At 36.5% G+C, this 64144-nt stretch overlaps 1 protein-coding gene across 2 annotated transcripts; it reads right to left on the bottom strand.

Annotated features, from left to right (window-relative positions):
* Nucleotides 1-29838: 29838 nt before the first annotated feature.
* Nucleotides 29839-57562, bottom strand: RNF125 (ring finger protein 125). Of its 2 annotated transcripts, none has more exons than XM_074277245.1 (6): nt 57270-57558; nt 49700-49853; nt 45367-45458; nt 42765-42855; nt 37241-37348; nt 29839-31524 (listed from the first exon to the last, which is right to left on the bottom strand). In XM_074277245.1, the coding sequence occupies exons 1-6, from the start codon at nt 57425-57427 to the stop codon at nt 31438-31440; spliced, it is 690 nt and encodes a 229-aa protein (XP_074133346.1). In that variant the 5' UTR covers nt 57428-57558; the 3' UTR covers nt 29839-31437. The 2 variants fall into 2 exon arrangements, with proteins under 2 accessions (XP_074133346.1, XP_074133353.1); XM_074277252.1 differs by lacking the exon at nt 29839-31524 and adding an exon at nt 36916-37042 and having other exon boundaries at nt 57270-57562.
* Between the last annotated feature and the right edge of the window lie 6582 nt (nt 57563-64144).

Raw genomic sequence — 64144 nt, 5'->3', positions numbered from 1 at the left:
CCATCTTGGCTTGGCCACCCAGGCTAGGAGCCAGGGTGAACAGCAGGAGGTTAAAGAGAGCGGTTGCTGCCTGCAGTGGGCTTATATAGGGCCTGTGAGGTCACACACACAGCCAATCAGCGAGAGAGTCACCCATTGCAAAACTATCTCAATATGGCCAGGATCCCGCCCAAGGGCAGTCCTAATATCCACAGAAATTACTTCTGGGCCTCAATCCCGATGCACTGTGTCCGCCCATTTAAAGGGCCCTTACAATTCCCTTTCTCTTGTTTTGCGGGAACCGCACATCTCACCAAGCTAAACTTTTAGCACCAGCTATAGTTCACTTGGTCCATGAGATGACAGAGTGTTATGCCCAAGGAGGTACAAAGCAGCAGATCAGTAAACAGAAGTATGACAATGAGAACCAGGCTCAACAGTGGCCCAAATGTTCAACCCATTCACCAAAGTCATACTCGAGATAATAGGCCAAAGAGATTGGATGCCAATGAGGTAGGATGTCAACACTGAGGTGGGAAGTCAACAAGGTAAAACATCACAATTCTAGTTAACAAATATCAGTAGGTAGGTTGTCACAATTCTAGTTACATTTATCACAGTTCTAGACCAATTCTAGTTTCTTACAATTTTCTGTTGCACTTTTCACACTCCTAGAACAATTCTAGTTTATCACAATTCTCAATTGCACTTTTCACAATTCTAGAACAATTCTAGCTTATCACAATTTTCTATTGCACTTTTCACAATTCTAGAACAATCCTAGTTTCACAGGTGCACATAAGCAGTCATGTCCAGTAACATTGTCTCAATAACAATGGCAGGTGGGTGTGTTGGTTTTTCACCCACTAATTTAAAAGCATAGTCCTTCAATAGAAAGCATAGGGCAAAGCCTCTTCCCAGGCCACCATATGGTAAGTGGCCACGGGAGAAGCAAGCAGGCCCATTGTCCATTTACAGTCTTTATATTGCGTATCATCCAAAACAGTCCATTTCAGCTGCAACACTGGAACTGTGTCTGCTGTCTCTGGTGTCATGGTCAGGAGGGACATTGCTGCCATCAGCGTCTGAAGGGCTGCGGACATCTGGCTGGTCCCTCTGTTGTCTGGTCCTTCTCTTGGATCCCCAGGTTACAAATGTCTCTGGTGGGGATGAACTCTGCTGCTGGATCTGCACCTAGGAAGGAATGTCCCCGGGGCCCAACTTGGGCCTTTCCAAATGCCATCCAGGCCTTTCCACATCACAGTGGAAACAAAGTTGTTGTCAAAAAGATTAACAAAAGTCAGACAAAAGTCAGTCTGTCACTTAGCTGCACTTTCTGTGTATGCCCGAAGTGCATTGCTAAGGTAAAATGCAAAGAATTTAAAAATGTAAAACCAAAATAATTTAAAAGTGTAAAACCGAAATAGATTAAAAATATAAAACCAAAATAACTTTAAAATGTAAAATCAAAATACTTTGAAGATGTAAAATCAAAAATGTTTTAAAATGTAAAATCAAAATTTAAAAATTGTAAGCAATCACATATCCCAAAATTCCCTTCTCTTGTTTAGAAGAGAAGATCTTGGGGATAGTCTGTGCAGTAATGACTTTACTAGAACACTCGGCTATATCCCTGAATTCTTTTGCCTAAAAATCAAAGTTTGAATTTCTGATACCGAATTGTACTCTAGGAGTGTGAATCAATAAATCTGATATTACTTTTCCTCCTGGGTCAAAGATCACACACTGTCTATTTATTCTAGTGATTAAAACAACAATTTTCCAACCCATTCTAGACATAAACACTGTTTTATAAGTACCCGTAGGGGGTTGGGAAATCAAGCTCACCTGTGGAAGTGGAAAATCCACGAGGTAAGAAAAGAGGAGTTCCAACTCTCCAAAGACGATCCTAGCAGTTTTACAAGTATAAAACTCCACTCTCTCTAACTGTAAGGTCTTGTCCCTGTAAGGTTTCTTAGAAATTAACTGAATTGTATTTTTAAAACTTTTCTGATTATACTCAATACCCCACAATTCCTTTTTGCCTTGGGCCATAAAGACCACTCCTGTCCTTTGAAATGAAGACACAGGAGTTTTAAATGGATTAATGGGCAGTGCTGATGATATTATCGCCCTTCCTTTTCCTCCTCCCCCTTCTCCCTTGGCCCAAGAAGGTGAGGCAGAGGGAAGAAGAATTGGAAAATTCCCCAAAGGCTGATTTAAAATCAAACCTGAGCTTTGCACATAAAAAGAACTAAACTTCTTCTCAATGAAAGAGTAATCAATAAATTCCTTAAAACAACAATGCACAAGGTAAACCAACAAAACGCTAAGAAGAATTTCTACAACTGAAGTCCATGTGATTCGTTTATTTCCTTCCTTATTTTCAGCCACTGGTTTGAACTCTTCCTGTTCTATCTGTAGTAACCTAGCTTTTTCTTCTTTCTCTATCTCCATCTGTAGTTTAACCTGCAATTCCAGCAACTCTTGCTGTGGCATTTTATACTCTCTACTGTCATACAATCGCATTAGCTCTAGGTTGCTCCCTCTCCGAGCTATATTTACTGGGTGTGGGGATAGCCTTTGTGGAGCTTGATTACAAGCTTCCTGCTGTTCTTCAGTGGTGATCTTTGTTAAAAGATCTTCCATCTGGCTCTTTAACCTCTTTATATAATAAGCATTATGTTCAGCTGTGTCCTTGAGCCTGATCCCAGATTTACCTGGGTCCATATTGCTTCTCTGTCTTCCCTCTTAAGTGGCGTTTCTACCGGATCTTTCAGAATCTTAATTCTGAATATTAAATATTTTCAAAACCTGATAATTCCTTATGTGTCCACGTTGAGCGCCATTTGTAACGTGCTCTCTTGGCAGTTACAATTACTAGTCTGTCCTAGACCCACCAGAGTACCTTTGACCACTGTCCTTTGCAGTGTGAGCTCTACCCGGCTCGCCTCCTCTGAGGCCTTCTAAGGTCTCTGGCCACAATCTCTTGAATCTATAGCTTAATAACCGGTAGCGCACTCAAGAACAACCACGTGTAATCTTAAAAGCCTTTATTATACCTACTCACATAATGCCCTAGCTGATGCCCTGACTTGTTGGTTCCCGAGTGAACACCTGGTCAGAAGACCAAGGTGTTCACTACCAAAATCCTTACCTCTTTCGGCTACCCATCTTGGCTTGGCCACCCAGGCTAGGAGCCAGGGTGAACAGCAGGAGGTTAAAGAGAGCGGTTGCTGCCTGCAGTGGGCTTATATAGGGCCTGTGAGGTCACACACACAGCCAATCAGCGAGAGAGTCACCCATTACAAAACTATCTCAATATGGCCAGGATCCCGCCCAAGGGCAGTCCTAATATCCACAGAAATTACTTCTGGGCCTCAATCCCGATGCACTGTGTCCGCCCATTTAAAGGGCCCTTACATTCAACAATGATACTGTATGAGCATGTATTCTGATGGAAGTGTATATCTTCAACATAAAGAAGAGCTAATCCAATTCCAATTGATCAATGATGGACAGAATCAGATATACCCAGAAAAGGAACATTGGGAAATGAGTATAAACTGTTAGCATTTTTTGTTTTTCTCCCCAGGTTATTTTTACCTTCCGAATCCAATTCTTCCTTTGCAACAACAACAACAACAAAATTCGGTTCTGCACATATATATTTTACCTAGGATATACTATAACTTATTTAATATGTATGGGAATGCCTGCCATCTAGGGGAGGGAGTGGAGGGAAGTAGGGGGAAATTCAGAACAGAAGGGAGTACAAGGGATAATGTTGTAAAAAAATGTTATAATTATAAAATTAATTTAAAAAACCTCATTTTGTAACTTTAAAAAAAATAAGAAGTTTGGTCTAAATAAATAAATAAATAAAAATTTAGAAAATTAAAATTCCCCATTTGAAATCGATCTGAAAAACCCAGAGGATGTGGTGTGTGTGTTTAACAATATGCTATATCATTGGAGGGAAAAATAAGATTGCAATCAGTAATAAAGGGAATAAGAATAACATATCATCTGCAAAGAGTGATAATTTGATTTCCTCATTACCTATTCTAATTTCTTTAATCTCTTTTTCTTCTCTTTTTGCCAAAGCTAACATTTCTAATACAATATTGAGGAGTAATGGTGATAGTAGGCAACCTTGTTTCACTCCTGATCTGATTAAGAATGGTTCTGGTCTGTCCCCATTACATATGATATTTGCTGATGGTTTTAAATAGATGCTACTGATCATTTTAAGGAAAAGTCATTTATTCTTATACTCTCTAGTAGGGTACTCTACTCTATAGGGTACTCTATAGGACTGGGTGTATATGTCAAAAGACAAGAAAATTTGATTATATAGGGATATGTACTGTCAAAAAATGTTATAATTATAAAATTAATTTTTTAAAAATTGCCTGTTAAACAATTAATAATAAAGCCATTTTCTAACTAATGCAAATGTTACCTACCACACATCTAAAAAAAAAAAAGGAATAATTTAATCAGACATGGTATTTTTTCACTTCCTCAATATTAATCTAAAATAATGACAATAAAATAATTTTGCATTTTATATTTAATCTTTGATTACAGCACAAATAAAAACATTTCACTAAATCATTTTGCATAAGCTAGGTGGCACAGTGGATAGAGCACCAGCCCTGAATTCAAGAGGATCTGAGTTCAATTGTGGTCTCAGACACTTAACACTTCCTAGCTGTGTGACCCTGGCAAGTCACTTAACCCTAGCCTCAAAAAAAAAAAAAAATCATTTTACATGACTATATAATCATCTTATCAGTAGTAAGAATAGCAATTTAATCACAACAGCACCATTTAAAGAAATATAATTAAAATAGAAATTATGGCACTAGAAAATTGAGATATCATCCTTTACTTATAGGGGTTAGATGGTGACAGTATCAATTGCAAATATATTCATATAAATAAAATAAAACCTTTATTCCAAAGTCCATTAGTATGGAACTCTGTTCTTATTGGTGAAGATGAAGGTTCTACCCTATATAGAGTGGGGCAAAGTTTCCAATTTGGGGACTCTTTAAGTGGAAATCCCCCTTTGGGGTTCTCTAAATGAATGATTTCCTCAAGCATAGGCTCAAATTGGCTTCCAGCTTTTAGAGAAAAAAAATGGAAGAAACCAACCCCATTTTTAGATTTAAAGAAGCAGAAAAATAAACTTTTAACCCAGTACCCCCTCCTTCTAAAAAAAGTAACTTCCATCCCCATCCTCTAGCTTCCCCTCTTACCAGGAATAGAAATCTCTCTTAGAGAAGCATGGGAGGAGAAAAGACTAGAGATTCTCTCTGTCTTAGAGCTTAATATTGTTCTCTCACTAAAATCACTAAAATTAAATTATACTAAAAATCAAATTAAATACCATGATAAATGTGGAAATGTACATGTTTAACTGTTATTAGAGTACTTGATGTCTAGGGAAGTGGTGAGGTAGGAAGGGAGGGAGAAAATTTTGGTACACAAGGTTTTGCAAAGGTGAATGCTGAAAACTATCTTTGCATGTATTTTGAAAAATAAAAAACTTTTTTAAAAATTGAGTCAGGAATGACGATTGATATATTGGTCAACCTGCCATCTGGGGGAAGGGGTGGGCAAAAGTTGAAATAAAAGGTTTTGCAATTGTCGATGCTGAAATATTATGCATAAAATTTTTGTAAAAATTAATTAAATTAATTAATTTAAATTTTTTTAAAAGAATAATGTTTGTATTTCATTCTTTTATACAGTTCATTTATTCAGAAGTATTTATATTTAACTTTTCTGTGATAATGGTCTTTAGTGATGACAACAGAAGTCAAAACAACAATCCTAATTGTTCTAATTTAAAGAATTATTAAGTATATGCTGATTGGAATCTATCATTTTCTGTTAGCAAATATTACCTTTTTTTGCAAATATTTTTATAAAATATTTCATTAAAATATTTTTATAAGCAAAACTATTGAATCCTTCTTTTCTATTACATATATTTCAAAAAGTTGTCCAAATGTTATAATGATAAAGGAAAATGTTGAAATATTCTACAGGTTAGTTTGGAAATATTTGGGAGGAAAAACAAAACATAGATTCAAGATTATCTCAAAGAAAATGAACCTTTGGAAAATACTGTTTTTATTCAAAGAAAGAATTACAGAAACTGAAAGCACATCAAAGCATATTATTTTCACTTTTTTTTTCCTTTTTGTTCTGATTTTTCTTTCACAACATAACTAATATAGAAATGTTTGAAATGATTGTACATTTATAAGCTATATCAGATTGCATGCTGTCTTGGGGAAGGGAGAGATAAAGGAAGGAAGGAAAAATTTTTGTAACCCCAAATCTTACAAAAATGAATGTTGAAAACTATCTTTACTGGAAGAACAGAAGAATGGAAATATTGTTAAATTAAAAAAAAAAGGAAAAAATGATCCTTGAGATTTTTATTTCTATGTATTTTCATGTTCTACAATTTAATTTAATCTAATTTAGCGATAAAATAGAATTCTTAAGTCTATTTGGTTAGAGTAATCTGATGGAATTTATATTTTAAATGAATTCCTTCCTCTCCCCTCCCCTTAAGAAGGCTGCAGTTAAGCACAGATACACACTTATACATACATACCCATATACCTACTTATACATAGATATCTATAATCCCATACATATACATTCATAAACTTCTTTGCATCATTTGGCTTTTACAAGGGATTTTTCATTTAAAACGTGTAGTAAGAACACATGTACAATATCTCCTCTCCAATTTTCCTTAATATATCCAGAACTCTCAACATGGTCTCCAACCAAGGTTCTACTCCCAGTACCTAGAACAGAAAAGAACAGACAAAAGGGATAAAGACAAGAATCAGGCCTACTTCTCTGGGCCCAAATGACCTTAGAGCAGGGAAGAAGGTCCTAAGGTCTTTCCCTTTACCAAATAATCTCTCCTCAGGTTCCCAAGAAGAGTCTTGTATTTCTCCCAGAAGAGAGCTGAAGCTGAATCTGGTTCTTTTCCGGAGATCCTCTTGTTCTAAAGAAGTTTACCACAGACAACTTATGGACAAAAGTTCCTGTAACTCCATGGTTAGCCAAGCAGAATCAGTTACAGAATGTCCAAATATGATATGCAGGCTCTCCAAGACCCTCATCTTCCTCATCCAGAAGTCTCCAAGCCTCTCCAGAAGGAGAAGCTGCATCACATGCATAGACTTACACAAATATACATGTGTCTATGTATGCATATCTATATGTTGTGCTAAAATATCACAGAACTATTAATTTAGTCCCCCAAAAATTCTCCTCAACCTCAGTTTTCTTCTGTGGAGACTGGAAGAGTATAGGCAATGAGAGAAAGATGTAGTATAATGTTGTAAACAGAATTTTTAGACATCTAACAAAGCTTGTAGTCCCTCAGAAGAATGATTTAGGCTACTAGTAGGGGGACTCAGATCATTTCACCAGATTGTTCCAGTATAAGGAGCAGATAATTCAATGTAAACAAGCAGTGAATATGCAGTTCCCTGAGCATCAGTCCCAAGAATGATTTTGGGGAACGGCCAGAATAACTGTTCTTCTTGAATGAGATGAGGTGAGATCTCTCAAGACAGTTGTGAAAATGGAGTAAGACTTCATCTACTTTGGAGTTGGAGTAGGCCTGAAGGTCCTTGAACATTGACTCAAGGGCACACCTAAGTCTGCTTCCGGCTATAATCCCATAACATCATTTTCTCCCTACTTCAATCAAATATGGGCAACTTTGTACTTATTGGCCAAATTCAATTTCTTGCATAGTTCCCGAATTTAGAATGTGAGACCCTCAGCCAAGGAGGATGATAGTCAGTGGTGGGAGGAGTATTTGCATTAGGGACTATTTAAAGTGTAAAGCCCATCCCAGAAGGGGCCTCCTCCCTTCAATTGCCTGATCCAGGAATGGGATGCCCGATTCTCTCAAGAACATACAATAAACTTTTGCTTTGCTCCTAGAGATCTCTCCCCCTTTTTTTAAATGGTGACCCCTCACCATTTCTGAGCCACACATTCTGGATATCAGTTTTTGTTCTTGTTGGAAGGCTCTATGAAAGCCATGGTTATGCAAATGATGATTATGGATACAATTTGGGGCCAGCATCACAACTTTTATGTAAAACTTCTGGCCCATAGCCCTAATATAGGAATCTTAACCAAAAGAGTATGTTCCATGGGATTCTTCCAAGTATATTCTAGGGCTCCTAGTGTCCAAGAACTTTCCCAATATGCACTCTCTCCTTTTCTTTCTTTCTCTCCACACACATACATATGCATATTTACGTGCACATACATATGTATATATATATATATATATATATATATATATGTACATACACACTACATATTTACACACACACACAGAAGCCATTGTAATAATTGAGGATATTTATCCAAAATACTGGGCAGGAGATTCTAGTTAATTCTCCCTTTTGTCTCAATGAAAAAAAAGCATCTGAGATGACGGCAAAATGGGTTTTTTCCTCTTCAATAGAAAGAAAAGATCATTTCCTGACACTTTATTTTCACAAGTACTTATTAAGTGTCTGTAAGGCACAATGTGCTATTGGAGATTGAAAAGCAAAAATAAAAACAACTCTATCATTTAAAACCTAACATTGTCTTGAGGAGGAAGGACAAGGAAACATGTACCAAAAAAATACAAAATACATATCAAGTAGTTCCTTGGGAGAGGATGACAGCAATGTCAAGATTCAGGATACCTGGCTTCTAGGGGATAACATTTGTTGTTATTGTTCTTCATTCTTGAAAAGGAGTGGGACAGCAGGGAGTTGAGGTCATGACATGCAAGTGAATTAGATTTCAGTGAGAAAGGGCTGTGTAAGGTCACTGGCCTTTTCTTCTCTGGAGCCATCTGGGCCAGTGACCAGCTATAGATCAAGACAACTAGAGATGGCTCTTGATGTAGTGGGAGATCTTGGTCTTTTTAAGTTAAGACACTGTTTGTCTGAAGAAATAGCCAATCAGTGATTTGAGAAATGAGGCCTGGAATGGCCTCATTTTATTTAAAAAAAAAAAATCTGGCCAAAACAAAACAAAAAAATTGCTATTTATATTCACTTTGAACCTAGACAATAACCAGCTTGGTTTGGGACCAATCAGTGAGTACCAAAGTGATTTGAATTTAAGGCATTCTGTTTAAGGAAGAAATCTAGCCAGTAAACCCCAAAAAATCTGTCAAGGTTTCAGGGATAGAAATTTACATTTCCTTGGGCAAAGCACCATATTTATGTGGATAAAGAGAAGGGAAAGAAAAAAGAAAAGGAGGAAAGGAGAGAAAGGGAAAGGAAGAAAGAAAAAAGTGGGAGTGAAAGAAAGTTTGGGTGGATTAATATGTATGTATGTATATTTACTGATATATAGAAATGACAGATAATATGATATATATGGTATATGTACATATGCACTAATATAGCTATATATTCATGTATATGTAGAACGGTATGTATGTATGTATTTATATGTAAATATTATGCACTCACATTCTAACAATCTGTCTAACTGCTCCTCAGCCTCCTGTCAACAGGTCTAAATCAGTTTCCAATCTGTGAACAGCTGACGCCAAAGAAAGTGGACTAGAGATAGGAGAACCAAGAGTCAAACAGAAGTTTAATTTCCAAATGAAGGAAAGGGTTTGTAAGCAAGGACATCTGTGCTGGAACCCCTGCTCCTAAAGGGGGAACCTGCTTTAGTGTGGCCAGATCTCTATACTTACCTCAGCGGCTGGACAGTGAGCTGTAACAGCAGAATCAGATTATAGCAGGGTTCCGTAACCACGGACACGGCAGGTGTTTGTCCGAACTCAGAGACGGTTAGAGAAACATAAAAATTATATGAAACAATTCTGAGATCATCCCTAGGATGAGTGCAAAGGATTGTTATTATGCCAAACTCAGGGCACAATTTACATGCAGGGACCTTTGCTCTGGAAAACAGATATCTCCAGATATCTTGACACACTTATTTGCTAGATTTTAAGTCAGCTGATGACCATTAACCTTGGATTAGACCTCTTTTCTCCCTCTCCTTCCATAGTATTTCACTTGGTAATTTCACCTGCTTTCATTGAATCAATAATTATCTCTATGCTGAGGATTATCAGACCTACTTATGAGCCCTAACCTCTGTACTTACTTCCAGCCTCATATCGCCAACTAACTGTTGGATATTTAGAAATAAATGTCCTTTGGACAGCTTAAAATCAACATACCCAAAATGGAATCTATCCCTATTATTATTGTGGATATCACCATACTTCTAGTCACTCCGGCTCACATGCTAGATGTTATTTTTTCTTTTTCTTTTTTTAAAAAATTTTCTTTGTTTTTTTAATTAAAATTTTTTATTTTCTTCGTAATCCAATTTTTCCTTTGCAACAACAACAACAAAATTCGGTCCTGCACATATTTAATATGTATGGGAATGCCTGCCATCTAGGGGAGGGGGTGGAGGGAAAGAGGGGAAAAATTCGGAACAGAAGGAGTACAAGGGATAATGTTGTAAAAAATACCTATGCATATGTACTGTCAAAAAATGTTATAATTATAAAATTAATTTTAAAATTAAAAAAAAATATTTTTTTTAATTTTTCAACAGTAACACTTGCAAAACTTTGTGTTCCAACTTTCCCCCCTTTCCCCACTCCCTGCCCTATATGGCAAATAGTCCAATATATGTTAAACATAGTACAAATAATATGAGTTGTGGTCCCTTTAAAAAACTAGTCCTTTCATAAGGATTTATTCCTTTCTAATTCCCAGCCCCTCCTAGCTGATGCATTAGATTCAAGAAGTTAAGACCTTTGATTCATAAATACTGGTCAAAAGCACCTTTTGAATTCCAATAAGAGATCCCCCATCAGATCTGAGTCAACTTATGACTCCACCCACTGGCCCCTTTAGCTAAATGTCTCATTATAAAAGAGCCAAGCTGGAGTCCTCTCTTTCCTCAAACATGGCAGCCTTACTTCTGGCACCAAGGGTCTCTGCCCACTGGAACACTGCTTCTGGTGCCCTCTTATCTCTACCTTCAACTTTACTAACTAGACTTTAACTTTACTTCCAAACCCCATAATAAACTTCTTTTATCAATCTAGGTTTTCTGGACTGTAAATTCTTTTACAGGGGACTCTTGTGCTGCCACTAGACCTCATTTAACTCCGTATCCTTGTGCTGAATCCGCAGGGGAGCTCCATTTGACTCCCTGTGCCTTGAACCTGCCACTAGACCTCAATTAAACCCTAATTTCACTTAGGCACCCCAAATCTAAACCTCAACACAAATATGTGTTAAATCTAATATCTGCATACATATTTATACAATTAGCTAGATGTTATTTTCATCTCCTTACACTCTCTGACCTCCCACTTCCCATATTCAATTTATTTCCAAGTTCTATAATTCTGCCTTAATAATATCTTTTTTATAAAATCCCTTCTCTCCTTGATACTGCCAACATATTAGTACAGGCCCCTATCACCTCATGGCTGGAATACTATTATAACCATTTAGTTGTTCTCCCTGACTCAAGCTTCTTCACATCCAGAATTTCTTCTACCCATCTGACAAAATCATCTTCCTATACCAGGTCTGACTGGTGACTGATGTACACCAGATGATGATCAGCACCAAAAGTTGGTGTTCGATCATGTGAAGAATTCACAATGGTCATTCTCTTTGGCAAAACGTAGACTTATTTAGGAGAACAATTTATGGATAAAGTGACAGATTACAATAGACACCAGGAATGGTAAATATGAAATAAATTTGGAGAGAATGAGAAAGAAATAGTCCTCAGGGGAATTCACAATTACCCATCAGAAAGGGAGCAGCCCAAGATATTGGGGCAGGTTCTTGGCTGGCAGGTTAAATCCTTTTTTTTTTTTTTTTCTTTTCCCTGAGGCTGGGGTTAAGTGACTTGCCCAGGGTCACACAGCTAGGAAGTGTTAAGTGTCTGAGACCAGATTTGAACTCGGGTCCTCCTGAATTCAAGACTGGTGCTCTATTCACTGAGCCACCTAGATGCCCCCAGGTTAAATCCTAAAAGGGACTTAGAACCCTAAAAGGGTTAATTATAAGGAAGAGAAGTGGGGTTGAGAAGCATAGTGGAGTTAAGGGAGATGCCACATGGCATGGGAAAAGGGAAAGGAGAAAGACAACATGGACCAGAGTTCCCTGGTAGATTGACCCAAAGAAGAGCAGTGAATATGGCATCACCATAAGTAGATTTTATAGGGAAAATTTAGCCTCAGGGACATGACTGGGATTTCTGACAGGACATGGCAAAGTGAGGCTGCCCAAGACCCCTACAGAAAGTGGGATTTTTTTTTTCCAAGTTTCAGAAACTTTAATGCAAAGCGGAGAAAAGATATTTTCATCAATGAATGTCACAAATAAAATGTGTAAGGTCAAATCTAACCAGAGTCATTTGATTACAGATCCAATGTTCTGTCCACTGTACCCCACTCAGATAACATGAAAACATAGTTGCATATATCTTGTATATCTTTTCATTGTAGTACACAAAGGCTTCAGAAGCTCACCTTGTTTTACTGGGTCAGCTAAGCTAATAGAATGAATCTATAAGAAAAAAATCAAAGATTTGGAGTGGGAAGGGACTTATTCTATACCTCTCATTTTTGCATCTGAGGGAACTGAGGCTTGGAGCCATTAAGGGCTTTGCCCAAAGTCAAAGACCTATTAAGTGGCAGAATGGGATTTGAAACTAAATCCTTTGACTACATATACTATTGTACCTCTCTAGCAAGTAGGATGTCCTGTCTGCCCCATGTATTAATACTAGATTAATGTTGCTATCTGAATATATAATAGCCCTTCTACTCCTGTAAAATGCTCCCAGTTATCTATAAAATGATCTGGAAAAGGAAATAACAAACCATCCCAGCATCTTTGCCAAGAAAATCCCAAATGGGGATAGGAAGAGTTGGACACAACTGAAAAATGACTGAACAACAAAGGAGCAGCTAGGAGGAACAGTGGATAGAGTGCCAGGTTAGGAAGTTAGGAAGACTCATCTTTTTAAATTCAAATCTGACCTCAGTTACTTACTAGCTAAGTGACTTTGGCTAAGTCACTTACCCCTTTTGCCTCATTTTCCTCATCTGTAAAATGAGCTGGAGAAGGAAATAGCCACAGTATCTTTGCCAAGAAAACCCCAAATGGGATCACAAAGAGTTAGACACGACTATACATCCCTTCCCATCACTACCACCACCATCACCACCACTTTTCTGGATTTCAAAATCATCCTCAGCCTCTTTCTCATTCTGTAACTCCTCTCTGTGCCAGGAATCTCCTTTTTCTGGAGGAACCATCCCTCCATCCTGCTGGCCCCCTTTTCCCTTTAAGTTCTTCCTAGGGCTTCCATTTTGTGGTAGACCCAAAGTTAGTCAAGTTTCTTTTTGGACTTCAAAACCATGGGCTCCTGAAGAGTATATTTATTCCCTACCCTCTTTTCAATTCTCTTTTTCATGTTGTTTTTTCCCATAAGCATGTAAGCTCCTGGAGGTCAGAATATGTGTCTGTATGTTTCTGTGTATGTGTGTGTATGCACATAGGCTTTTATTTGTAAGCACAGGGCCTGAAACAAGGACTTAATAAGTGCTTACTGCCTTACCTAGTCCCACTCTGTATTTATTGTCCTTTGTTTCAAAAGAGAACCAAAATGATATCATTATTTTAGAGTCTAGGTACAGTGTCCCACTGTGGCTGATCAGATCCATATGAGCTCAGAATGCTCTGCCACAGGTCAGACACAAATATCCATATAAACTTTTGGGGTGGATTCTTTAATTTTGCATATTTTGCATTTTGGGCTAATCCAATTCTGCTTTACTCATAGAACACAGCACCTTCTTTGCTGTGGTTCTGTGCCATTGTTTTCCATGTCATACAAGCTATTTTAACATTCTCAAGAGATATTTTGAGAGTGTTCTTCTAGTGCTTTTTCTGACATTCTTGTGAGCGTTTGTCCCGTGTGAGTTCTCCATAAAAGTTTTTTTTTTTGGCAAGCATATATTTGGCATTTGAACAGTGTGGCAAGCCCAACAGAGTTATGCTCACTGCAGTAGAGTTGGAATGCTTAGTAGTTTAGTCTGAGAAAGCACCTAGGTGTCTGGTACCTTATCCTGCCAGGTGATCTTCAGAGTCTTCCTAAGACAATTCAGATGCAAGAGATTCCATTTTGTAGCTTTAAGCATGGATGAGCAGAGTACAAGCAAGACACATGTACATATGAAGAATCATCACTTCATTTTGTTGAGGTTCAGAGAGGGGACCCCAAAAGGTTGCCTAGAGGTGTTTTTAAAAATTTGCTGGCTTGAACCCATATCCAAGGCTAGGGGCAAAGTTTATCTTAATTGTAATGTCAATTGAAGTGGAGTAAGTTCCAAAAGAATTTAGCAAAGAATCTGGAGCAAGGAGATTCATTTATCCAGTTCTTCAAGTCACTGATATGCTAATTTTATGGCCCAGAGGTAGAGTTGAGGATTGGTCTCAGGAATTTGGTTATCACTGACCAGCAGATTATGCATTTGACCATCAGCAATGTTTGTAGGACTATCCTTAAAGCCAGCAGACTTCAGAATCATTGACTAGTTCAGAGGGCCTCAGGATCCCTATTATATCTACCCTAAAGAAGAAGGGAAGAAATATTATTTACAATCACTAATAGACAGATTGTTAGAGCAATAGCACTCTAGGGCAGGGGGACCTCAGGATCACTGATTCTAAAGCCAGATGATTTTAGAATCATTGAAAGACTGTAAGAAGAGAAGCACTCTTAGGTGCATGTGTGGGGAGACCTCCTTATTGCTATTTCCCTAGAAGCTATTCTCCATCAGTTTTATGGAAGTACTTATAAGGTCAATGACTTATTCAAGATCACAAGGCAACCTACAAATGGAGTTGGAAAAAAAATCTAAATCTCCCATCTTCTAAGCTAGTGCAGCTACTATAGACAAGCTCACATATACAGAATAATAATTATATGCTTTAGAAGGAGAAAAATTTTAAAAAGATTTCAGGAAAGGTACTCTTCTAGGCCTCTAAGATAGAAACCAAATGAGCAATTTTAGAGTATAAAATGACCACAGCTAAATTCTCCCTTTCTAGGCACTTAGGCCCAATAGAGCTACAAATCAGTGATGGTAATTAGAATGGTTTTATTTTTGCTTTTGCCTGTAAGCCTCAGTGCATTATAAGATTTGGGAACAAACAAAAGATTGTTCTTTTGTTTTGCAGGGAAGAAAATGGATATATACATATATTTAAATTTTATTTTTTAATTAATTTTATAATTATAACTTTTTTTTTTTTTTGACAGTACATATGCAAGGGTAATTTTTTACAACATTATGCCTTGCACTTACTTCTGTTCCGAATTTTACCCTCCTTCCCTCCACCCCCTCCCCTAGATGGCAGGCAGTCCCATACATATTAAATGTGTTATAGTATATCCCAGATACAATATATGTGTACAGAACCGAATTTCTTGTTGCACAGGAAGAATTGGATTCAGAAGGTAAAGATAACCTGGGACGAAAAACAAAAATGCAAATAGTTTACACTCATTTCCCAGTGTTCCTTCTCTGGGTGTAGCTGATTCTGTCCATCATTGATCAATTGGAACTGAATTAGATCTTCTCTTTGTTGAAGATATCCACTTCCAGAATACATCCTCATACAGTATCGTTGTTGAAATATATAATGATCTCCTGATTCTGCTCATTTCACTCAGCATCAGTTCATGTAAGTCTCTCCAGATCTCTCTGTATTCATCCTGCTGGTCATTTCTTACAGAACAATAATATTTCATAACATTCATATACCATAATTTACCCAACCATTCTCCAATTGATGGACATCCATTCATTTTCCAGTTTCTAGCCACTACAAAAAGAGCTGCCACAAACATTTTGGCACATACAAGTCCCTTTCCCTTCTTTAGTATTTCTTTGGGATTTAAGCCAGGAGTAGCACTGCTGGATCAAAGGGTATGCACAGTTTGATAACTTTTGGGGCATAATTCCAGATTGCTCTCCAGAATGGCTGGATTCTTTTTTTTTTTAATTTTATAATTATAAATTTTTTTTGACAGTATATATGCATGAGTAATTTTTTTTTAATAACATTATCCCTTGTATTCATTTTTCCAAATTTTCCCCTCCCTTCCTCTACTCCCTTCCCTAGATGACAGGCAATCCCATACATCTTACATGTGTTACAGTATAACCTAGATACAATATATGTGTGTAAATCCCATTTTCTTGTTGCACGTTAAGTATTAGATTCCGAAGGTATAAGTAACCTGGGTAGATAGACAGTAGTGCTAACAATTTACATTCACTTCCCAGTGTTCCTTCTCTGGGTGTAGTTGTTTCTGTCCATCATTGATCAACTGGAAGTGAGTTGGATCTTCTTTATGTTGAAGATTTCCACTTCCATCCGAATACATCTTCATACAGCATTGTTGTTGAAGTGTATAGTGATCTCCTGGTTCTGCTCATTTCACTCAGCAACAGTTGATTTAAGTCTCTTCAAGCCTCTCTGTATTCCTCCTGCTGGTCATTTCTTACAGAGTAATAATATTCCATAACCTTCATAAACCATAATTTTACCCATAGAATGGCCGGATTCTTTCACAACTCCACCAACAATGCATCAGTGTCCCAGTTTTCCCACATCCCCTCAAGCATTCATCATTATTTTTTCTTGTCATTTTAGCCAATCTGACAGGTGTGTAGTGGTATTTCAGAGTTGTCTTAATTTGCATTTCTTTGATCAATAGTGATTTGGAACACTCTTTCATATGAGTGGAAATAGTTTCAATTTCATCATCTGAAAATTGTCTGTTCATATCCTTTGACCATTTATCATTTGGAGAATGGCTTGATTTCTTATAAATCAGAGTCATTCTCTGTACATTTTGGAAATGAGGCCTTTATCAGAACCTTTAACTGTAAAAATATTTTCCCAATTTGTTACTTCCCTTCTAATCTTTTTTTTGTTGTATTTTGTTTGTACAAAAGCTTTTTAATTTTTAATCCCTTCCTCCTCCACAAGTCTGAGAGATAAACTATCCTATGTTCCTCTAATTGATTTATGATCTCGTTCTTTATGCCTAAGTCATGGATCCATTTTCATCTTATCTTGATATGTGGTGTTAAGTATGGGTCCATGCCTTCAAAAAAAATGGATATATTTACAATTTAGAATGAAAGAATATTAACTTTGGAATTAGAAGATGGGTTGAAGATATGGCTCTACTATATATTATGTGGTAGGCAACTCATGCACATTTTGACCCTTAGTTTCTTCATTTCATAATCAATAAAGTATTTATTAAGCATCTAGTATGAGCTTAGAAAAATCATCTTCTATATTCTGATTGAAGTGGATATCTTAAACATAGAGAAGATCTAATTCCAGTTGATCAATGATGGACAGAATCAGCTACACCCAGAGAAGTAACACTAGGAAATGAATGTGAACTGTTTCCACTATTGTCTTTCTACCCAGGTTACTTATACCTTCGGAATCCAATTCTTACCATGCAACAAGAAAATTTGGTTTTACACACATATATTTTATCTAGGATATACTGTAACACATTTAATATGTATGGCATTGCCTGTCATCAAGGGGAGGGATGGGAAAATTTGGAAAAGTGAATACAAGGGATAATGTTGTAAAAAAAAAAAAAAAATTACCCATGCATATATACTGTCAAAAAATTTATTATAAAATTAATAAAAAAGAAAAAGAAAAATCATCTTCATTGAAAATTATGTTGTCTTAAAACTTACCAATTATTAGGGAAGTCTCTGCAGATAAACTTTTCCAAAGTCCATAAACCACCAATTGGCTCAGGATGTTGTGCTACAGTTCCCCCTTTTAATGTCCTGACCCAGTTTCCCTAATTGTCCTACCTCAGTTACTCTGCCCCAAGACCTTAGATTATAGAATCATTCCCTCTATATATTTGATGGGATAAAGATCTTTAACCATTTTAGACATCATTAGAATATCAGGAGCCTCTCCCATACCTCCCTTCATTATGTCACCCTAGGTGTCTCCCCCCCATTAGGTCATGCCCATCCAGGTGCCTCTCCCATTATGTCATCATTCTTGTTACCCCATAAAAGAATCTTGTTATAGGACACTCAGGGTTGGATTCTTTGAGACAATAGTCTCCTTCAGTCCTGGGACCACACCATGGATCCATTTGGTCCCGGTAAATATCTCCCTTTCAGGTTTGGAGAGACTTACATGAACTGATGCTGAGTGAAATGAGCAGAACCAGAAGATCACTATACACTTCAACAACAATACTGTATGAGGATATATTCTGATGGAAGTGGATATCTTCAACATAAAGAAGATCCAACTCACTTCCAGTTGATCAATGATGGACAGAAACAACTACACCCAGAGAAGGAACACTGGGAAGTGAATGTAAATTGTTAGCACTACTGTCTATCTACCCAGGTTACTTATACCTTCGGAATCTAATACTTAACGTGCAACAAGAAAATTTTTACCGTGCAGTCTGGTAGTAGGATATGACCATAAGTAGAGAGAAGGGGACATATATGAGAGATACTGTGAAGGTACAAATGATGAGACTTGCAACAGGTTGAATATGTTGGATGTGAGAGAGCAGGTAAGGATAACATGGAAGTTTTAAGCCTGCATGTCTAGGATATGATGGTATAATGCCGGAGAAACTGAGGCAAGATAGAGATTAGAGAGTATTTAATATTTTAATTGTAAGGGAGAGATTTACTGGGACCAAATAGATGAATGGTTTGGTCCCAGGGCTGAATGAGGCTATAGTCTCCAAGAATCCAGCAAACAATGTGAGTTCTCAATGACATATATACACATGGCTCAGACACAGGGGGTACACTGAGACAGGGGTGTGCTGAGAGCCAGAAAGGGACTCTGACAGGGTGGGGAGAGCCACCAGAGATGGGATGACATAATGGGGGGAAGCACCTTGATAAGACAGTGTCTCATATTCTGGTAGCTTGGGATGGGGAAAGGCATTCTGATATTCTGAGTATAAGATCTTTTATCCTTATCAAATATTCTAAGAGGGTGAGATGGTTTTGCAGAATTGAACAGAACAATTATAAATGGAATCAGGACAATTAGGGAAACTGAGTCAGGATACTAAAAGAGAACTGTGGCACAACATTGGTATTCTTGATAGTAACAGAAAAATTGAGGAGTGAAAACAATTTTGAGGGGGGAAAAAGACTGTTTCATTTTGTTCATAGTGAGTTTGAATTATCTGTCTACAAGACATCTAGTTTGAAATGTTCAATGATGGGTCTCTCCATCACAAGTCTAATGGAATTGGGTGATGGAAGAATCTAAGGCAAGAGATAAATTAAGGCTTAAGAAATAGATCTGATAGTTACTAATCCAAAAAATGATAAATGTGAAAAGAATAAAGCTTTCAGTTTGTTCATAAAGAAAGATAATAATTAAAGCCATCAGAAATGTGATAAAATAGCAAGAGAAAAGAAAAGGACCTAGAATAGAATGCTGGAGGACACCCAGTTAGTTAGTTAGGGTTACCTACTAACTACATATTCTTGTAGGAAGAACTAGCAAAGGAAGATTTTAAAGTCTTATAAGTAGGAAAATGTAAGATGTAAGAGATAAGTATCTCTTACATGTAAGGGCCCTTTAAATGGGCGGACACAGTGCATCGGGATTGAGGCCCAGAAGTAATTTCTGTGGATATTGGGACTGCCCTTGGGCGGGATCCTGGCCATATTGAGATAGTTTTGTAATGGGTGACTCTCTCGCTGATTGGCTGTGTGTGTGACCTCACAGGCCCTATATAAGCCCACTGCAGGCAGCAACCGCCCTCTTTAACCTCCTGCTGTTCACCCTGGCTCCTAGCCTGGGTGGCCAAGCCAAGATGGGTAGCCGAAAGAGGTAAGGATTTTGGTAGTGAACACATGGGTCTTCTGACCAGGTGTTCACCAGGGAACCAACAAGTCAGGGCATCAGTTAGGGCATTATGTGAGTAGGTATAATAAAGGCTTTTAAGATTACATGTGGTTGTTCTTGAGTGCGCTACCGGTTACTAAGCTATAGATTCAAGAGATTGTGGCCAGAGACCTTAGAAGGCCTCAGAGGAGGCGAGCCAGGTAGAGCTCACACTGCAAAGGACAGTGGTCAAAGGTACTCTGGTGGGTCTAGGACAGACTAGTAATTGTAACTGCCAGGAGAGCACGTTACAAATGGCGCCCAACGTGGTGGACACATAAGGAATTATCAGGTTTTGAAAATATTTAATATTCAGAATTAAGATTCTGAAAGATCCGGTAGAAACGCCACTTAAGAGGGAAGACAGAGAAGCAATATGGACCCAGGTAAATCTGGGATCAGGCTCAAGGACACAGCTGAACATAATGCTTATTATATAAAGAGGTTAAAGAGCCAGATGGAAGATCTTTTAACAAAGATCACCACTGAAGAACAGCAGGAAGCTTGTAATCAAGCTCCACAAAGGCTATCCCCACACCCAGTAAATAGAGCTAGGAGAGGGAGCAACCTAGAGCTAATGTGTTTGTATGACAGTATAGAGTATAAAATGCCACAGCAAGAGTTGCTGGAATTGCAGGTTAAACTACAGATGGAGATAGAGAAAGAAGAAAAAGCTAGGTTACTACAGATAGAACAGGAAGAGTTCAAACCAGTGGCAGAAACTAAGGAAGGAAATAAACGAATCACATGGACTTCAGTTGTAGAAATTCTTCTTAGCGTTTTGTTGGTTTACCTTGTGCATTGTTGTTTTAAGGAATTTATTGATTACTCTTTCATTGAGAAGAAGTTTAGTTCTTTTTATGTGCAAAGCTCAGGTTGGATTTTAAATCAGCCTTTGGGGAATTTTCCAAATCCTCTTCCCTCTGCCTCGCCTTTTTGGGCCAAGGGAGAAGGGGGAGGAGGAAAAGGAAGGGCGATAATACCATCAGCACTGCCCATTAATCCATTTAAAACTCCTGTGTCTTCATTTCAAAGGACAGGAGTGGTCTTTATGGCCCAAGGCAAAAAGGAATTGTGGGGTATTGAGTATAATCAGAAAAGTTTTAAAAATACAATTCAGTTAATTTCTAAGAAACCTTACAGGGATAAGACCTTGCAGTTAGAGAGAGTAGAATTTTATACTTGTAAAACTGCTAGGATCGTCTTTGGAAAGTTGGAACTCCTCTTTTCTTACCTCGTGGATTTTCCACTTCCACAGGTGAGCTTGATTTCCCAACCCCCTACGGGTACTTATAAAACAGTGTTTATGTCTAGAATGGGTTGGAAAATTGTTGTTTTAATCACTAGAATAAATAGACAGTGTGTGATCTTTGACCCAGGAGGAAAAGTAATATCAGATTTATTGATTCACACTCCTGGAGTACAATTCGGTATCAGAAATTCAAACTTTGATTTTTAGGCAAAAGAATTCAGGGATATAGCCGAGTGTTCTAGTAAAGTCATTACTGCACAGACTATCCCCAAGATCTTCTCTTCTAAACAAGAGAAGGGAATTTTGGGATATGTGATTGCTTACAATTTTTAAATTTTGATTTTACATTTTAAAACATTTTTGATTTTACATCTTCAAAGTATTTTGATTTTACATTTTAAAGTTATTTTGGTTTTATATTTTTAATCTATTTCGGTTTTACACTTTTAAATTATTTTGGTTTTACATTTTTAAATTCTTTGCATTTTACCTTAGCAATGCACTTCGGGCATACACAGAAAGTGCAGCTAAGTGACAGACTGACTTTTGTCTGACTTTTGTTAATCTTTTTGACAACAACTTTGTTTCCACTGTGATGTGGAAAGGCCTGGATGGCATTTGGAAAGGCCCAAGTTGGGCCCCGGGGACATTCCTTCCTAGGTGCAGATCCAGCAGCAGAGTTCATCCCCACCAGAGACATTTGTAACCTGGGGATCCAAGAGAAGGACCAGACAACAGAGGAACCAGCCAGATGTCCGCAGCCCTTCAGACGCTGATGGCAGCAATGTCCCTCCTGACCATGACACCAGAGACAGCAGACACAGTTCCAGTGTTGCAGCTGAAATGGACTGTTTTGGATGATACGCAATATAAAGACTGTAAATGGACAATGGGCCTGCTTGCTTCTCCCGTCGCCACTTACCATATGGTGGCCTGGGAAGAGGCTTTGCCCTATGCTTTCTATTGAAGGACTATGCTTTTAAATTAGTGGGTGAAAAACCAACACACCCACCTGCCATTGTTATTGAGACAATGTTACTGGACATGACTGCTTATGTGCACCTGTGAAACTAGAATTGTTCTAGAATTGTGAAAAGTGCAATAGAGAATTGTGATAAGCTAGAATTGCTCTAGGATTGTGAAAAGTGCAATAGAGAATTGTGATAAGCTAGAATTGTTCTAGAATTGTGAAAAGTGCAATTGAGAATTGTGATAAACTAGAATTGTTCTAGAATTGTGAAAAGTGCAATAGAGAATTGTGATAAGCTAGAATTGTTCTAGAATTGTGAAAAGTGCAATTGAGAATTGTGATAAACTAGAATTGTTCTAGGATTGTGACAAGTGCAATTGAGAATTGTGATAAGCTAGAATTGTTCTAGGATTGTGACAAGTGCAACAGAAAATTGTAAGAAACTAGAATTGGTCTAGAACTGTGATAAATGTAACTAGAATTGTGACAACCTACCTACTGATATTTGTTAACTAGAATTGTGATGTTTTACCTTGTTGACTTCCCACCTCAGTGTTGACATCCTACCTCATTGGCATCCAATCTCTTTGGCATATTATCTCGAGTATGACTTTGATGAATGGGTTGAACATTTGGGCCACTGTTGAGCCTGGTTCTCATTGTCATACTTCTGTTTACTGATCTGCTGCTTTGTACCTCCTTGGGCATAACACTGTCATCTCATGGATCAAGTGAACTATAGCTGGTGCTAAAAGTTTAGCTTGGTGAGATGTGCGGTTCCCGCAAAACAAGAGAAAGGGAATTGTAAGGGCCCTTTAAATGGGCGGACACAGTGCATCGGGATTGAGGCCCAGAAGTAATTTCTGTGGATATTGGGACTGCCCTTGGGCGGGATCCTGGCCATATTGAGATAGTTTTGTAATGGGTGACTCTCTCGCTGATTGGCTGTGTGTGTGACCTCACAGGCCCTATATAAGCCCACTGCAGGCAGCAACCGCCCTCTTTAACCTCCTGCTGTTCACCCTGGCTCCTAGCCTGGGTGGCCAAGCCAAGATGGGTAGCCGAAAGAGGTAAGGATTTTGGTAGTGAACACATGGGTCTTCTGACCAGGTGTTCACCAGGGAACCAACAAGTCAGGGCATCAGTTAGGGCATTATGTGAGTAGGTATAATAAAGGCTTTTAAGATTACATGTGGTTGTTCTTGAGTGCGCTACCGGTTACTAAGCTATAGATTCAAGAGATTGTGGCCAGAGACCTTAGAAGGCCTCAGAGGAGGCGAGCCAGGTAGAGCTCACACTGCAAAGGACAGTGGTCAAAGGTACTCTGGTGGGTCTAGGACAGACTAGTAATTGTAACTGCCAGGAGAGCACGTTACACTTACAGAATTCTGCAGACTCACTAATGAAGCCAGAAAAAGATTTTTAATTATGATTTTGCAAGAACACATGACCAAAAGAATGACCCTTAAAGAGTCAAAGAATAACTTTTTGTATCCTGTCCTGGAACACAAGTACTTTCCCTGATTCCCCATTGTCTGGGTAATACAGAGGTTACAGCTGATCTGGAGTATCTAATTCCCCCATCAAAGTTCCCACCTCCAATTACATCTCCCACTGGCATTCACTTTATTTGTTCATACAAGTGGGTTATTATATATGTGTTCCCCTTTTTCACTCCCTTGATACAGAAGCAACATTTTCAACCACATTTTCTATAGAAGGGAACCAGAAATGAGCAGAATCACAAAAAACTAGAGAGGATCCAGACATGGTAGCTTCTGCCTAAGAGACTGTTGCTGGAGGCTGAAGCTGGTCCTCCACACACTTCCCACAGTCCTCTCTCTGGGTGTAGATGGCTCTCATTCTCACAAGATCATTGGAACTGGCCTAAATCATTTAATTGTTGAAAAGAGCCAAGTTCATCAGAATTGATCATTTTCTAATTTAGCTGTTATTGTATACAATGATTTCTTGGTTCTGCTCGTTTCACTTTGCATCAGTTTATATAAGACTCTCCAGGCCTCTCTGAAATCCTCCTCTTGTATAGAACAATAATATTCCATAACATTCATATAGAAAAGGTCATGCTTTTGAGAATTAAGAGATCATTGGTAATTTGAGAGAGAACATTTTCAGGACAATGATAAGGTTGGAAGCCAGATTGAGAGGGATTAGAAGAGAATGAGAGGAGAATTGCAGACCAAGACTGTAGATGGCTGAGAAATTGTGATCACAAAAGGAAAAAGATATGAGACAGAGATGAATTGCATCAACTAAGGGCTTTAGTTTTTCTTTTTTTAAGGATGGAGAATAAATAATGTTAGTGAACTGCAGGGAAACATCTGATAGGAAGATAATGAAGCCTATTTATAGGGCAGGACTAAGTGAGAGGATAATTGTCTGAATTGGGTTAGAATGGGCTGAAGATTGAATGTAGAGTAATTTACCTTGGTAATGAAAAGGAAATGAAAAAGACAGATAAAGAAGGAATTTTCCAGGGGTAGGGTGGGGTTGGGAGGAGTTAGGAGGATGGTGAATGGCCTTAATAAGAGTCAAGGACTTTAGATGTAATAGATGATTGATTGTATTCCTATTTTATTGGGACCCTATTTTATTCCTATCAGTATTAACTAGTTTGCTATGATTCCGTAGAGGTGATTATTATAAATTCTGATAGCAGAACTCAAAGCTGTGTTGCAGATTGTAAATTTACTTGCTGAATCATAAGAAGTTAACTAGAGGACCTCTGCCCTAGTTTTTCCTTGGTATGGTGACTAAGCCCAGCATGAAGGAGGTTGCCCCCCAGCTATTTTTGCTGCCCAGCCGTCCCTTGTCATTCTCCTATTGCTCAATTTGAGCAATTGGCTTTGACCATGAAGTCAATGAATGACCTTTGTTACTGACTTATTGTTTATCTTTCTGTCCGAACTTGAGTGTGTTCATCAGTACCTCCAGAAAGGTCAACAGGTCTGTAGATATCTGCTTACTAATTTATCAACCAATGGTATTCCCCTTTTTGTGTAGGTCCTCCTGGAGAGTTAAGGGCAAGTTCTGTCAATCAGTGAGATTTTTGGTTGGTTCCACTAGTGTTGCCTTAATTATCAAGACTATAAAACTAAGGCCCTGGAGGTAGGGGGTAGTTATCAAGACCATAAAATGAGGCCCTGGAGGAAAAGGGCTTCTCAGATTATGCAGAAGATTTGAGGTCCACTTCGTTGGAGGGGGCCAAGAATCTTTAATTAGCTCAGAGCTCTGCCTCAGTTGTTTTTCTTGAAGACTGAACTATTTTAAAAAGTCCCAACAGTTGAATGGAGGAAGGGGTCAGGGGGATAGGAGGAATGGAGATATAAAGAGGGAAGAAAATGTTTGGAATAGCTGCTGTGTTGAGTGGAATAATAAATTTATTAAGGAAAATATAAGAAAATTGTTTTACTTTACTGAGAATCCAGTTGAGAATATATAATAAATTTGTAGTGGAACCACCTCCTGTTTAGATTTCCTCATTTTTTCTACTTCTGTTCAACAGCATATGAATAGGAGGAAAGGCAGCAGATGGCAGGATTAATTCTAGATAAGGTTTTAGCAAAACCTAATTAATAGAATAAGACTTGAAGGGATCAAGGGTAGAGGATAGGATAAAATTGAACTGGTTCACCCAGAGCTTAAGATAGTAAAGGGAAGAGAGTATGGTCAGTGTAGACATGGTGGTCTAGGAAAAAATGTAGAAATGAGGATATTGGAGATTACTATAAGAAATGGGAACAGCTGGGCAGTAGTAAAGGTGATTGATGAATAGAAAGATTATGATCAAATAAGGAATTTTGCATTGTTAATTTGATTATACTTGGGCAAGCATATTAAACTAGAAAAGGAGATTTTAATCCTAGTAGATCATCATTAGGATTAATATTTCCTATTCTGGCAATTCTGAAAAGTATTATGGGAATATTTTATTTCTTTATTATTTGGGATTTGGGACTTTTCATTCGGTAATTTTGGGTTAACTAAAAGTCTGTTTTAATATGAGCCACACCCAAATAAAAGCTGTTCCATGCATGGAATGCAAAAATTTACTTAAAAGCCTTAAGTATTACTTAGATAAAGAAAAAAAAGACTCTCAACTTTGACTGCTTGGCAATATGTAAATCTTCCCCCATAGTTTATTTGTGAATCTTCTGAATGTAGTTCAATCTTTAATCTGACTTAGTTTACCTAGGGTTTATTTGAGGAAGTTTATTTCTTTAAGGGATATAAGAGACTATGACTCCATTTAAATAAATTAGTTCAATTCTTATTGACATTGAATGAAATAAAGGATTATGGTTTTATCTTTTTAATTTCTGTGGCCTAAAAGAAATGCATAAGATTGCAATATGAAAAAATTATTTCCTTGTCTGACCAAGAAGCATTACCGGAATCCTCACAATTATTCATATTTTCTGCATAAAAGTAAAATCTAGGTTTTTACTTAAAAGTTTAAAAAGTTTCTGCATCATGGTAAGTATATGTTTGACAGCAATTATAATCACATGAACTCAGAGATCTCAACAATGACAAAAGGACAGAGAATATCTTCTTTCCTCCATTTTATTGAACGGAACAGAAGTATTGTGAGATAAGAGTGGAGAAAGAAATAATTTTATCTTACCATTTGAGAAAAAGTTAGACTTGCCCTTCCAACTTTTAACAATATTAGAAAAGGATATAGTATCAAAGAAATTCTCAACATTAAATAGCATATATAAAAACAAAAATAAAGACAGAGGAGGGCAGCTAGGTGGTACAGTGATAGAGCACCAGTCCTGAAGTCAAGAGGACCTCAGTTCAAATTTGACTTCAGACACTTAACACTTCCTAACTGTGTGACCTTGGGCAAGTCACTTAATCCCAATTGCCTGACCAAAACAAATACATTAAATAAATAAGCAAGCAAGCAAGCTGAAGGACTTGGTAAACCATTCCAATATCTTTGCCAAGAAAACCCTAACTGGTATCACAAAGAATAGGACTTGGCTAAAAACAACCAAAGAACTAGAAGTAACAAGGCAACAAACATTTATTCAGCGGCTACTATGTTCTGGCCATTGTGCTAAATACCAAGAATACAAATATAGTAAGAAAATTTCTTCCCTCAAGCAATTTTACAATCTAGTGGAGAAAGATAAACACAAAAAAAGGGAGCTAAAAAGATGACTTATGAAAGTATTAGAAGAGGGAATAGAATAGAAAAAATCAGAGAGGGATTGTAATGATAGAATAGAAAAATCAGAGGCAGAACCATGAAAAATGCAGATTGGGGGTCTTGGATATCACAAAATAAGGGTCCTAGGAGTATAAAATTGTCCTACTAAGAACTTTATAGACTTACTGATGAGATCAGGAAAAGATTTTTATTCATGATCTTTCAAGAACAAGTGAGGTGTCTGGAAATAGGGACACAAGAGTGCTAAAGTATAATTTTTGTACCCTGTTCTTCCCCTGACTTCCCATTGGCTGGGTACCACAAAGGTTATATACAGCCTGTCCAGAATACTAATTCCCACATGTGAACATGAGTTCCCTCTCTTGATTACATCTCGCATCAGGTTTCACTTTATTTGGTTGTATTTATCTGTAAGTGACTATATTGGCAATCCTTCCCTTAAGGATAGTTCCCATTTCTCTTAAGGGTTGCAAAGGCTTTTTTTTTTTTTTTTTTTTTTAAACCCTTAGTTTTTCATCTCCCAGTAACAAGTTTCTTATGCTAATTTATGGCTTCCTTAAGTTTCATTTCCTTTATTCCACATCAGTCTAACTTTTACTTTTCACTTCTTAGGGTGTTTTTTTAAATGTAAATGTAACTGTAGAAACTAACCCTCCCCATCCAATTCTTGCCTGAGGAACCAATAAAAGGAAACAAGCATTAATGAAGTGCCTACCACACAGCTAGTGTCAAAGTTATATTTGAACTATCCACTGTACCATCCAATGAGTTTACTAGATAAAAGGGGTCAGCAGGGTAGGGGGAAATCATCATTTCAGGGAGAAGAAATGCAGGGATTGAAGAGAGTTTCAGGATTAAATTCAAGTCTAGAAAAGCAGAAACAGACCTAAGAGGAATGATTAAACTAAAGTGGAGAACATCTTGCTTATTCCTCAATAGAAAATTAAATAAGATTAGCTTCACTGAAAGATTTCTCTCTGAAGGTATTAAGGACCTACCTCTTTATATATTAATTAGTATTCTCATAATCAGAATTGAACTGGTACTGAAAGGCCTATCTGCAGATCTGGGCTCAAATTCCTGTTATTTACCTACTTAAGCACATGACTTTATCTTAAACATGTTTTCTAATTAAGATAAGGCAATTGCTAGAGGTTATTGACATCAAAAAAAGTCTCATATGACCAAAAATGTTCAGAGTAGTGAGAAAAATGAAAAGCCTGAGAAACAAGTTTCTGGATAATTAATCAATTTATTAAACTATCAAATAATAAACGAAGTGATATGTCTTGGTAACCATAGAGAAAGACCATGGAGATGCTTAAATTTACCTTTAGAAAAGTGGATGGTCCTGATAGGTGATCAACTACAATTGAAGGATAGACTTTTTCTACTGAGATTAACTAAGTCTTCAGCTCCTCCTGTTGAGATGACAACTTGACAATGAGACCAAGACCAACTAGCCTCTCAGTACTCCCAAACTTCTAGTACTCTGGACAAGATCATAATCAAAGTTAAAGGACCTCTATTCATTTATAAGCTCATGACATTTGTTAAAGAACATTTGCTTAAGTATTTGTTGGGAAGTATCAAAATAAAATGTATCAACATATTAAAAAGGAAAAACAAAAATATTAGAAAAGACCGATTTCCTCAGAATGATAGGAAAATTAAAGGATTAAATAATATAGTATATGTAGAATTTACTGCAAATATCTTAGGCATATAGTCATTTCTTGGGATTGCATAGAACTTGAAACAAAGCAGGTGCTCATTAAATGGAGAATGGTTAAACACATCTTAGAATGTGAATATAAGGGAATATTGTGGGCTCTAAGAAGTAGTGAATATGAAGAATTCAGTGAAGGATGAGAAGATTTATATGAACTTATACAGTGAAGTAAGCATAGACAAAAAAAAAGGACTTCAGCAATTTAAATGGGAAGGAAATGTTCATAAACTGAATGTTATGTAATTATAATGAATTAATGAATAGTTGTGGCAGGTGAGAATGTTAGCACAGGCTGTGGTACAAAGAAACAATAAAAATAAATGCTTATTAACCAAAAGACTGTTTATTCAGTTCTTGGTCTGTATTTCTAATAGTATAGGCCCTCAAGGATCTCTTTCTCTAATTGTTCCAGGCTGGTAACAGCAGATGTCTAGGAAGATTGCAGGGTAATAGCTCTATGTAATAGAGCAACAAATCTTAGTAAGATGACAGAACTCATACTTTACTAACTCATCTAACTAACTCCAACCCATCCTTGTCCACTGAAGCTTCTGATTATGCTCACTGTGGATTACAACTTCTGTTGTCCATATTTCTGAATGAGAACACAAAATCAGGTTAAGTTTAAGAAGACCATTTATTGAAGGACATTTATGAACAGACATTTTAAACAAAAGCAATGGTCCTGCCATCCTTTGTTTCTCATAATAAATCTTTACAAAAAAAAAATTTTTTTAAATTCTGACAACTACAATTTTGTTGAGGAAGAAAATAAGAGTGGATCTCTTTAAGACATTTTAGCACCTCTATCTTTATGAATAATGTTATTTACATTATAGAGCTATCTTTTTGGAGGTGAAAACTTAAAGCTTAGAGAGTAACTTAGTCCAAACACTGGCCCACCAAGCCTTGCCTTCTTACACCAATGCTGTTGTAACACCACCACTTTGCTGACCATATTCAAATAGTCATAATATTTTTTTTGTCTTTTAGAGTGGTATAATAGAAAAATGAGGAGTTGGGAGCTGCATAGCCTTAGGCAGGTTATTTCACTATTCTGTTTTTGTTTCCTATTGTGTAACTGAACAAGATGATGTCCAAGTTCTCAAAGTTAATTAGAGGTAAAACTAATTATCCAGTTTTGAATAATTCAGAATCCTTTTACTCTTTCACAGTTCCTACAAATTCTTCTAATAATTTTCAAATATGTATTAGGTTCTAGAGGTAATGGGAAAATAGTGATCAGAATTCTAAAATAGTTCTTTGTTCTTTCCTTGTTTCCATACTATAAATAGCCCTTGTAGAGAAAGAACAAATAGAAAAGTCCATTTCTGATTAGAATTACTGAACTGAAACTTAGCTGAATAAAACCTTATTGTAACTGTAACTTACAGTAACTGAGTAGTTTTAGTTGAAAATCAACTGTAAATAGCTTTACATCAAAAACTGCTGTAGTCAAACAGGATATTTTTACATGTAAAATGTCAGGCCATAATATTTTGAAACTTATTTACATTATAGAAATCTTTCAATAGTAATTAAATTTTTCTGCCAATATTTAAAAAATATTCTGCTTATGGTAGATATATTTTTAATATGAAAGCATTAAGAATACATTCCTATTACAGTATTTGTGACTTATTTGTTACAATACTAAGTAACAGCATACAAATTAAAGGGATATTATCAACTACCACAATTTTCCTTTTCCTCATTTCCATTAAAATTAAGAATTCATGATAATTATTTAGAAACTAAAATATTAGGAATGAAAACTACTTCCAGGTTCTTCTTAAATATCAACTTGTTGATTGATATTTTTTTAAAATATAAAGCAACCTGATGTTTGTCATTGTCAGTCTTGTTGTTTATTATTAATCTATGGCACTACGCCCCTCTCCGAATCTGTCTTTTTTCCCAACAAGAATTCTTTCCTCAAACATGCCCTCTATTGCTACCCACCCTAAACCTCCTGGTTGATAAATTGTTACTACTAAGTATCAGAAAATCTCAACAGGAGAATTGGTATATATAAGTCACCAAAGGGATAGCGGCTTTTAAATTTCCATTTAAGCACAATAACAGATACAAACATTAAAGGTTTGTTACATCTGTTTTGTTTTTTTGAAGGTTGAAGATTCCCTTGATTCTCAAAAGCAGCATTTGAATGTACTGTGCAAAGGAATCCATAGAAAATGCTTCTTCCTCCTGGCAGAATTAGGTGCTGTCCGAATGATTCACATAATCTAAAAGTGACCGGTCTAGAACTCTTCGGATAAGAGCTTCCTCTAATATATTAAAATCCTAAAAGAGAAAAATGAAAGATACTTTAAAAAATAGCTTTATCTTAATTCCAAATTCACCCAATTTGTCCTGGAGGTACTGTCAGTTCAAAGGACAGGCGTGATTAGCAGCCATAAGACCTTAATAGGTTCCATATGCAAACATGTATTAAGTCAAATCAACAAAGCAGTTTGTGTCCTCTCATTTAATTCCCACAACTGCTATGAGTATTCCATTTTACATATAAGGAAACTAAAGTTTAAAAAGGTTAATTGAATTGCCCAATGTCTCACAGCTTTGAAATGTCTATGACATGATTTAATTTAGGTCTCTGGCTCCAAGCCAAATATATTATCCACTGTGCTACCTACCTGCTATTAGGAGTCTTAGAGAACCTAAATCAGAGCTGTGAAATTCAGATGACAGCATGTAAACTACTTTGTTGCAAAATTAAAAAAAAAAAAAAGTGGGGGGAGGAGCTCATGCCCTCCTCAATTATCTGGGGATATTTAGAAGAGATATTTTTAAGTAATAGCTCATCATACCATTTTTTCCCTATTAAGGTAAAGGGCAAATCTCAAGAGCAGAGTTTGAGGCACTCTGAGGCTTACTCTGCCTGAGCCCAACAGGTTGTTGACAGCATTGAGTAAGCCTTATTCAAGGAGGTGGAAGCCCTCCTCACTCTTGATTGATTATGCACCTGGCTCTGACATGTGACCTAGAGACTATAGAAAAAGGGGTTGCAGAAAGGGGAAGAGTAGTAGATTAGACTCATTATGCTTTATAGGATTAGAGCATTAAGATTGAGGGAACTCTTTGTAGTAAAATAATAGAATAAAGATTTGTTGCTGCATATTCATGTGTATGGGGTTCTGTGGGAGGTCATTCTTTGATTCAGATAATCTAAGCCATGATATCCAAAGTCCTGGTGAAGGTAAGAGCCAGTTGACCCTGTTGTGCTGAGCAAGGGGAGTTAATGACTGCCATCCCAACGGGGAACGCTGGACTTGAAAGCCTTGTTTGGAAGCTCCACAGTCTGAGTAGGACATGAGACAGAGGATTTTGCTTCCCATTGTCAAACCGGAAGAAAAGGAAAATTATGTGTATAATTGCAGGTGTATAATTAAAGGGCAAGGGGTGGATAGGATTTGGAAGACTTCCCCCTGGCTAGAATATACAGGGTTGGATGGTGCTTGATGGGCTACAGTGGGGTATCAAATGACTACATATACAGAGGAGTCTCTTGGAATGTTAACTGGATTAGATTTTACAATTTATGGGATTGTAAAAGCACCCATCTGTGGTGGTCCAGGGCATCCCAAAAGATTAATTACAGAAATTCACAGGCAGGTGAATCTGAGAAAGAAAATTTTTTAGAACATTTAAAAAATAGAATTATCCCTAAAAGACAGTCTTTGTATCCATCATTAAGTAAATGGAGGGATAAAGGAGGTGGCTGCAAGGAGGGAATGGAAAAATTACAGGCAAGAAAAAAATAGCACAGGAGGGGGAAGAGAAAGAAAGGAGGAGGGAGGCCGAGGGGCTCTTTCAAGTAAGTTTGAAGAAAAACACATTGCCAGGCACAGAAGAAAAATAAAATGTAGAAAAGAAAAAAAGCAAAATGTTTGCCAACCAGGAGTTAACTCTGAGTGGGAGGAGTTAGGTGATTTCGGTGTTGATCTCTAAGACCTCCAAACACAATTAAATGACATCTATGATAAATTGCAGAAAGTCTGGCAACCAAGCATGTCTGCCTATGTTGCAATGCCATCTAATGGAAGAAATATGAAAGTGGCAGAATCAAAGTCCCCAACAGATTAGTATTAAGCGGGAGTTCCATCACTTAAAGGTGGGGAATTCATGGTGAATATTACAGCTCCTCCTATAACTATCCCTCCATTCTCTATTGATGTTCAGATTCAGATGAGTGGAAGATGTTTGATTGTAGGTCTTTCTGCTCCATCCCCAATTACTGTTCAGACAACTATGTTATATCCTGGGGGAAATTGTATATCAATAACCAATCCCCATGCATTTTCCACTACTTTATCGCCTCAAGATTCAGTGGCTCGAGCTATTCCATTGAAATTGGATACCAGAGGAAATTCCTCTGCTATTTTTTCTGTGCATATTAATCTCCAACGCCCGATGTTAAAAATATTAGTTGAAGGCATTCCATTTATGGGCATGTTAGATACTGGGCTGATGTGTCTGTAATTAGGGAAGAATGGCCTGCTACATGGCCCTTAGAAGGAGGCAAAGTGGGGGTAAAATGAGTGGGAAGCAGATGATCAACAAGAAAGGTTCCAATCCCTGGTGATTTCAGGGTTATTGGTTTCATTATGGGACTGGGATATAGTGCTTGAGATGGGAATAACCCTAAAAACAAACTATTGAGGGACATTGTTAAGCTAGCAGTACCAAAAATAAAATGGTTGGATTTAAAACTTATTTGGGTGGAACAATGACTAGCTGCATTAAAGGAAATAATTAAAGAACAATTCACCTACATTTATGATCATGGAGAATGTTAACAGATTAGATAGCTAAGAGCTATCAATTCTATTATGCAACTAATGGAGACGCTACAGTCAGAAATACCCTCACTTAACATTAACCTGTGGGGTATCATATTGGAATTATAGATATTTTTGATGGAAATAATAAAGAATGAGTTAATTTCAGGCATTGGGGATGATTTATGCAAATGAATGGAAGTGGGGGGATGAAATGTCAAATTTTTAAATTATTTAATTGTGAGAATTTGCTTTTTCTGTGCCTTCAATTAATTTACAACAGCCTGCTCAGCAATTTCAGTGGAAAAGTTATCCCTCAGGGCATGGCTAACATTATGTCAACGGTATGTTGATATAATAATAAATCCAATTAGAAAATATTCAAAAATACACAATATTGCATTACATGGATGATATATTGTTGGCAACTCCCACAGAAAAAACAAACACAAACTCTACTGAATTTAATGATAGGACAATTAACTAGGTAGGGATTAATAGTGGCCCCAGAAAAAATACAGACTGAACCTCCATTTCATTACCTAGGACATTCTTAAGGAAAGTTATGTAACTTGCGAATCACCTAGGATACAGATAGAAGCATATAAAACATATTAAAAAAAAAACTAATAGGGAACATTCAATGGATAAGAACAACTGTCCCTATTCTTCCTTCATTGATGAATATAAAGGCTCCTCAGAGGTAAATTCTCCTAGAGAATGGACTGAGGAAGCAAAACAAGCTATTCAGCAAATTATGAAGAATATGGGTATGTGTATAGTTAGATGGGATTCTTTAGTTCCCATGAAATTTGCTCTTTTATAAGATTCTTTCTTTGGTGTCTTTTTTCAAGATGCAAGATATATCCTCAAAAGCCTTTAAAGATTTTGACACATAAATATCAAGCTTTATATCAATTTCTTTCACAAGTAGTTCAGAGAGGAGTCTTGTTAACAGGTAAACCTCCAGTTATTTATCAATGTCACCTTTTCAATTGCTCATCTAATGGAAACAGAGTGGGAAACTTCATTACCTTTTTGTTCTCTTACACATGTTATACAACCTGCTCAATTTTATAAACAACTTTCTATAGATGGAAACATTCTGTTATTAGTAAGATTCCCGTTAAAGGACTAAATATTTTTTTACTAATGCTACTAAGGATCATAGAGCAAGCTTTTATATACCTTCTACCAACACTTTAAAGGTATTGTGTACTCAATATGATTCTACTCAGAAAAATGAATTTTTTTTGTTTTATAACATGTATCTTCTTTAATTTAATCAGATAGTCAATATGCATGCTTAGTAGTAAAAAATTTGCCTAATTCTATTATTAATATCTGTCAATGCACTATTGCTCAATTACTTTTATCAAATGCAACAAGCATTACTTACTCGAAATCACCTATATATATTATATATGTACGTTCACATACAGATGGCAGAGGTCCAATATTTGAAGTTAACAGGATGGCTGATGCTGCACTGTATAGTTGTAATATACTTAGTACAGTGGAGGCTGCTCAGAGAGCACATTGATAGTCTTCATTTCTCAGCTAGATCTTTAAAGTGTATTCCCTTTGCCCCACATAAATCTGATCCAACTCACAATTCAAGAGGTGACAAGCCTAATGATATTTGGCAAATGGATGTTACTCATTGGAAGTCACAGTACATCCATTGATACTTATAAGTTTTCATGAGCTACTCCGCTACTCTTCAACCTGGATAAGTCTTAAAACATGTTTTGGCACATTTGTATTATTGTTTTGCAGCAATTGGGGTCCCCCAACAAATATAAAAACAGATAATGGTCCTTATACTTCTAAAGGTTTTCAGTCTTTATGTTCTGAATTTAATATTTCTCATGTGACAGGTATCCCATATAATCCTAATGGTCAAGCCATTGTTGAACTTGCCAATAGGTCCCTTAAGACACTCCTTGTTAAACAAGAAAAGAGAATGTTGTGGGGAAGGCCAAAAGGGCGCCTTACTCAGAGTGCACTGGACAAAGCAGTGTCCACATATAATTACATGCAATTCGCAGATGATTTAACCCCTGCAATTCGATTTTAGCACATATGAGAAACAATGGCCTACACATTTACAGAAAGACAAGTATAAGGACAAAAATCAGTATAAAGGGGGTATAAAAAAAGTTCTTTGGAAGAGAGAAGATGGAATTTGGGAATTTGGGCAGGTCCAGGGACAGTTAGGATTTGGGGTCCGGGGTATGTTCTTATCATTGCAGATGATACTGGAGAACAAACAGTGGGTACCAACCAGGGGAATCAGGACAGTGGGAGAAGATGCTGAAAAAGCTGAGAAGGCGGAGGAAACCCAAAAGCCAGAGAAACAGAGTGATGAAAAGAAAGAATAACGAGATTATGGTGCAACTGCTATTTGCATTTCTTGAGCTGAGTTCAAAGATTCCAAAAACAGTTGGGGTTACGATGCGGTACTGGACTGCTAACAAATGCTGAAAATGCTGCTGCTGACCGAGAAAGGCATTGGATATGGGCTGTAATTCCTCATCCTCCAGTACTATATCTTGTAGGATGGGGGGAATCTACTCCACATTTTGGGGTGATGGACAATTCATCTCATTTTCTGGGAGGTCCTTTGTTACCTACTATTAGAATTCTAGAAACTATTGTATATTACTATTCCATCTTCTATTGCTGGAAATTTTGTTAGAGTCGAGAGCAAATCTCAAGAGCAGAGTTTACTCTGCCTGAGCCCAAAAAGGCGTTGATGGCATTAAGTAAGCCTCATCCAAAGAGGTGGAAGCCCTCCTCACTCTTGATTGATTACACATCTGGCTCTGATCGGTGACCTGGAGACTATAGAAAAATGGGTTGCAGAAAGGGGAGGGAAGATTAGAGCAATAGGATTGAGGGAACTCTATGTAGTGAAGTAATAGAATAAAGATTTGTTGCTGCATATTCATGTGTATCAGTGTGGGGCCTCTTGAGGTTGTTCTTCCATTCAGATAGTCGAAGCCATGACATCAGAAGACCTGGTGAAGGTAAGAGACAGTTGACCCTGTTGAGGTGAGCAGCAGGAGTTAACGCTTTCCTGAATTTTTTGTTTGACTTGGAAATAATCTTATGTTATTTTAACATAACCTTATATAAATAATATAAATGACCTTATGTTATTATAACCTTTAATTATCATAACAATTTAAGAAAAAAAGATGCAGATGTTTACTTACAATTAATTCATCATAAAACACTGGGTGTCTCATTTGCAAGTGCCGGATCAAACCGTCACTGGAGTAGATTGGATCTCCATTAGATAAAAAATGGCAGAGTGGACATAACTGTAAAACATAGAAATTTTTGCATCACATCTCCATGTGTTTCCCTGTTGAGTTTTAAAGGAATACACACAATTTAAGCTAGGCAATCAGGGTTGAGTTTAAAATATTTCTACACCAAACACTGTATGTGTTAAATCCTCCTTTTACTTCTAATAAAAGTGAGATTTATCTAATGCCTATTTTGATGATGTCTTTCTTGGGCTTCTAATGGACACATTAGATACTCAGATTTTAGTTGAAAATTTGTATCGTTTGTATTGTAGTTCTTTACTGCGTCTATTAACACATAACATTATTTTTAGAAATGCTTAATATCAACCTAAAAAAAATCTTTACCTAATAATATTTAGGCTTAGTAATGTTATAGCTAGGTTAAACCTTTATGCACAGATCATAATTGAATTCCAAAATGGCTGGACCAATTCACAGCTTCAAAACAGTGCCAGTTTTCTCAATTACTTCAACTCTACAGCTGAATTTAGTTGCAGAGAACATGATCTGCCCCCAAACCCTCCAAGCTGACCGCCTGGAAATCTTCCATGCTACTAACTAAGCTTTGTATACTCAATCCTTTTCCCTTTCCAATCCCTTCAGCCTCCTGGATGCCTCCCAAAGCTTCCTTTTTTGAGGGTCAGGACTTGGAATCTTGTCAATTCTCCACTTTTCCCCTGCAGCTCTGATTGGTTTCAAGATTCTATGAAACAGGAAGCTCTGACAGGGCACCCGCTGGTTCTACCCCCTTCTAACTTCTTTTTGTGTGTTGTCTTCCTCTGTAAGTTCATTGAGAGTAGGGTATATATTTTTCTTATTTGCATCACTAGGGTTTAACACAGCATCTGGCAAATAGTCAGCACTTATATTATATGGTACAGTGTACTCTAGGGTATTGTGGTGTATTGAAGGCATGATCAATTTGTTCTAACATTATCTTACACGTTTCTTATAAGCAATATGTTAGGGGCAAGTAAGTGGTACATTAGATATAACAGGTCTGAAGTCAGACACTCATTTTTCTGAGTTCCAATTTGGCTTCAGACACTTAATAGCTTTATGACCCTGGGCAAGTCCCTTAAGCCTATATGGCTCATCTGCAAAATGAACTAGAAGAAAGAAATGGCAAACCACTATCTTTGACAAGAAAACCCCAAAGGATCACAAAGCACCAAATAGGACCAAAAAGTGACCCAAAAACTAATTATTCCTATTGTTTCTAGAGTTTTTTTTTTTTTACAGTAAATGAAGTTTGTCAAGAGCCTTTTAGGCATTTATTAATACCATCATATACTTTATTATTTGTATTAATTGTATGATTACATATATATATTTTCCCCCCTAAGTCTAGGCTTAAGTGACTTGCCCAGGGTCACACAGCTAGGAAGTGTTAAGTATCTGAGACCAGATTTGAACTTGGGTCCTCCTGAATTCATGGCTGGTGCTCTATATATTTATACCTTACCATTTGTATCAAATCTGCATTCCTGCTATAAACATGATCTTGTCATAGTAAAGAATCTTTCTAATATGTTGTTATGGCAACTAAGATCTGTGGGTTAAATCCATCCCACCATGGTTCATATTAGCTTCTGCACAGTACAGTATCAGTCAGAAGGCTGGATTTGGTCAGTTTGCCACACATTTCAATAGTTAAAATTTTCAATGATACTGATATTTTTCCTTCTCTATCTTGTCTTTCCCTGGTTTAAAAATTAATATTTCAGGGCAGCTAGGTGGCACAGTGGATAGAGCACACAGACACACTCCCTAGTGTGACCCCAATTGCCTCAGCTAAAGTAAAACAAAATAAAATAATATATTTGTATTTGTATTGTAAGAGTATTTTTCCCCTATAATATATATTTTCCCTATATTATATATTTTCCCTATAATATATTTGTATTTGTATTGTAAGAGTATTTTCCCCTAACCCTTGCAAACAGTTTATAGTAGAATTCATTTTTCTCAGAATTGTATAATTCATTTGCAATCCAACTGTGTCTAGAGATTTTTCCTTCCTTTGGATTCATTTTCATTTATGCTTTGTTTGATTTCTTTCTTTTTTTTTTTTTTTTTTTTGATGTTGGGTTATTTAAAAGTCTGTCGTCTCCCCCACCCCCAAATCCGGGTATTTTAGACAGTTGCTTTCCACACTCTAATCCCTCCAGTTTTCTTCTTTCCTAGCTTAGCTTGTCAATTTCAGTATTTCCATGGGATTCTAGGGGTCTTCCCTGGATCCCTAGGCTGTGCAAAGCATTTATAGCTCACTGTTGTTTACATCCCAGCATGTTAACATCTTTCACAAACAAATCCAATGATTCTTAAGTGTTTCCTCCTTGACCTACTTTCCACATGTGCAAAGACTCCTTTCTTACATTTTCTTCTATTTTAAAATTTCTTGCTGTCTCATGAAGTCATTGATTTTTGGCATCATTTATTCTACATTACAGGGAGTCTATTTTTCTAATTCTTTCCTCTAGAGCTCTTTAAATATATATTATGGTTTCATTCCTTCCAAGTATTCATCTGGTCTCCGTGTGAAATCTACTTTTCTCTTTTGTATATCTGCTAACAATTATGGGGTTAGTTGTTTCTTCTGTTTAAACATCTCTAGATCTTAATATATATATGTATATATTACCAGTCAGTGTTCTCTTTGGTTTACTCATCTTTGTAGCTTTTTTTTTTGTCAGGATCAGGTTCCGATTCTTACTTCCTTTCCGGCTACAGTAATCAACTCTACTTGGATTTATCTTAGGTCACCTGCTTCCTTCTCTGATATCTACCTTCTAGAGTCAGCCTTCCTAAATCTTTTAGGTTGCATAGAGCTAGATTTTCAGGGTCCTTTTTGGCAACACAGGAAAAAAGACCTCTGCTTCTTTGGGTCTGGATATAAGCATTCCCATGCTATGCTGGATTGCTGCACACTGACCTGTGCTTCCCAGGGTTTTCAGAGTCCCAACCCTGAGGACTTCTGGCTTCCAAAAGGGAGCCCTCCACTCTTACTCTTGTAAGCTACATGTGCTCTTGGCCTGAAGCTCTGCACTGGCTTTCCTAGCAGGGTCCTTTTTCCCATTGTTCCCAGGCTTTTAGCTGGCCTCCAATTCTCATTGGATTTCTTGATCACTATTTGGTCTGGTATAAATTTTAGGTTTTTATTAACAGAGGAGCATAAGAACTGGGCAGTCTGCCTTCTTTTCATTTTAGCTGGCTTGTATTTATTTTATATGTATTTTCTTTATATTAGAAAATGCAAATCTGATCATGTCAGTCAACAAACTCAAACTCAGGGGCTGCTTTTCCATTGTCTACAGGATGAAATACAGTACTCTGACATTCAAAGCCCTTTATCACTTAGCTCCCTCCTACCTTTACAGTCTTCTCACACCTTACTCCCTCCTCTCCAAATAGGTATTCTTCATTGCAGTGGTACTAGCCTCCTTGCTATTCCACAAACAAGATACTCCTCAGTCCTGGTTGTCTGCATTTCCTGGAACACTCATTTGCTTCAAATATTGAACTTCCAGCTTCCTTTAAGAGCCAATAAAAATCCCACTTTCTGCAAGAAGCCTTCCCCAACCCCTCTTAATTCCAGTGTCTTCCCTCTATAAATTATTTCCTATTTATCCTGTATATAGATTGCTTTGAATATATGGGTTTGCATGTTGTTTCCCCTAGTAAGTTGTAAACTTCAAGGGGCAGGGGCTGTCTCTTTGTATCCCCTCTTAGAGCACTACCCAGCACAGTTACTTCATAAATGTTTAATGCATTGAATCAAAATGAAAGTGTGCTTATTTCCTTTCAATAAAATGTAAGCCTCTTACAGAGAGGGACTGTTTTATTTTCATTTCTATATTCCCAGGGCCTGGAACATCTTGTTGATTAATTGATTTAAAGGTATGCACTTGCTCAGAGCTGCTGATTCTTATCAGATAAGAAATATTTGGGCAAAGATATTCACACTGCCCATGTTTAGCTTTAACAAGTCATCTTTTTTCACACCTAGAAACAGCATTGAGTTCCTTTAAAGCAAGGAACCTACCTATGGATTATAGATGTATTTCTCTTTCCCAGATACCATACTGCCCAGGAAACTGCAAGCTCTTTCATCATAAAGCTTTCAAAGACCGCAACTCAATTCTCAAATATCTGAGTGTTCTGGTGGATATTGAATCAAGAAAGTTATAGCTCCTTTCCCACAATATTGTTTTCAGAAGCCCTTATAGGAAATTAATTTTTTTTAAATTCATTTTAAACTTAAATACAAAATAAGGAGGAAAAAGCAAGTTGCATGTACACAGCATACCATGAGAAGGATTCAATATAAAACCACAGATTTTCATTTCAAACTAGTTACTTTTTTTAAAAACTAGAAAATACATACTACATCTTGTATTATTCAAAGCTACAAGTTTTTCTGTGCTTCTTTCCAAGTTTTCTTTTAATCTCTATGTATTTTTTTTCTCTCTCTGCACTCTGGAGATGAATAGCATATCTTTCTTCATAGGTCCAAGTCTTTTCATGTTTTTCCAAAACCAATCAGCTCAAAATTTCTTATATCACATAAGTATACCATCATAGTTATATACAACTTGTTATAACATTCCCCAATTGAAGGTTAGGTATAATATGATATTTATGAATATTTTTAAGAATTACTTTTCTAGCTTTATAACATCTCCAAAATGTTATGACATTATTAAGCCTTTTTTGTGAAGTAAACAAAGGTGACTTGTCAAGATAACAGAAAAAATTGACTGACCAATTCATGTAGAGAAAAATCACTTTCAAGTTCAATAATGCTGAAAAAATGGCTCTTTTAAAATAAAATATGCTTTTTTTTTTTTGGACACATTAAATGTTTTTTTGACTCCATGTTGCTATTTAATCACACCCCATGGACCTTACATGGATCTGCCAAACGCTCTTATAAGGTAATATAATTATACTCCTTTTGACCAACTACATCTTTAAACAAAAAGAAACTTGTTCCTTGAAAGGAACTATGTCTTCAAATACATCTATTAGCAATAAATTAATCAGGATCACATTCATATGTCAATTGTCAACTAATATTACTCACTTGGCACTAAGACTGTTTAATTTAGTCAGGGTAAGAATGAATGAATCTCTTCCTAATAAAGGCCCAGCTCATGCTGGACAGACTATACAGACAGCAATCATGCACACAGAATATTTTTAAAATCAACAAAATAAAAGTGACAATCATCATGACCTATCAAAAAATCAGGAAGATTTTTTTAAGTCTTCTCTTTGATATATACTGGCTCCTAGAATACCCAGGATTCTTCATACAAATGAAATAGGTACCAAAATAAGCATACGTATACATACATGAACACACACACACCCTTTATATACTAGCAGATTGATTAATTTATAAAAAATAAAATAAACATACCACTGGTCTCCTTTCTGATCTGTGATAAGTGAGACAGTGACTTAGCAAGCTATATTCATCCAACTCTTTATCACAAAATGGACATGCACACCTGGAATTAATTAACAAAATTAGTTAGAAACAGCAAAGTCAGTGGATAGGAGGGTCCCGTGCTGTCATTGATTTGATGTTACCATTGACCAATTACTTACACTTTAATGTGCCTCAGTTTCCCTATACATAAAATGGACATAAAAATTCCATTTTGAGCAAAACATAATGGAATATAGTAAAAAATACTAATTTTATATTTATTATAAATTATTATATTAATTATATAATATTAATATCAAACCTAACATAATGTAATTTTTATATTTATAATTTTAACCTAACCCAAAAATGCCATTTGTGTATGGATTATCATCTCAAACCCTGGCAATACATTTTCCCCCTCCCTATACTATTTAGCTGAATTACCTTTCCCTGAGCCAAACATTCCCTGATGATTACTGGATTATTCCTACACATGCAAAACTAAAATTATACCATCATTATTAAACATATAATAATGCAAATCAATGGTAAACATATTCAAGATGACAGCATGGCACAAAACCAGATAACAAAGAAGGAACTCTAATCTCTGCCCAAGAGGGAATTGATTATTTATTCTACAAAAAAACACTATTCTCAGGACATGCCCATTTTCATCAATCTGTTCCTGTTGATTTAATAGAATTTCAAAGGTAATATAAAGACAAAAATGTACTTTTGTTCTAGAAACCCATATAGTTTATTATTAATTCATTAAGAAGTGAAATCCAACTTATTTCAGTTTCTGAATGCTAAACCTGCTAGCTACCACGCCCTGCGTCACACAAAATTCATTCTTTTCTAAGACTGCTAAACTTTTGTAAAAGAAAGTATCCATTATAATGCAAATAAATTTCTCAAAATTGTAAGCTTACTTTTTTTTTTTTAAACCATAACTCGGCTGAAATCCCTATGATCAAAAAAGTAGTTAATGTTGACTTCAATTCACCAACCTCTCAAAGAATATTATGCAGGGAAGATTTAGGACTTCTATCAATCAATTCCTGGATAGAAAACAACCCTGGCCTTTTTATTTATTCTGAGAACAAAACCACTTTTCCTTTTCTTTCCATTACAACTTTTTATTTACAAGATACATGCACGGGCAATTTTTCAGCATTGACCCTTGCAAAATTTTCTGTTCCAACTTTTCCCCTCCTTCCCCTTACTCCCTCCTCCAGATGGCAGGTAGACATGTTAAACATGTTAAATATGTTAAAGTATATATGCAAAACCACTTTTCAAATCATCAGAATAAAGAAATGAATTCTTTGAAAACCGTACTATTAAAGCTAATTACATCTCAACTGCCAAAAAATTGCCTAGCTCACCTAATATTAAGAGTACTGTATGGCATCTAGGATACCAATCACTTTCTCAGCCTTTTCTATGTAAAGTGAAAAGTAAGAAGTGACTAGGGAAAGTAGGGAAACTAGAAGAGAAAAAAATTTAAACTATGACCTGCAAGATGAAACTGGGTCAAAATGCATGTTTGTTCAGAGGGTTCAGTTCTACATTTTATTTTTGGTTCTTCCTCAATAACTTCCCTTTTATAGAAACTAAAGGGAGAAACTAATCTTTACAATACTAAAAGGGAGATTACAAAATCTGTTAAAATGCTGCACACTGGCTGCTTCCTAGGCCTGGAGTCAGGAAGAGCTGAATTTGAGTTCAGATAGGACTTTACATACTTACTGTGTGACCCCAGATGCTTTGCCTCAGTTTCAAGTATAAAATGGGGATAATATCACCTGCCTTGCAAGGCTGTTGTGAGGGTCCAATGAGATAATATTTATAAAACACAGTGCATGACTCATAAGTGCTATATAAATTTTTATTCCTTTTTCTTCCCCATCAAATTACTAAATGATTAATAGCAGATGTTACAGCTACTTGCTAGTAATAATGCCCAACATTCATATTATGCCTTAAGTTTTGCTTTGCTTAATTCCATTGAGCCTCAACAACCTCATGAAGATTGTTTTTGTTTAGTTATTTTCAATCATGTCTGATTCTTTATAACCCTTTTTGGGAAAACTAGTGGAGTGGTTTGCCATTTCCTTCTCCATTTTACAAATGAGAAACTGAGGCAAATAGAATAAGTGACTTGCTCATGGTCACACAACTAGTCAGTGTCCAATAGGAAATTTGAGCTCAGGCCTTCCTGACTCCAGGTGTGGTGACCTCTTCCCCTACCTGTCCCATGAAGAGGATACTACAGTAAAGTGTCACTTACTTAACAAAATGCAAATTGCCATAGCATTTTAAAAGTGAAGATTTGAAATTCAGTAAATTAAAAATCAGAGGGGCAGCTAGGTGATGCAGTACATACAGCACCAGCCCAGAAGTCAGGAGGACCCAAGTTCAAATCTCAGTGTTAAGGGTCTCAGACACTTAACACTTCTTAGCTGTGTGACCCTGGGCAAGGTACTAAACCCCAAATAACAAAATTCAATGAATTTTAAAATTTAGAACTTTCATAAATATAACATTCATTGATAACCTTCATGGAACAGAAACATTTTACCTTGTTACTTCTCCAAGCTCTTGAAGAGGTCCATACTTTTCTATATACTTCTGACAAGTCTTTATATGACCTCTCATTTTACTGAGACATACCTACGTTAAAAAAAAAAGATTTAAAATAAATGCATCGTTGCAATTACCTACAATTTTCTCTGCTTACTTTGCCTCTATTTTCCTCTCAAGAATAGGAAACACTACGCTTGTGAGATTAGAAGATCTGAGTTTAAAACTCTGCTTTCTGCTGCTGAATAAACTTGCTTACTTTGTAAAATGAGGGGTTAGACTAAATTATCCTCCTGGCCCTTTTGATATCCATAAATTATCTGCATTCTATGAATTTCTCCAAGAACATTCTTTAAAAGAATACATTCAAGATAATCTATATAATCTGAGTTAACATTCTATCAAAATTTTGAAAACTTTGCTTAAAAAGTTAGAATGATCTACTGCTTAAAGTATCATTTTGACCTGTTCATGTTTCTTTAAGTTTTTAATAAATTATGTAGTCATTTTATACTTTCTATAATTTCTATAATTTTATTATCTGAGAACAGATTTTAAAAATAAGGGAATTATGGAATGGGCCACAATAAGTAAACAGAAGATTTGTACGTGTACTCTTGGATAAAACAGAAATATTATGGGTTTATATTATGCTCAGTACCATTATATGAATTCATAAAACATGCCATGATAATTTCCTTAAGTTTATACTCAAAAGATGGTTAGTGCATTATATTTACCTCAGGTAACAGTGAAGATTTTTATTACAGCAATCCCAACTATAAGGGATATAATACTATAATACAAATTATATAAGTATTTAATATGTAAGTATATAATATAGTATGGATAAGTATTTCATTAGGTACTGAAAACATCTTATATCAAAGGAAGCTTAATACAGCAAGTTGTGGTATATAGGGTTGGGCTGTTTCTGTGCTTTTCTTTTGTCAAAGCTACAAAAGTTAAACCTCAAACCTCAAATTCATGATGTCAAAGGATGTTGCAGTTTCCTGACAAGGTTGAATTTTAAAAAGATCAGGACAACACAGATTCATGCTTTCCCATTATTTACTGTAGAGACAGCTACAAAAGCAGGGGAGATTGTGAGAGGAGAATCTACCTGTCTCAAAACAGATATATTTTTGGAACATTAAACACCCAACCATATACTCTCCAATTTTTCTAATATAAAATTAGACCAATTTTGAAATTAAAACTGTGTATCACCAAAATAAACTTCATTAAACCTTGTGCACTTAAAATTAGAGCTCACATACTGAAAAATCAATATTTATTGAACTGACAGTCCAGTTGGGGACAGCCTGAGATAACTGTCTCCAATAGGTGCCATGAATTCAGTTTCATTATGTTATATATTGAGTGATATACCACCATTCAAAGAAAAGTGAAGTGCAAGAATCCAATAAGGATAGGAATGGTCATGGAAGGTTTTCTGGAGCAGGAGTGCCTTAAGTTAGGCTTTGATCGAAGGCTAGAGAGAAGGGCCTACCCTCACCATCACCCCTAAAAAAGAATAGAGTACTGAGACCTTAAGAAATGTAAAAAGACTAACCAGGGAGAAAATCTGTATTATTACAAAATAAACAAAAAGCTCATTTGATGGGAGGGAGGCCAGGGCATTTTGGCATTTTAACAACTGCCTTCCTGAGGGGGAAAACTGTGCTCATGATATATTTCTAAGTTTATTGTGTAATATAATTAGCCATTGTCCCCATCATTTCTTAAGTCTAGATAAATCAACAAAATAAATCAAACCATGATTTTTAGCATTTTGTGGATTCCCAAAGTACAAATGTTCATACTGGAATTTAACAACCAGCTGAATTTAAAAACCAGATTAAGCTGGCTCTAGTACCCTTCCCCCTCTTCCATGGATGGGGATAGTAAGGTGACAGGAAAGGTTTCAATAAAAACCTAGTACTTGAACTGAATTTTGTTTACAACGAATTGTCCTTACAAAGAAGTACATTTCAAGAATGGGGGAGAGTAAGTGCAAAAGCATGCAGGCTAGAGATGAAGTATCACATGTGAAGAATAGTAAAGAAGCCAGTTAGGCTGGATTATAAAGTGAATAGAAACACAAGGTTGGGCTTAGGTAGTAAAGGATTTAAAAAAGGATTGAAGAATTTGTATTTGATCCTAGAGAAAATATACAACATTTGGAGTTTATTTAATAACAGTTTTGTAATTTACATAAATTACTTTAGCAGCATTATGGAATTTTCCTAACCCTAAGCCCTAATTTTCCACTTTTTACCTTATTCTTTTAACTCTTCCAGATGAGTCCTTTATGTGAGAGCTATAACAAGAGTATTCCCTTTTCTAGATTAACTAATCCTCTACCCCAACCTTCTCAGTCTAATTCTTTCAAGATAATTAAATGGCAAGGAGTTTTTGACATTCAGGTATTCTTCAGCTTATCAATGTCCTTCCTAAATATGGTTCCCATATCTAAGCACAATACCATGGATATCCTTTGTCTACTATGACAGAGCTTAGCACGTTTTCTTATTTCTAGAAGCTATGTCTTTTGTAATATAGCCCAAGATCACTGCTGCTTTTTTGTAGTCCTCTGAAACCTGCTGGTTGCCCAATTATTCTGCTTCCATTTTATATATGTAAGGTTTGTGTTTTAACTCAAATAAGATTTTAAATCCATTTTGTTAACTTTTATCTTATTAGGTTCAGTGCTTGCTGTAGCTTGTCAAGATCTTTCTGAATCTTTGCTGTTATCCAGTGTGTTAGTTATTTCTCTCAGTTTTATGCCATCTGTAAATCTGCCATTTTCACCTTCATCCAAACCATTGATAAAAATGTTAAGTACCAAAAAGTAACAGAACACAGATTTCTGTGACTCTCCATAGGAGACCTATTACTAAGTTGACACTTGACTCATTAATTGGATGACTACTTTTTGAGTTTATTAAATCAATTCTAAACCTATCCAATTTCATGATTGTCTATGGGTTGTATATTGACTTAAAAAACTACAAGTTAACACTGTGTTTATATTTCTATTTACTTTATTTAAAATTTCCTTAATTATACTTTAATCTGGTTCTGGGTGGAAGACCACAAGTTTAATACCCCTGGCCTAGCCTATATCTCTCCATCTTTTCTGTAATAAAAATATTTTATTAAATGATTTGCTAAAATCTATATAACAATATTTGCAGGGGGCTGCTAGGTGGCGCAGTGGATAGATCACTAGCCCTGAATTCAGGAGGACAAAAATTCAAACCTGTTCAAATCAGTTCAAATCTGGTCTCAGACACTTATCACAGTGCCTCGGGGAAAAAAAATATATTTGCAGTATGTTCTGGATTTAACCTTGTCAAAAATTGAAATAAGGTTAACCTGGTATAATCTGTCTTTAGTGAAGCAGTACCAAAGAATATAGCTCATCTGGTTTAGGCAATTTCAATTTTAATGTAGGTGGTTGGAGAAATTGAGATGGATTAAATTTAATTTAATGCTTATTAAGCAAAAACTATGACCTGTACTGTGACACAAAACTAAATAGTCCATAAACTCAAGCTTATATTGTACCAAGATAAATAACTTATAAGTTGTTAAACATAAATGTGTAAGTGTATATGTATAATGGTTTGGGAGAGAAATGGGGAAAGCACTAACAAAGGGGAGAATCAGTCCTAAGACTAAGAGGTAATATAAGCTAAGCTAATGTAGGTTTATAAACAAAGGTTAGGGGAAAAAGCATTCTAAGACTGAGACAGCGCAAAAACATAACAGGTGACAGAATTTACACATGGGAAAGAGCAAATAGACCAGTTTTGACTAGAAGGCAAAATGAACGACGAAAAGAAATTGGCAATTATCCTGGAAAGATAAAATCAAGCCAGATTGTAAAAAGTTATGTTGCCACATTCAGTACATCTTATTTCCTAGAGACAAAAAGAAGCCATTGCCCTTTTGGGGGCAATGTCAAATTGTCATCCTTTTTTGATGACAGAAGTGACACCATTGAAACTTTGGCTTGAGATTATTGATAACATATCTATATGGAGGATGGAAGAGATCAGAAGTAGAGATAGTATTTAGAGGGTTTGAAATGAGGATGGGAACTGAGGTTATAGCTGTATGACTGTAGATGTAGATCTATTAACAGAGGTAGAATTAAGAAGACAGGGCAATTAATTAGTATTAAAAGGAAGAAGTAAGATCTACTTGGAGTGTTTTCAACAAACATAAGAAAGGTAGAGTGAAATATGGGGAAACCATTATAATGAAGTAGGGAGAAGTCAGCAAGGGAAGTATTTAGCTAGGAGTTAATCAGTGAAATGTACCTGAGTGTTACACTCTGTGCAATTCTGGTATACTGCTTTCATTTTCTTCATTATATCAGTTGCAGGAACTCCTTCTGAAGAAAGATAAGCCCGGCAATAAGGGCATGTCCACTTGCTGTTCCTTAGGCTTCTAGAAATACAGGAATGGCAGAATCTATCCCCCCAAAACAAAACAAAAAAAAATCATTTTTCAAAAGGTTTGGCAAAGTTTCCACAATTTACAACATTCTTTTAATTTTTTTCCCCAAATGCGCAGACTCCTAAATTAAAAGCTTCACATTATTTTAGAATCCCACATAGAAAATTTCCCCATTTAAGAGCTCAGTTTTGAGGACAACCTCTAGACTGCACTGTAAATATAATTTCACTATAAAGTCAGACAGACTTAGGGACAGCTAGGTGGCACAATGGATAAAGCACCAGCTCAAACACTTAGCACTTCCTAGCTGTGTGACCCTGGGCAAGTCATTTAACCCCAATTGCTTCAGGGAATAGATTAGAATAAAAAAAAGAAACCTAGTCAAATGGACAATTTTAATACCAAAGCTTAACTTTTCCCTTTCTTTTCTTCCTTTAACATATTAGGTAAGTAGATAGATGTCTCTTTGCTCTGAGTTCTTATTTTGGGTATGAGAAAATATAACCTCCTAATATCACGAACACTACAATAAACACTACAATAAATAAATAAAATTTCCCAATTTGAATAAGCTTCTTGAAGGCAGATCTATTTGTTTTTATTTGTATTCCCAATGCTTGCCACAGTGCCTAATAAATACTTATTAACAGACTGACTGAAATATATAATATCAATCAAGGAATAAAAGAATAGAAAATATTATCACTAAACATTGATTACAGGAAGAAAATAAAATTTAGATCTACATATGAATGACAGTTGGCATTTAGAGCCATTTTAAAGGTTTTAGGTAGTTATAGATATTGATAGCTATTACTATATGACATACATATAAGTCACAATATATATGTGACTAGGTATTATATACTTCTCTCATCTCTGCCTCTTAGACCCTCTATCTCAGTTCATCTTTCTTTAAGACTTCAACTTTAAGGTTTAAGTCTTCTAAATTATTTGGTACCTATTTTGAAAATACCTCCTCTTTCCTCACAAGGAGAGAACAAGGATTGTTTCACTTTTTCCTGTTTTACATTTATGTCCAGACTGCTTAGCATAGTGCCTGGTACACAAACATTTAATAAATGCTTGTCAATTGATTGGAAATATCCCTCCTATCAGGAGTTTGAGGTAATATTTGTAGCAGTCTTATAGAAGAAAAATTGCAGCGTTAAAATACAATTTGTAAGACAACATTTCAGAATAGTTGCCTACCAATTGTCACTATCCCATTTCTTCCTGAACCATTAGTCTCAAAGGTTGAAAGAAAACTTTCTGTCATAATATCGTAATTCTGCATGGAGAAGGTGGGGGCCAGTCATGTGCTTCAGAAGATGAGGAAAGAGATTTTCCTTAGATGAGTAAACAGTACAATTTAGGGGATTAAAAAGCAATTTTTTTCCATCTTCTGTTTTTTAAATAAATTTTAATTATATCTTATGGTTTTGTGATGCCTACAAATGCAATGAAAATTAAGACAATTCTGAAGTATCACTCCATACCTCTTAGATTGGCTAAAATGACAGGAAAAAATGATAAAATGTTGGAGGGGATGCAAGAAAATCCAGACACTAATGTATAGGTTGGTATTGTTATGAAATGATCCAATCATTTTGAAGAACAATTTGAAACTATGCCTAAAGGGCATGTCACTGCTGTATCCCAAAGAAAGAGAGGGAAAAGGACCACAAGTACAAGAATATATACAGTAGTTCTCTTTGTAGTAGCAAGGAAGTGGAAATTGAGTAGCTATCCCTGAGTTATGAGCTATGGTATAGACTTACATGAACCAGGAGAATATTGTACATCGTTAACAGTAACACTGTGTGATGATCAACTATGATAGACATAGGTCTTAGCAATTTAGTGATCTAAGACAATTCTAGTATATTTGAGATGGAAAATGCTATCAGCATTCACAAATGACTATGGAGACTGAATACAAATTAATGCATACTGTTTTCACCTTTGTTTGCTTTTTCTTTCTTGTGTTTTTTCCCTTTTGTTTGGATTTCTTTCACAACAGGAAAAAGACGGGTATGTTTTGAATAATTATGTTTAGAATAATGTTTTGAATAATCCCTTTGTGCAGGGATTGGGGGCCTGAATCTGCTCATCTCTCTTCTTTGGGGATAAGTGTATTCTAGTGAAAACTTAATTGAGAAGAACTACACTTGGGTTAAAAAATGAGATGGAAGTTGGGGTAGGTTAAAAATTCACATAAAAAAAGACTTGAATGCCCATCAATTGGGGAATGGTTGAAAAAATTGTGGTACATGAAGGTAATGGAAATTATTATTGTTCTACAAAAAATGATGAACAAGCTGATTTAGAAAAGCCTGGAAAGATTTACATCAACTGACACTGAGCAAAACAAGCAGAGCATGGAATACATTGTATACAATAACAGCAAAAATGTGCTGATGGTCAACTATGAGATTTGGTTCTTTTCTCAGTAGTTCAGTGTTCCAAAGCAATCCCAATAGATGATAGAAAATGCCATCTGCATTCAGAAAAAAGAACTACAGAAATTGAATCTAAATCAACACATATTATGTTCACTTCTTTGTTCTTTTTCTCCCCTCTCCCATGATTTTTACCTTCTGTTCCGATTTTTCTCTCCCAACATGATTCATAAAGCAATGTGTATTAAAAAAAAAAGGTGAGATTTTAGTGGATTGAGCAATAAGAAACAGTGAGTAAAATAGATTAAAAAGTCTTGGGGGTGTTTAGCCGTAGAGAAATTCTTTTAGAGTAATTCAAGTAGTAGTGGTTGGTCCCAGAAAAGTAGAATTAGGAAAACTGCAGCTGGATAGGAATAATAAAAACTCCAATAATTAGAACCCTCCCAAAAGTAATTAGTGCAGCTTTAGCAGGTAATGAGTTCATGGTCACTAAGGGTCTACAAGCAATAGCTAGATAACAATAGGTTAGGTATAACATTTAAATACAAGCTGTTAAAATACAAGCTTCTAATTCTGTACCCCCTGAATTGTTTTTTCTTAAAGGCCTTGAGGGACTGACTGGATGAAGTTTTTTCAGTTTGGGACTTAGTCACATGGCCCCTATTCCCAGGCCTTGAACCCGGGGATGCAGGTCAAGGATGGTTCCATCCTTTTAGTTTATCCAATGAAAAGGCTTGGGTCTTTTCCTGTTTAACTGGGTGTTCTACTTCCTGCTGGTCAGGTCAAACATGTAGAGAGCTGGGATGGCTCCCAAGTGTGTGTCTGGGCCTCTCCTTGCAGGGACTAAATAAACGTCTTCTCTTTATACCTGAAGATGTCTCTGATTAGTTAATTTGGGAAAGGGGGTCTTGCATCTCCTTCCAACACGGCCTTAAAGGCTTTTTGATTATTATTTTTTTCATTATAGCTTTTTATAGACACATTAAACATTGCAAACATTTTGGTTCCAACTTTTCCCCTCCTCTCCTAGATGGCAGGCAGTCCCACCATATATGTTAAACATGTTAAAGTATATCTATATAGTTAATTTGATTCAATTTTTAAAGTTTTTCAGTCTATGAGACAGAACTTACCCTGGTCTTTTCTCTGAACTCTTTGAAACCCGGTATTCTAAAATTTAGGCTACTTCTAACTTTCCTCTTTATTATTAACCTCATGACAGCACAATGTTCTCATAATTTTCACTTTATAAGCGGATCTTTTGAGCATAATTCAGGTCCCTAATTGCTATTTTCCATTTTGACAAGTCACAAATATTTCAGATGTTTTATTTTTAGCAAAAGGAGACTAGGATGTGCTGGGGATTTACCTGGTGAGTCAACAAGCAAAATGCTCCATTCTGAGGATTAAATGAGGAACTAGCAAGAAATGTAAAAGTCAGAAACAACTACAGATAACAAAGCTACAAGTTAGGATAGGCCTTATCACAAAGAGGTTCAGCCTAAATGCCATCTTTGGGGTCCAACAACAGTAATTTATCACCCATTTCCTCTTCGCAACCCCAAATGAGTAACTACCAATTTAGAATTGATTGGGAGGCAAAGTCTATATATATATATATATATATATATATCAGTTTTAAGTTAAATTCAACCCAAGAAACTACCTTGTTTATGGAGTCAGACACACACATGGCTATATTTTTTTCCCTTTTGGGTTTCTCTCATGGTTTTTCCCTTTTGTTCTGATTTTTCTCTTCCAACATGATTCATAAAGAAATGTGTTTAAAAAATTAATGTACATGTATAACTAGGAAAAAAAAAGAAAACAAAATAAGGGGGAAAAATACTAGTTTAGGCTGCATAAGCAAAGGGTCATTCGATGAAAAAAAAATTAAAATGTGAAAAGAAACGAAAACAAGTTTACCAAAAGGTGGGGTAGGGCCATTTTATTCACAACAAGAACAATGAACAGATTTGTCAAAACAAAGAATGGGAAAGCTGAGGGAAGGAAAATTGTGCTAATAATAGTGGGCAGTTTAATGAGTTTTTCCAATTGCTAGGCTTTTTCCCAATTCAAACAGAACAAAGAAAAAGAACTGAACAAAAGAGATCAACATTTTGCAAAAGAATAAACAAGATACTAGTAATTTGAAAATACCTTTCAACAGAAACAGCACCAACAAGTAGAAATGTTGCCAAAGGTGAGCTTTACACAATCCAAACATTCAAAAATCAAGGATAATGGGCCATTAGATAACATCTATTGAAGTTTCAAGTTACTCAATCCAATCAAAAAAAAAGTAACATTGAAGCCTAGACGGGGTATTTACATATAAATACATCTTAAAGCATTAAAAAAAAAACCTACAAAAATCCAATCTTTTAAAAAAAGTTATCTTTTATTGCCCAAGAATATAAGAGATGAGTAAGACCTGTGGCTGCTAGGTGGTGGAATAAGAATTATTTAAAATCAGCAGTTCAACTATGGCCTCACACAAATATGTGACAGTGGGCAAGTCACTCAACCGCAGTTTCTCATCTCCAATAAGGGGATAATAGCACCAGCTACAGGGATTGTTGTAAGTCCTTTATAAATCTTAAAGGGTCACATAAATGCTAATTATAATTACAACTAAAGGTTTAGATGTTACCTTTTGTAAATCACTGGATTTCTAAATGTTTCATCCTTATAATGACCCCCCCCCAAATCTCTTCCAAACAGAATACTATTATCTGTATTATCTGTAAATAGTTTATCATACCTCAATTATGGTTGAAGATATTTCATTATAAACATACTTTCAATACACTATACAACAATCATCCCAAGCTGGAAGGATTACATTTCAAGTATACATCTCTCAGGAGACAATATACAAAGATAAAGATTCTTACTAGATGTAGTAAAGCTAAACCCTAGGAATTTGGGGGGGGGTTAAGTTGTAGGAAAGGGGAGAGAAGGAGGAGCAGGTCTCAAATACTCTGAAACATGCCTTTCAAGAATTTGATTCTACGTGCAGTTTTACCTGTGCTTAGGTATTACCAGCTTGATTTTAGGTATTACCATGTTGATCTAATCTAATCTTTTCCCATTTTTTTCCCCCACACAGTTTCCTAAACTTTTAATGCTCTCCCCTCCCGCTTCTTCCCAGTTTTCCCTTCCCTATGGATAGTCTAAAGCCCAATTGAAAGAGCAACTCCTTCACATCTAGGTCTCTTTGATCTTCAGGTAATAAGCACTTTTCCCTAGCCTTGCTTCTAGTAACAAGTAAATTTCTAAACGATAGATTAGTGTTTGTTTCTTTAAACACATACAATCATAATTGAAGCAATGGATGGCATGGCAAAAAAGAAAAAACCCACTGGGGCTTAACATAAATTAGGATTTCCTAACCATTGGAGCTATCCCAAAATGGAACTGGGCATTTCCTTACACTAGGTTGGATGTTGAGGATTCTTGTTTAGACTTGGACTAGAATACCGCTTCTCCCTCAACCCCCCAGTTCCTATCCAATCTGCAGACTTTTATGTGGCAAGACTATTTGTACATCCACCCCCTTTCCCTCTTTCCTCCCACCTTCTTATCCCCTCAACTTCCCACCCCTGCCCTCCCCCCGCTCCGCTGAACACATGGAGAGCGTTTTTTTTTTATCCTTCCGTGCATTCCTAAGGTTTAGCAAAGTCTTGTCACAAAGTACGCCTTTTCTGATTGGGGTAGTGGAGTTTTGGTGTTTACTTTGTACAACTGAATGTATCTAGGCAGAAGTAGAGAATCTTGAGTCACAAAGTCCATCCACTCACTTTACAGATGATGAACCTGAGATTAAATATTTGTCCCATTTGTTTGATTTCCAATGAAAAGCCTAATAAAAGCCGAGATTCTACACAATTGCGTTTCTGGCCGGGGCAGCTAGGTGGTGCAGCGGGCGGAGGAACCAGGAAGATCTGAGTTCAAATGCGACAGTACGGCGTGACCCTCGGCATCCTAGCCATCAGTCTGTTCCTCTTCCGCAAATATAGGGGGGGGGAGATAATAGCACCTACGGCCCAGGAGTGTAGTGAGGATAAAAGGGGTATTAGGAAAGCTCTTCGTTAACTTTACAACGCTGTATAGCCTTACCTAGATCACGTATTACGGAATTAGCAATGGACTTGTCTAAACTGTTTCAATAAGTAGCATTAAAAAGAAACCATTTAACCCACATTTCCTATGGAGAACTTTTTTGTATTTTAACGCTAGAAGTTAACGCCTCAGTGCCGGCTCAGCTTCATTAAAAAGACTTAATTCTCAGCAGGAGGTCTTTAAAACCACTAAGCCCTAGTCAAACTTCTGCCTAACTTTAACAAAGTAGCCAGAATACACTCGGGAGTTACAACGCGGTAACTCTACCTTCAGCGGGAGAAGGGGGGAGCGGAGAAGGGGGAGCCGGGGTTTGCCCGGTCAGTTGTTTTCGCCAGAGGAGGAAGAGCCGTGGGCGTTTCAGGACACGTGCGCAGCCCCAAACAAAACGCAGCCAGTCTGGGCGTCCGGGCTGAAGGAAGCACAGCGCCCGCCCGACTCTGTTTACTTAGAGCTGCGCTTGGCCGCAGCCCGCCGCTTCCAAGTAGCGGGGTCCATTTGGGTTAGCCATCGCCAGGAGCCGTTGCCCTTCTCGATGCACTCCGTGTGGACCCAGAACCCAGTCTGGACCGAAGCTGAGCTTCTGCCTACAGCGAGCATCCTAACTGGCCCCGGAGTGCCGTCCAGCGGGAGCGGACTGGCCTCGGACTTAATGATCTCCAACAGAGCCAGCTGCTCAGATCTGACAGTCGCCAAAGTAGCTGATGTCTCCCCTTTCCCCCAACCCTTGTGGCACCTTCAGCAGCCAGTCCCAACGGGTCCAGGTTTTACAATGCAGAAACTCCTGCTGTACGCGGCTCTTGCCTGACCCAGAAAAGCCCCTTTTACCTCCTTCCTAAGCTTTGCTCTGTCCCGGCGGGTAGCAGCAACAGGAGTCTCCCACCCCCGGCCGCTCCCCCTCACTTACACGTGGCCGCAGCGGGTCCGGAACGGCTGGTATAGCACTTCGAGGCAGACAGAACAATCAAAGGAGGTGACGGGCAGCTCCACTTCTCTCCTCGCAGGCAGGGCTGACGGGGTAGCCGGGGCTGCTCGGCCGCTGTCACTGCTCAGCGCTGAACCCATAGCCTCCCTCTTCGCTCGTCCAGACAGCTGCTGCTAAGCTGGGTGCCTTAGGTTCAATTGTTTTGTTGTCCTGCGGTTAAGGAAGGAAGTCCCAGCCCAGCTGGGATCGCCGCCTCCCTGCCCGCCTCGCTGCCTGCCCTCCGGAGCCAACCCCCGCCCCTTTCTAACCTTCCAAGTAGAGTTTGCCAGTAACTCCACCAGTCAGAAATTATCTTCTTCCCCCAGCTACCCCCAAGCTATAGGGAGGAGGCGCCGGCAGCAAGTAACTGCAGTGTCCTCCCCTCTAGGGAGGCTTGAAACCTGAAACCCAAACTGCACAAAGGAAGACCAGCTGCTTACGGTTAGATCTTCCTCAAACTGAGAGAAAGCTGGGATGTGAACCTTTTTTAACTTTCAGGTCTCTGCTTAAGGTGGCCCTGTTCTCTACATCAGAACCGTATTCAAGTAAAGTTCTAGTTATTTGCATTTCTCATGAATATGCAGTACTTAACCCATGTGGGAAATTGAGGGAGTCTAGAGGCAAACAATTGCATGGCGACGTTCTACTCCTGAAACATTAAGGATTTAGAGTCTAGATGAGATCTTAAAAGATAGTTTGCAACTAAATAAGATACCATAAGGCCATATACAAAGAAGTTTTTTTTTAAACAATATTTATCTTAATAGTGTGTTATTTTCCCAATTACATGTAAAGATGATTTTCAACGTTCATTTTTGTAAGATTCTGAGTTCCACTCTTTAACTCCACCTTCCCTCACCAGCAAGCAATCCGATAAATATACAATGAATTGTACATTCATTTTAAATATATTTCCATACGAGTCATGTTGCGGAAAAACAATCAGAATAAAAGGGGGGAAAGCCACGGAGAAAAAAAAAAGTGAAAATAATTTGCTTTTATCCGCATTCAGTCTCCATAGTTCTCTTTCTGAATGGGGAAGGCATTTTCCATCCAAAATTTAAGGAGCGCTGTACTAGGTAATGAGGAAGATGAACGAGTTTATTTATTTTTTTATTAAACCTTTTTCATTTGCAAAACGTATGCCTGGGTAATTTTTCAACATTGACTCTTGCAAAATTTTCTGTTCCAAATTTTTCTCTCCTCCTCCCATCCCCTCCCCTAGGTGGCAGGGCAGGTAGGATGGACAAGTTTAAATAAGATCACGATTATGTACTCAAAGAACTTAATCTAATTGGGAAGGAATAAGATACAAACAATTCATTCTTAAAGAGTTTGAAGGAACTCTAAAGGATTGATTGATTATCATATTGATCTTCTATCTAAACAAGAATCCCCTCTATAAAATATCCATCAAATGGACCTCTAAGAATGAAGACCTCTAAGAGAGAATCTATTTTTTCCTGACTCTGTTCCAATTGTTGGGGATATTTTTTCTTATATTGGGTCTAATTCAAATGAAATAATATTTGTAAAGGGCTTAGCAGTTTCCAGCACATAAAGTGTTATAAAAGCTAGCTAGCTTCTAGTTGATTGTATCCTTAGTCCTCTCTTCTTCCATCCTCAAATCTTTTAAATGATTTTCTTTTGACAAGATCTTGAGACCTTTCTCTTCAATATGTTGATTCTGTGTATATGAGTGTGTACATACATTTATAAATAGATATGTATATATGTTCAAATCTGGCCTCAACTACTAGCCATGTGATCCTGAGCAAGGCACTTTAACTCTGCCTCAGTTTCCTCCTCTGTAAAATGAGCTGGAGAAGGAAATGGTAAACCACTCCAGTATCTTTGCCAAGAAAACTTCAGATGGGTCTCAGAAACAGGACTGAAAAAGATAAAAACAACAACACACTCATGTGAAGCTTAGACGTCACAGTGCTTTGATTTGATTTGATTTTGATTTGAATTCAAACTCAGTCCCAGGCACTAGCAGTGTTCCCTGGATAAGCCACTTAACCTCTGAGCTTCAGTCTCCTTAACTGCAAAATGGGATTAATGATAGTACCTGATTATATTTAGAATTATATCTATTTAACCTATATTGGATTGCTTGCTATCTTGGGGAAGGCGGAGCAAGGAAGAGTGGGGAAAAAATTTGGAACACAAGGTTTTGCAAAAGTGAATGTTGAAAACTATATATATTTGGAAAAATAAAATATTACTAAAAAATGATAGTATACACTTCCCAGGGTTATTTGTGAGGATCAAAATGTCATGTTTATAAAACACTTAGCACAATGGCTTTCACATAGATAGCATTATATAAATGTTTCTTCTATTCTTATCACCACTAGCATCATCAATATTATTTAATATTACTTGACTACATTAGGAAAAGCAGTACAAAGCTGCTTCTGACACACATTGGCTAAGTGATCCTGGACAAATCACAACTTCTCAGTGCTCTAGGCCTTAAATTTTTTTTCACTCATAACCTTTTTGCCTCAGAAATGTTTATACAACTCCAGGTGTATAGGTATATGAAATAGGAATACAAATCAAATACTGATAACAAATCTTAATTTCATGACCCCCCCAACTTTAGTTACAAGAGAGTGATCTAGTTTTGCTTCAGGTAGCGTGAGAGAATGGTAGAAATTTCTTACTTAGAATTCTCTTGACCCATGAACTTGGAGATTTACTTCCTATTCTGTTCCTTCTCCAAAAGCACTCCTCTAAAATGTAAATTCCTTGAGAATAAGTATTGTTTCCTAGAAGGTTCCTTGCTCTATTCTATCCATGTTCTTCTGTTTTAATATCCAGTTTTTCATGGCCTTTTCTAAAATGTGGATCTAAGAATTGAACACAATCCTACTGATGTGTGATTTGTGCAGAGTACAATGTAACAACACATGTTGGAACATAAATCTCTTAAAGTAGCCAGATAACTCATTATAATTAGTTAAGTAATAGTTTAAAGTATTATCCTGTTTGAGAATTAATAAGTGACTTCCAAACATATTCTGACCCTAAAAGGCATTGTGGTACAGTTAGGGGTACACTAACTAATGTTAAACAACTATCTCTAGGGGGAAGAAAAGTGAATGACACACTTTGAAATTTAATGTTCATTTATATAATTTCCTGCTACCTTTCTTTAATCCCAGACAATCAACACAATAATAAACTCAGCTTTGTTTTGTAGTCCTATTTCCTATTTGAGAATGAGCTAGCCTAGTCTGAAAATTTAAGATACAACTCTCAAGAACCTGTTTGAGCCTGATTGTTGCATACTCCTGGGGCAGTAGATAGAGGGTCTCAATCAGTTGGAAAAACTTGGGTTAAAGTCCTTCCTGTGATATTTAATGCACTGGATATATAATCATGCTTAAGTCACTTAACTTCTCAGTATACCAAGCAATTCTTTAAACTATGAATTGCTGAGTTGGTGAAGGTCTACATTGATGGATACCACCAGGAATTTCCTAGAAGGAAACCTTGTTTTTTATAAAAGTATATGAACTTTTTGGCTGCCATATCACACTGCTTAAGTATATTGAGTTGGTTTGAATCTCTCCTAATAGCAGACTTTTACTCAAGTTCCTGATAAGAAGGTGATATGTTTGAATTATATTCTTGGATTTGTTGTATCCTTTCAGCAGAAGGTGAACTTCTTCAAGTCAAGGATTGCTTTGTTTTTCTTTGTACCTCTAATGCCTTGTACATAATAAACCTTAATAAATGATTTTTTTGAATTATTTTTTAATTATTGAATTTAGTAGTAGGTTTAAACAATTGGGTTGTTAAAAGTCCATCCCTTCATCTTTCTTTTTTTTTAGGCTGGGGTTAAGTGACTTGCCCAGGGTCACACAGCTAGAAGTGTTAAGTGCCTGAGACCAGATTTGAACTAGGGTTCTCCTGAATTCAGGGCTGGTGCTCTATCCACTGTGCCACCTAGCTGCCCCTATTCCTTCATCTCAATGAAGAATTGTCATTAGATATTAACCCAATCTAAATAAAGGAAAATATGGGTGTTGTTTTTTGTTTTTGTTTTTGTTTTTTTAATATAAATCCCTTGAGCTGGGAAAAGGAGGAAACGAATAGGTTATCATTTCTAAAAAGAGGATAATGAAAGAAAATGGTTCATGAAATATTTAATAAGATATTAAGAAGACCTTATTTTCAGAGCTAGACCTTATTTTCATATCATTTTGTATCTTTATCCTACATATCATTATATTTTGTACTATTGTTATTTGTGTACATGTCTTCTTTTCCCTTTAAGATTGTAAGGTTTTTTACTTCACAGGCAGAGCCTTATTTATTATTGTAATTTTCTGAGGTCCTGCATAGCACTTTACAAATACTAAAATTATATATAAAATTTGTTGACAAATTTTCTTATGTTGCTAATATTTAGTCACTAAATTTTTCAGAATAGGGAGTGTTTTAATTCTGTTTCTCCCAACGAGGCCCTCTTAGAAATTAAATAGTCCACAATTACCAAAATTCTAGAATACCAATCATCAACAAAATTTTAAGTAGGTCAAATTCATATAGGGAAAAACTCCCACTTTGCATTTCTTTTTTTCCCCCTCTTTTAATTTAATTTTCAGATCCAAATTTGCTCTTCCTTTCTTCCTCTGACACACATTGACAAGTCAAGAAGGACAAAGAATATATATATAATACATGAATATATATGAATGTGTGTATATATGTATGTGTAGTCATTCAAAACAAATTCATTAATTATGAGAAAAAAGAAAAGAGAGGGAGGGAACGAAGGAAGGAAGGAAGAAAAGAAAAAAGAAAATATATCTTGATTTGCACTATGAGTTCATTTCTTTCTTTGGAAGTGGAGAACATGCTTCATTATCAGTACTTTGGAATTGAGGTTGGTCATTCTGCTGATCAAAATTCCTAAGTCTTTCACAGTTAATTATGCTTACAATATTGTTGTTATGACACGAATTCTTTACCTGGTTATGTTTCCAAGTAAAGATTCTTTGCATTTATTCATACAAATTTTCCTTTCCACCTTCTTTTGCTCCATCTGGTCCTTAGATTTCAGATTGATTTGTCTATCTCATATTGGAGGATCATTTTGAAATAACAACCTGTCAGTTCAATAGTTAATAATAGGCTAGTTTAATATGTTATATCAGCTTGGGGGGGAGTTTGTATTTTAATAAGGAACTCTGACCAAAAGCAGTGCAGATACAAATTAATTCTCAAACACTTCAGTGGATCAGTGCTTTCATCCATCCATTTGAGTATCCCAAACTAAGCTGCAATCTGTCTTTGTCTATCCATACTGTGAATGTATGCCTAGAAGTTTCTCCATAAAAGGGTTTAACCCCCTAAAAAGAGTTTAGCAAAGATGGGGTAAGCCATGGGCAGATTTATAGGGGAAACTAACCTTTGGGTTTTTTGATTAGATAGAGTAGTGAGGTTTCCAAAGACAGCCAGTAGAGGTGGGACTGTAAGGGAAAGTCCACTTGAACAAAGGCTCACTTAAGGCTCAGCCCATCCCATCCCTGCTATTCCCAGTTTGCCTCCTGGAATATTATAATCTTATTAGTATATCAGGCTTTGATGCTAACCCATCTAGCTACCCAAGACCTCATCTGTATCAGTTTGTACTACTTAGGAGTCTCTGAAACCAGCTCTGAATCCATCATTTCCTATTACATTATATTTATATACAATTTGTTCAGCCATTTCCCAAATATCCAAAGTACCTCCAGAAAAACTAGTTCTTTGCTTTTGTTTTTCTTCCTTTTAATCCCTCCTTCAGTATCAGAAAGTTTGTTTTGCTTGTGGCTATTCCCTTAAAGGTTTTATCTTCCTTTCTTTAATCTGTCTTCTGGTATATATCAAAAAACTGTTTTGTGTGTGTTCCACCCTTCTCTATCCTTTTCTCAGAGGGAGGTGCCTTTAAAATTTATCAGGTTGTGTATTCATTTTCTCAAACACCATAGCATTGAATTATAAAGACTGATAATTTTAAATTAATCCTGTCAGATCTTGTTTTAGTATTCCTGTTCAAATATACTCCCTGATTCCCTGAGGTAAAGAAAGGGAAGACTTTTTTTTTTTTTTTTTTTTTTTTTTTTTTTTAGTAAATCTTAACTCCTTTTCTAAATAACATCTTCACTTATCCTAAGGAGATCTATGCCTTTTGGTTCTAAACTATTTCATCCTTTAAAGGTTTTAAAATTTAATTTAGTCATGCAAAAAAAATGTATTAAGGATACTATCTTCCAGACACTTGACATAAAAAGCTAAAAACAAAATAATACTTGCCCTTAAAATGTTTATATTTTATTGAAGGTGTTAATATTTGTGCTGAATCAGTCCAAGTGACCCCAATTTTTCAGTCTTGTCGTTCTCCTGGATAAATGTCTAAGGCTCAGTAGGGAGAGGCAGCATGTACTTTGAGAGTCCTAGGTATTACCAGTTGCTTCTCATTTTCATCCCAACCTCCTTATATCTTTAATCTCATTTCCATCTGATTTCAGTCAAGGGGGAAGAGCTGAGGAAAAGTTTTAGATGGTTTGAAATGTTGCCTGACTATTCTCCACAACTTGTTCATCCTTTTCTTTCAGATTCTATTCTTTATGACTCCAAGGGATTTTCTTGGCTAAGATACTATAGAGATTTGCTATTTGCTCTCCAGTTTATTTTATAGATGAGGAGGAACTGGAGGCAAACAGGGTTAAGCGACTTACCTAAGATCACAGAAATAGTTAGTGTCCAAGCCCAGATTTCAGTTCTGGAAAATGAGTCTTCCTGACTTCAAGCACGGT

Source organism: Sminthopsis crassicaudata, chromosome 1 (assembly GCF_048593235.1).
Source record: "Sminthopsis crassicaudata isolate SCR6 chromosome 1, ASM4859323v1, whole genome shotgun sequence".
Classification (NCBI taxonomy): domain Eukaryota; kingdom Metazoa; phylum Chordata; class Mammalia; order Dasyuromorphia; family Dasyuridae; genus Sminthopsis; species Sminthopsis crassicaudata.
Note: the sequence above shows the minus strand (reverse complement) of the source record. Positions and strands in the feature narration are given on the sequence as shown.

What these genes read in the sequence shown, in the direction of transcription:
- RNF125 (XM_074277245.1), bottom strand. Translation starts at nt 57,427, where the DNA reads ATGGGTTCAGCGCTGAGCAGTGACAGCGGCCGAGCAGCCCCGGCTACC. An exon ending in GCACAGAGTGTAACACTCAG is followed by an intron (nt 45,459 to 49,699) that starts GTACATTTCACT and finishes TTTTTAACGTAG; the next exon opens with GTATGTCTCAGTAAAATGAG. An exon ending in GATCAGAAAGGAGACCAGTG is followed by an intron (nt 37,349 to 42,764) that starts GTATGTTTATTT and finishes TATGTTTTACAG; the next exon opens with TTATGTCCACTCTGCCATTT.